Source organism: Ahaetulla prasina, chromosome 2 (assembly GCF_028640845.1).
Source record: "Ahaetulla prasina isolate Xishuangbanna chromosome 2, ASM2864084v1, whole genome shotgun sequence".
NCBI classification, from domain to species: Eukaryota; Metazoa; Chordata; class Lepidosauria; order Squamata; family Colubridae; genus Ahaetulla; species Ahaetulla prasina.
In genome coordinates this window covers 166,253,755-166,314,702 of record NC_080540.1, presented here as the reverse complement: position 1 = coordinate 166,314,702, position 60,948 = coordinate 166,253,755, and the positions used below count along the sequence as shown (strand labels likewise).

General features: G+C 42.7%; 1 protein-coding gene across 1 annotated transcript; it reads left to right on the top strand.

Moving 5' to 3' along the window:
- The first annotated feature begins 1,787 nt into the window (after positions 1 to 1,787).
- On the top strand, positions 1,788 to 5,840 carry LOC131193380 (inhibin beta E chain-like). The gene is made up of 2 exons (XM_058173474.1): positions 1,788 to 2,148; positions 4,212 to 5,840. The coding sequence occupies exons 1-2, from the start codon at positions 1,788 to 1,790 to the stop codon at positions 4,928 to 4,930; spliced, it is 1,080 nt and encodes a 359-aa protein (XP_058029457.1). The 3' UTR covers positions 4,931 to 5,840.
- The last annotated feature ends 55,108 nt before the right edge of the window (positions 5,841 to 60,948 follow it).

The following is a 60,948-nucleotide window of genomic DNA, read 5'->3' as shown; positions in this document are numbered from 1 at the left end:
AACCATGGTGTTCACTTAATAACTTTACAGTTGCCACATTTCCTTAATGACTGCCCACCGAAAAGATGGTCAAATCAGACGTGGCCACATGATGACCCGTTTTAAGACCATCACAAACAAAATTGTCAGCTCAGTTACCTTCTTCAGTTGAGGACTCCCTATAGTGGGCTTTTGGAAGTATGGATCAGCTCCCTAGGGCACCACACAAATTGAGATACGGCATTGGATGCCCAGGTTCTCCATCCAGATCAGTGGTGAAATCCTACCGGTTCACACCAGTTCGGGTAAACCGGTAGTGATAAAATCTACCAGTTTGGTGAACCGGTACTAAAAAAAGCTACCAGTTGGTTCGAACCGGTATTTCTGACGATCAGCTGTGCCACGCAATTTCTATTCACTAGAAAGCAGGAAATCCTGCTTTCTAGCGAATCTAAATCGTGCGTCACAGCCGTTTCCGCCCCTCTCGCTGTTCTACTTCAAATGGCTCCTTTTTCCACGTGAAGCACACGTTTGCTGTGTACTGTGCATGCGTGTGCAGTGTGCGTCTGGTGTGCACTGTGCATGTGTGTGTGTGCAGCGTGTGTCTGGCACGCACCTTGCATGCACGGGCAGCGAACTGGTGGCGACCGGCGGAGGATTTCACCACTGATCCAGATATAATGAATACAGGTGACTAAAGCAGCCTTCTCTACTTTGATACACCCCAAGTCTATTGAATGACAACTGCCATGAAAAAGACAAAAGTCTTCGGAGAGGATCAATGGCTGCTAGAATTGCAGCAGACCAGGAGGGAAGGTAGTGTCGTCGTCCCAATGAAACCGGGTGCTTTGAAGCCATGCTTGGTATTAAGCATATAAGATGCAGTGGTGGAATTTTAAAGTTCTCCCCAGTTTGTTAGCAGCTGATAAAGGCTTTGTAGTTCCTGAAAACTGGGGGAAGAGTGCTGATCTTTTTAAGCCCAATTTTTTTAGGGATACACCTGCCATGCATTCTACAGACATCAAAACTTGTCATGTAGGAAGATAACTACATTCATTATATACAAGTGTATATGTACATATACACATACACACATGCACACAGACACACACACACACACACACACAGAGTGCTCCTTGTGCACTGCACATGATGTTATTCATCTTTTATAACAGTCCTCTTATTTACTCCCAAAGGTACTGTTTACCATTAAGTGCACCATGGCAAGAATTTTTAAAAAAAACAAAAAAGGGCTCACGCACAACCCCCTTTTCCCGTGAATTCCTCTTCTGTCAAGTTTCCCCCATTTCTGCTCTCAATGTTACGGCCCTGTTTCAGCAGCCCCATCTGGAGCAAAGGGCACTCGCACCTCCCTTCACATCCTCCCTGTTTGGGGCTCAGTCTTTCCTCTCCCCAGGCACCCATTCCCACTCTTTTGCTAAACTCTGGCTCTCTCCCCAGTTGGAAAAAAAACCTCCCTCTGAGCACCAGAAGGCAGGCAGCCAATCACAGAGGGACAAAGGGCAGGACCAAGGCTGCCAGAAGGACAAATGCCGAGGCTGACACTTGGGAATAGCCAGTTGATGAGCTGAGATCTCTTAAGGGAGAGTCCTCCTGTTCTGGCAACAGCAGCAGGTCCTAGTGACCAGAAAGCCTCAGAGGTGCTGCAGCTGACTGTCTTCTCCTGACTCTAGGCAGACTGCCAAGCACCCTGGATGCAGCAGAGGCACGGTTCATGAGTTCCAGGCACTGCCACTAGACTTCCTGACAGCATCATTCTTCACGGCATCTTGCTACCTGAGTGCCTCATGGCTTCCAACTACAGCCTCCAAGGAAGCTGGACTCCTCTAGCCGCACTGACCTTACTATGGACTTCTTTGGCTTGGGTTGAAGGAAAGCCAAGCTGTCCTTCCTGCAGGATGCCCCCACTGGAGCCCAGTGCCGAGAAAGCCTTCCTGATCGAAGTAGCCAAGCAGCAGATACTCCAGAAACTGAACCTGAGCGAGAGGCCCAACATCACCCACCCTGTGCCACGCGTGGCGGTGGCCAATGCCCTGCGGCGACTACACATGGGCAAAGGCTGGACAGATGGGATGGGGCACTTCTCCAGCTGGGAAAAAACAGAGTCTGATGAGCAGGGGTACGAGATCATTAGTTTTGCAGAGACAGGTGAGTGCCCGTAGGTCTTCCAGTCCTTGTGCAGAGGCCAAGGACTGACTACGCTAGACCAGAGAGCACACAGATCCTTTATGTGTATATGTTCCTCTGCTCCATAATTTGCTACCTATAAAAATGTGCTTGGAGAGGAAAGGCTACAAATTACTCCTGAAATCCATCCCATGGTTTTAGGTTAGAGCCTGACTATGTGCTGGGATGCATCAGTTGCAAAAGGGAAAAGGGCAGTGGTGGGATTCAAGTAATTTAACAACCGGTTCTCTGCCCTAATGATTTCTTCCAACAACCAGTTCGCCAAACTGCTCAGAAAGTTACAACCGGTTCTCCCAAAGTGGTGCGAACTGGCTGAATCCCGCACTGGAAAAGGGTAATGTGTGTTTTGGGTCGACTGATCAATGGGAGCAAATTACACCTTTCTCATCAGATCTAGCTTCCTGTGGCATCTCAGATCTACTTCCTTTCTGAGATAACTGCATGTTTCTGTTGTCAGAAATATGTACATTTGGCACTGTCATAACTTTATCCAACCAGCTGAATCTTTAAAATCTGCTAGATCGGAAGTTTTCAAACTTTTTGAAGTTTTCAAACTCCTGGAATCTGTTAATTTTTTTTAAAAAATGAAATAAAATCCCAGTATCCCTGATCAAGGGATAAGGTTGAGTTCTGGTGATTTAAAAAAAAAAAGCTGTATTCAAATAAATTTTTCCCCCTTAGTCTCTCATGGAACCTTATTGTGTTGAAAGACTACAATTCCCATTTACCTGTTCCAGTGCAGCCACTGGGTTGGGAAATGTTATACTATCATTGCAGGTTTTGCCATAGTGGAAAAAAAAAACAGAAGCTAAAAACCAGATGGTCCAGAACATCTGGAGGATTCCTCATGGAATCAGGAGGACAAAAGAACCAATTCTGTCCCCTCACAGTCATTGAAGATTCTATCAAATTGACTATCTTTTTTTTTTTTTTAAGTTTGTTTCCTGCAGTTCTATATTTTTTCTTTGCTTAAAATGCAACCTGAGATGAAATAACGGGATACAGCTGGTTAAAAAAGATAAAGTCAAAGGGTTGCTTTTTGAAAATGTATACAAACCAATGTCTCTGATAGATCAACAGGCAGATTTAAAAGAAGCTTGCCTGTCATTCTCTCTTCATCCATATAGAAAACAGATAGTTGCAGGAATATTCTGCACAGTTGTGTAGACATCTTACTGGTTTAGTGTTTCATTTAGTCATCCATATTTCTGATGTCATTCTTTGGGTTTGGCCCAGTTAACTCCAGAACTCAAGGTTCTTGGGGAATTCCTTACGCATCACATAGAATGGAAGAATAGATTCAACCCCAACATTGGGTGCTGAGACTTAATTCATGTATATGCAATTACTTCACCCTATGATGACTTTTATATTAATGCCTGATGGAGCTGTATGGTGAACAAGTTTAATACGTACACGACCATCTCATCCTGGGCAAAGCTGTCCTATTAAGCTTCTAAGCAGATTATTGTAAGGTTGTTTACAATTTAGGACCCGTATTTTGTGATGTACAAACTAGTCACACCAAAGATATCTAAAGTGGGCAAAAGTATATATTAAATGCTGTTCAGAGAGCAAGTGAAATTATCATATTTGTTTTTGCATTTATTTGCATACCCATAACTTGAAACACTGAAATAGCGCTGTTGTGATTATGGTTATTACTACTGCAGTTGCTATTAGGGCTGCTTGGACTGAGGAGCTCAATTTCAAATTCAGAGCTAAAGAAGGAGCTGAGATGGGGGGGGGGGGAAACCCTCACTGAGTGTTCCTTGGACAATTCTGTGGTTTCAATCCAACAAGCTGCATTGGTCATCCCCTCCTGGTGCCTTTCAAACTCGTTGGAGTTCTTGGCCAGCATGCTTTTAAAGGCAGGTTAATATACAATGCATGAGGCTAAATGCAAATGTAGCAAATAAGTAAAGACCCCAGAACAGTACCTCATTCACCCCTTAGAAGAACTTGGGCTGGGGCTTAGAGGACATTGATACTGATTTTTGCCTTCACCATTTTCTCCTCCACAGAACCTTCTGGCCTCCTTCAATTCCAGCTCACCCATACCAAAGGCCAAGCCATGCACGTCCTGAAGGCCCAGTTGTGGCTGCACCTTAAGGCACACGAAAACATCACAATACAAATCTATGTCGCAGGAGAGCCACAAGTGGTGCTGGGACAGCAGCAGCTGGGAAGCCAGGGGAGTGGTTGGCACACTTTTTCCCTCATGCCAGCTTTGCAGAGCTTCTTCGAGCATGAAGACAAAACCTTACGCTTGGAGTTGAACTGTGAAGGCTGCCATCCTAACATTATGTCTTTGATGGCTGGCGGTAGCAACTCTCATCAGCCGTTCTTGGTGGTGAAGGCGAAGATAAAAGAATCGGGCCATCGGGTCACCAAACGCAGCCTGAGCTGTGACCAGAACTCAGATTTGTGCTGTCGAAAAGACTATTACGTAAATTTTCGGGACATTGGTTGGAATGACTGGATCTTCAAGCCAGAGGGCTATCAGATCAACTATTGCATGGGCGAATGCCCCATGCACCTGGCAGGTGTACCTGGGGTGGCAGCTTCCTTCCACACGACTGTCTTCAATTTGGTCAAAGCCAACAACATCCCCATTGCGGGCCATTCCTGCTGCGTCCCCACACAGCGACGGGCCCTTTCTCTGCTGTACTTCGACCCCAATAGCAACCTCATCAAGACAGACATTCCCGACATGGTTGTCGATGCTTGTGGTTGCAGCTAAAGACGGGACGGGTAAGCAGAGAGAAAACCGAATGGACAAAAAGTAAGAAATGAGTTTCCACTTCCCTTTGGACTCCCACGAACGTCAAAAGAACTCTGAGCCAAATTGAAGGGGTGGTATTATCATGTGGACTCTTTTCAAAAGAGCAGCGGTGTTTGTTCTTTCAGAGAGAACAAGTTACACTAAGATGTAAACTAGCCTGTTTTCTTACCATTGTATGCGGTATAATGTAGTGCTATGCAAGGCTATCAACAGCCTTCTAAGTCTCGAGACGCTGAATTTGTCTTCCTCTGTGAAGTTGCTGCTTGATAAACCCTCCAAGCTGTTTCCCTAATTCTTCCCACCCCACTCCCAGTAGCTTCATTCATCTCTCTTTCCCCAGTCCTGTTCTGTGGGGAGAAGAGTCAGGAAAAATGGCTCTGGAATGACAGATACAGGGCAGTGGTGGGTTTCTATCGGTTCACCCCGGTTCGGGCGAACTAGTAGTGGCGGCAGGAGGCTCTGCCCACCTGCTCGGATGTCATCACAGATGCTCTGCACATGCACAGAAGGTTCTGAGCATGTGCAGAATTGCCCCGCGTGCATGCTCACACTTCTGAACCAGTAGTGGAGATAAGTGAAACCCACTACTGATACAGGGTGTACCTAGGCCCTCAGCATTTCAAGATAGGGTTGGAGACCTGCCGACACAGGCAAGAGCTTGAATCACACACATCTTCTCAAGCCTAGCTACTTGCCCCTAAAGGCAAATTTCATGGTGCATTTCAAAGTTCTCCTTGTTGCTCTTTTCATCTTCACAGTGTTCTTCTCAATCCAAGGCTCCACATGGATTGGGCCAAGTTTACTTGGGAACTCCTTCACTGGATTGGCAGAAAAAGAAGGAGACCAAGAAGAGCCACCCTGATCCATACCCAAAGGACTGTAAATAGGTTTTGCCTTTTGTACTGTGTGTGTGAGATTTATTGTATTTCTCTTAATGTATCTATATTATTTTATTTTTTGGAATGACATTCGTAGCAAAGCAAGTTTCAATAAAAAAAATTAAAACAACAATTCAGTGTATTCTGTAAATGGGTATCCTGAGTAAAAGTGGACTTCAAACACAGACGCTCTCTTTTACAAGAATTGATGCTTAGAATTCAACCACCTTTGTTCCTTTCCTCTTTCTTGCGACTCACAAATCTGTCCATCTGCCACCTCCTGCTCCACCAAACTTTGCCACTAAACCAGTTTTCCACTGTCTGTACATTTAGCAAAATTTCTGAATCTAAACTCTGAGGTCTTCTGTCACTTCACCATGAACTTTCATCATAATGAAAACTGGGGTTGAGATGGAAGTTGGACTATACATATCACAGGTTGCAATATCACAGTTGCACTTAGGCCTGCACAGAATCAAAAAGATCCGGGAAGGAAGGAAGGAAGGAAGGAAGGAAGGAAGGAAGGAAGGAAGGAAGGAAGGAAGGAAGGAAGGAAGGAAAACTCTTCAACAGAAGTACAATGTTAACTCTCTATTTAGCAATCATCAGATTGCATCTTGTCCTTCCATTTTAGGAAGCACACTGACAAACTAACTAGAATCTGCTAGATGAAAACCAGCAAAATAATAAGGGAGGAAAAACTTATAAGTAACACTGTATAGTGTTATGAGACAATGAGACATGATCATTGTCTGAACAGTTATCACGTAGAAAATGGGCCAGAATTGTTCAGAATTGTTCCAGAAGACAAAGCAAGATAAGTGTGTTTAAGTTACCAGAAAGTTAGTTTCAGTAGGACATCAGGAAGAATTCCCCTGATGGTAAGAGCTGTTCAACAATGACAGTCTGGATGGATGGATAGATGGATGGACAGACAAATGGCTTTTCTAGGTGTGGTAGTAGTGAGTTTCTGCATTATCTTATAACACCAGACTTGAAATCCTTCAGCTTCAATCGCAATAATACAAGAGCAAACAATAGATTCAAACTTAAACTTAATGTCAACCGCTTCAAACTTTTTTTTTTTTTTTTTTTTTTTCCAAAAAGTTTTTATTGGTCAAAAAAGGTTTATACAAATACATATCAGGTATGGTAAATTTTCATTTTTCTTATACAAGATAAGAATTTAACTCAAATTTTTTAACACATACAACAGCCATATGGCAAACAGGTGACACGAAGTAGCTAAGTTTACAAATCTTACATACGCAATAAAGAAGGGTCAAGAATAAACAGAATATCGTACAAAAGAGAATAAGGAAAACCAACACAATACCAAATATCTTTATCACTTCCTAGTTTTGGATCTCAGAACTCTGGGTTCAGCCTGACCCAACTCCAGGGCGCAACAGCGGCAGCCGCCTCCGCCCATGGTCTATAACCTCCCTTCTTCAATTCCTGGGTCATCTGATTCCAGGAGGGCTTTGTGTTCCTCCACGAGGCCGTAGCCTCCGCAATTGTACTAATTTTTTCGTAATGCCCTCCCGAAAATCATCAATCCCTCTGGCATCAGCCATCTGAAGCCTACTCCTTCTGGTACAATTTGCTTGACAAAAGTAATATTTCTTTCTCATTTCACGTACCTGTCTGGGAATCTGCCTCAGAATGGCTATCTCCTGCCCCTGTAAGTCAGTGCCCCACTCCTATGTTTTCTAAGAATTTCATCTCTCGTCTCTCTTCTCACAAATTTGACATGAACCTCTCTGGGAACTGCATGCGTGCGTGCATATTGTGAATTAACTCTATAAACTCGATCCACATCCCAATTCATGAAATCAACACCTCTCCCAAGAAATTCTCCCAACAATTTAGTCACAACATCTCTCAAATCTTCTTGGTCCACTTCTTCCAAATTTTGAAACCTAAGGAAATAAGACATTTTATCCATCTGTAGTCCAAGCACAGCATTGCCTGTCATCTCCTCTCTTTTCTGCACTGCCCGCATCTCACCCTCCAGACCTTCCACTTTCTGCTTGTTTTCTGCTGAGACTTGTTGAGTATCCTTTAAATCCTTTTGGATAGTCACAATTTCTGCTCTTATTTCCATTTGGCCTCTTTGCAAATCATCCAGTTTCTTGTCCATATTAGATAACTTTTCCAGAATTCTCTCCATCTCTCCAGCAGTTGGTCTCTGACCTTTTGCCATTTAAAAAAAAAAATTCAAAATCCTCAGGCAAGCACAGTATCCTTGTAATTTCCTCCGGATCCACCAGGGGCACTCACAGGAGCAACGAGTCCAGAGTACAGTTAGTCAACCAGGAAGTCAAGGGAAGTGATGTCATCAAGATTCTCATAGTGAAGGCGGAAGCTGGACGCCACCACTGTTCCCCAGAGGAGGGGGCCTCAAACCTCCCTCCTAAATTTCTCCATCACCTCTTCTCTCCAGAGCTCCACAAAACCGTAATCTTGTTATTTTAAGTTCTCCTCTCTCCAGAATAACTCGTGCTCCTTCCAGCCGCAGGGAGAAAACCCCCGCACTCCGGAGCACTCCACTCGCCACCGATATCCCTTCCTTCTCCATTCCTCAATTCTTCTCCGTTCCCTGTTCACCACCAGGCTGCTGCAGTTATAAATCCAAAGCCCCGGTGTCACCGGGCACAGCGGCCCAGGCGACGACCAAAGTAATGGCCGTGGCCCGTGGCCTCCGAACCCCGCCGAGCCTAGGACGCGCCAGCATCGGTCCCCCCAGTCCTGTATGTCGGCTGGGAGACCCCTGGCGAGCCGTCCGTGCGGCAGGTGTCCTTTTCGGAACACCTGGCCCCTGGGGGCCTCGGCGGCGGCCGGATTCGGGCACTGGAGGCAGGAGAAGCCTCCAGACGACCGTTGCCTCTGGACACCGGAAGTCGTCTCCCTCAACCGCTTCAAACTTGATTCCAGAAAATATGACTTCTGTAACAGAGTTGTTAACGCTTGGAAGTCACTACCTGACTCTATAGTCTCAACTCAAAATCCCAAAAACTTCAACCAAAAACTGTCTACTATTGGACAAGGGGTTGGATTACATGATTCTTAACATCCTTTCCTACCCTTAGCTCAGCGGTGAAATCCAGCAGGATCTATCCGGCTCGCATGAACCGGTAGTGCCAGTGGCAGGAGGCTCCGCCCACCCGCTGGGACATCATTACATCCCATTTTTTACCCTCTGCGCATGCGCAGAAGGCTCTGCACTTGCGCAGAAGAGGCATATGCGCACACAGCACGCGAGCACTCCCTCACGCTCCCATTCCCAAACCGGTAGCGAACGTAAGTGGATTTCACTGCTGCCTTAGCGTCTATGTTTTTATGAAAAAAACAGGATTAAAACAAACCTAGTTATGGAAAAGGTTGTTTTAAAACATGAATGAGAACCATGTTCTGCCAGTTGTATTTTGCTACTTCTGGCCCAGATGAACTTTTTGCTGCTTTGGCCAACCCAAGATTTCAAGCAACCATACTTGAGTGAGGGGCATAATTTAGTCTATTCTTGCACCACTTCATAAAATGTTGAAAGTGAGGGAGATGACCTTGATGGACATATGCAAAAGCTGTTACCTAGGCAAAACAGGTTAGAGCATTTTTAAAGCCTAGAACCGTGATGGTGAACCTATGACACACATGCCACAGGTGGCACGCAGAGCCCTCTGTGCGGGCACGTGAATCATTGGCCAGCTCAGCTGTACCCCACATGCATGCGCGCCCCCCACCAATCACCTGGTTTTTGGATGTCTGCCGCATATGCGCAGGGGCGGGCACATGCGGGAGACGCACATGCATACCTGGAAGGATCATGTGCTCATGAGTGTTGGGGGGGTCACTCGCATTCATTTTGGGCCTAGAAGGCCCCCCTGCAGCCTCCTGGAACCAAAAATGGGCCACGGCTCCAGGAGGCTGCAGGGAGGCCCGCTAGGCCCAAAACGGGGAGAGGGTGGGGGAGTTCTGGGAGGGGGAGGTTGCACCAGTGGTGAAATCTGAACCGGTTTACTACTGTTTCACTGGCTGTGCATGTGCGCTGCGCCCGTGCATTGCACACCAAAAGGAGGCCTGTGGTAAGTAGAACAGTATGCGGAGGGGTGGTCAGCTGTGGCACGCAATCTTTTTTTTTACTTTTAAAAGCATTGCTTTAAAATAAAAAAGAAAGCTCAGACGATCGTATGCTCAGCTGGGATTGTCAGAGCCTTTTAAACAAATTTTTCAGTCAAGAGGTTGTAGAAAAATGCTTTAAAAGTTAAAAAGGCTCTGATGATTGCGCAGCCCAGCTGTGATCATCAGAGCTCTTATTTTAAGTTCTCCTCTCTCCAGAATAACTCGTGCTCCTTCCAGCCGCAGGGAGAAAACCCCCGCACTCCGGAGCACTCCACTGCCACCGATATCCCTTCCTTCTCCATTCCTCAATTCTTCTCCGTTCCCTGTTCACCACCAGGCTGCTGCAGTTATAAATCCAAAGCCCCGGTGTCACCGGGCACAGCGGCCCAGGCGACGACCAAAGTAATGGCCGTGGCCCGTGGCCTCCAACCCCGCCGAGCCTAGGACGCGCCAGCATCGGTCCCCCCAGTCCTGTATGTCGGCTGGGAGACCCTGGCGAGCCGTCCGTGCGGCAGGTGTCCTTTCGAACACCTGGCCCTGGGGGCCTCGGCGGCGGATTCGGGCACTGGAGGCAGGAGAAGCCTCCAGACGACCGTTGCCTCTGGACACCGGAAGTCGTCTCCCTCAACCGCTTCAAACTTGATTCCAGAAAATATGACTTCTGTAACAGAGTTGTTAACGCTTGGAAGTCACTACCTGACTCTATAGTCTCAACTCAAAATCCCAAAAACTTCAACCAAAAACTGTCTACTATTGGACAAGGGGTTGGATTACATGATTCTTAACATCCTTTCCTACCCTTAGCTCAGCGGTGAAATCCAGCAGGATCTATCCGGCTCGCATGAACCGGTAGTGCCAGTGGCAGGAGGCTCCGCCCACCCGCTGGGACATCATTACATCCCATTTTTTACCCTCTGCGCATGCGCAGAAGGCTCTGCACTTGCGCAGAAGAGGCATATGCGCACACAGCACGCGAGCACTCCCTCACGCTCCCATTCCCAAACCGGTAGCGAACGTAAGTGGATTTCACTGCTGCCTTAGCGTCTATGTTTTTATGAAAAAAACAGGATTAAAACAAACCTAGTTATGGAAAAGGTTGTTTTAAAACATGAATGAGAACCATGTTCTGCCAGTTGTATTTTGCTACTTCTGGCCCAGATGAACTTTTTGCTGCTTTGGCCAACCCAAGATTTCAAGCAACCATACTTGAGTGAGGGGCATAATTTAGTCTATTCTTGCACCACTTCATAAAATGTTGAAAGTGAGGGAGATGACCTTGATGGACATATGCAAAAGCTGTTACCTAGGCAAAACAGGTTAGAGCATTTTTAAAGCCTAGAACCGTGATGGTGAACCTATGACACACATGCCACAGGTGGCACGCAGAGCCCTCTGTGCGGGCACGTGAATCATTGGCCAGCTCAGCTGTACCCCACATGCATGCGCGCCCCCCACCAATCACCTGGTTTTTGGATGTCTGCCGCATATGCGCAGGGGCGGGCACATGCGGGAGACGCACATGCATACCTGGAAGGATCATGTGCTCATGAGTGTTGGGGGGGTCACTCGCATTCATTTTGGGCCTAGAAGGCCCCCCTGCAGCCTCCTGGAACCAAAAATGGGCCACGGCTCCAGGAGGCTGCAGGGAGGCCCGCTAGGCCCAAAACGGGGAGAGGGTGGGGGAGTTCTGGGAGGGGGAGGTTGCACCAGTGGTGAAATCTGAACCGGTTTACTACTGTTTCACTGGCTGTGCATGTGCGCTGCGCCCGTGCATTGCACACCAAAAGGAGGCCTGTGGTAAGTAGAACAGTATGCGGAGGGGTGGTCAGCTGTGGCACGCAATCTTTTTTTTTACTTTTAAAAGCATTGCTTTTAAAATAAAAAAAAGAAAGCTCAGACGATCGTGCGGCTCAGCTGGGATTGTCAGAGCCTTTTAAACAAATTTTTCAGCCGAAGAGGTTGTAGAAAAAATGCTTTTAAAAGTTAAAAAAAAGGCTCTGATGATTGCGCGGCTCAGCTGTGATCATCAGAGCCTCTTTTTTTACCTTTTAAAAGCATTTTTTACAACCTATTCGGCCGAATAGATTGTTAAAAAATGCTTTTAAAAGTTAAAAAAAAGGCTCTGATGATTGTATGGCTCAGCTGGGCATGGGCCAAGGGGAGGGATTTTTGCTACCAGTTCTCCGAATCACCCGCCGCCATCACTACCGGATCGGTCGATCCAGTCCGAATCGGGAGCATTTTACCCTTGGGTCGCACGCACATGCGCGGGGGGTAGGGTGCAGAGCGTCGCATGCGCATTTCATTATGGGTGCAGGCACGCGACAACCAAAAGGTTAGCCATCACTGGCCTAGAATATAGATAACATTCAGAAGCAACTCACCCAGATGCCTCTCTAATTCAGTGAATTATAAGAAAGAGAAGGCACAGCACAATCAGACTTGCAAGTTTCAGATATTATAGCTTATCTCAATAAACATAGTTTTAGCCTCACTGTGGAGCTGGCTTCCTGGTGTGTTCTACCTAGTAGGACTGACAACGGCAATTATCAGGTGCTGAGAACCACTTCCTTCAACACTGCCACCATGCTGGCTATATGGGAGCTTGAGTGAAACTGGCATGAATTCTGTTTGTTTTCGCCTTTTAACCAGAGCGACACAGACACTGAGGAAGGGTGCAGAGTGAAGCAGAAGAAAAGCATCAAGGCTCCTTACAAACCACCACCACCTCTACATATTGGTGACCTATCACCTGGGGCAACTTGCAAATTGCCTAAACCAGGGGTCTCCAACCTTGGCAACTTTAAGACTTTTTTTTAAATTTGATTTTGTCACAACAGTATACACACACATTGTCATTAAAAAAACGTATCATGAAGAAAATATATATATATATAAGTAAAGAATATGCATCAGCTATATTAATTTGATATAATGAAGGGAACAATAGGACAGGAACAGTAGGCACTTTTGTGCTCTTATGCACGCCCCTTATAGTCCTCTTAGGAATGGGGTGAGGTCAATAGTAGACAGTTTTTGGTTGAAGATTTTGGGATTTTGAGTAGAGACTATGGAGTCAGGTAATGAGTTCCAAGCATTAACAACTCTGTTACAGAAGTCATATTTTCTGCAATCAAGTTTGAAGCGGTTGACATTAAGCTTGAATCTATTTTTTGCTCTTGTAATATTGCGATTGAAGCTGAAGTAGTCTTTTACAGGAAGGATATTGCAATAGATGATTTTGTGTGTTAAACACAGGTCATGTTGAATTCGACGGAGTTGTAAGTTTTCTAATCCCAGGATTTCAAGCCTGGTGGTATAAGGTATTTGTTGTTTTCGGAGGAGCAAAGAACACTTCTAGTAAAATATTTCTGGACGCGTTCTATTGTATTTATGTCAGAGATGTGGTATGGGTTCCAGACGGATGAGCTGTATTCAAGAATAGGTCTGGCAAATGTTTTGTATGCTCTAGTTAGTAGTGTAGAGTTTTTGGAAAAGAAGCTGCGTAAAATTAGGTTTACAACTTTTAGAGCCTTTTTTGCTCAGCAAAGCTGGTTGAGGAATTCTGGGAGTTGAAGTCCACAAGTCTTAAAGTTGCCAAGGTTGGAGACCCCTGGCCTAAACATTCCATCCTAGGTTCACTCCCCACCTGCAGCCACCCAACAATAAAGAAGATATCAACTTCCTGGGAAGTATATGGAAATTTCAGAACAAATCTCCTGTTTCAAGCAAATACGTCCCAACTCTGTCCACAACAAGCGATGAACATTTCCTCCTGCCCAAACAAATAAATATCTAGATATCTTCCTAGTTGATCTGACAGGTCCTCTTTCTGAATGTTTCTGAGGATGTCTAAAAAATGAATGTGTTTGTTCTGCTTTTCAATCAAAAGAAGAGCTGTGCAGGGCATAATAAACACAATTTTGTTCTATCATTCTGTGAAAAAAGAAATGCTGCTCAAAGTCCAGTGTTGCATGGCAGCTCAGAGGTCCACGATCATCAAGCCAAGTTGGTTCCCCTCTCTCATGGCCATGGATCCGTAGCTTGGCAAAGTACAGAGCAGAGAGCAAAGGGCAGCTTTCATCAGCCAGGAGTCTTTGAGCACAATCTACTGATCTGGTCATTCTGTGCATGAGCAGATCTCATTGTGATTTGATTCCTGGATCAGGAAGGATCAAACAGACCCTGATATTTCCATCAGAGGCTTACCTCTGCTTGCAGTGTGCATGTCCCCTTTGAGTCCCTAATGGTTTTTAATTCAGAACTTCAAAAGACAACTCAAGCTTAGCAAAGAGCTAAACTTTCTAACCCCCACCAAAAAAGCAAGTGGGATATTCCATAACTAGATTTCTGTCCAACTGAAACTATTGCTGTTGCATAATGCTTATTAATGAATAATGGCATACACATCTGATAGAATCCTGTGCTGAAAGAATTGGGTTGGACACTACTGAGTGCTCTGCCGTTGTATTGAGCAGTCTCCAGTGCCTAAATATTATGATGAGAGAGTTCCCCATTTTTAAAAATTATTTTTGGCTGTTATTGCTATAAGGATATGATGCTTGATAGCATTATTTATGCAGAGAAAGTGTTCTCCTGGGCAAGGTTCAATCCGGGGGTGAAATGTAAATTTTTTTACTACCAGTTCTGTGGGCGTGGCTTGGTGGGGGTGTTAATGTGACTGTGCGCGTAGCCAACTTTTTTTTTTTTTACTTTTAAAAGCATTTTTCTACAACTTCTTCAGCCGAAGAGCTTGTAAAAAAAATGCTTTGAAAGGGTTCTGACAATCCCAGGTGAGTTGCCTGATCACCAGAACCCTTTAAAAGCTTTTTTTTTTTACAGCCTCTTCGGCCGAAGAGCTTGTAGAAAAAATGCTTTGAAAGGGTTCTGACAATCCCAGCTGTGCCACGCGATCATCAGAAACTTTTTTTAAAACTTTTTTTTTTAAAAATGGGCCAAAGAAAAAATGCTTTTAAAAGTAAAAAAAAAACTCTGATGATCGAGCGGCTCAATTGGGCATGTGGGGGGGGCAGGGGGGCATGGATTTTTGCTACCGGTTCTCCCACTGCTATCACTACCAGATCGGGTGATCTGGTCCGAACTGAGAGCATTTCATCCCTGGTGAAATAGGTTCAATCCTATTTGAGATAAAATACTTCATTTGATGTGTTAATATAAACTCTTGAGTCCTAACATGAGATATATACTGGTATAGTTGCAATTTACAAATGCTGGAAGTTGGATGCCATAGGACAGGGGTCTCCAACCTTGGCCACTTTAAGACTTGTGGACTTCAACTCCCAGAAGTCTTAAAGTGGCCAAGATTGGAGACCCCTGCCATAGGAAGTTGATAGATAAATAAACACTTGACAGTGGTTGGATTGATACAACAAGTGTTGTGACCCAGGCCCAGGTAGGTAGTAGTAGATGCAATCCGTTCAAAAACAAACTTTATTAGAACAGCTGAGAATTAACTCATTCTCAGTGTCGTCTAAACTAAATCAAAGCAAATTCTTCATAACACAAGTTTTCAGTTTTATCACCAACCTTGGACTAATTAGGCAAACTGCCAAAGGCTTTTCTTGGCAAAAGTTCAAAAGCAGAAGATGCCGACAAGAAATAAATGTAGCAAGACAAGGAGCAAGGCTATCAACGTTGTTTTCCAACAAAGAGCCCAAACGTCGTTGCTGGAGTCTTAAGCCTTATGGGAGGGGCCAGTCATCTCTTGGCCCTACTCCCGAGTCGTCCTCTTTCCTTTAGCTGCTCTTGCCTTCTGGCAGCTCTTCTCATGCATGCACTAGGAACAGGCTCCTTCTGTTCCTCTGCCTCACTACTGTCAGCCTCTGGAGGCTCCAGAGTCCACACATCACTCCCAGATGGCCCTGGCCCCACCTCTGCCTCTGACGCAGAGCCCTCATCCGGGTCTTTCCCAGCTTCCAGGACTGGTCCATGTTCTTTCTCAGCCTCATTGCTGTCCAACTCCGTTGCCAGCTCCGCAGGCTGCTGGCGGACCACAACAACAAGTCAACTCAATCTATCGAATAAGCAGGTCACATAAATTCAGCCATTGTGTTTTGCACATCATGGCTTATGCTTAAGAATGGCCTCTCCAAATATAATGTTTAAATCCAGTTTAATTCCTTGTGCTTCGACAAAGCTTTGGGCTTAATATAACTCAGCCAACTCATAGGAAAAATGTAGGTAGAGCTTGTTGTAACTGAATATTTATCATTCAGTTCACACTGCTGATAATTGGCTTATTAGTAATTGCACTCAGATCATGACATTTTACTGTATCATCTGCCTATTAGATTTGCACTGGAGATAATTCAAGTTTGTCTTAAAGGGAAGAGCTCTCTTTTTATGGAACTGTATTTATTGAGCTTCTTGACAAAAGTTTACAGATGGAGATTAGACAGACATTGAAAAAAATGATGGTAATGTAATACATTTATACCACTTGCTGTACAAAAGCATATCAAAGCTATTTTCAACTTACACACAAAAAATAGTATAAAAATTTTATGTAATAAAATGAACAGGAGAGGGGGCAAAAACCCATCCAGCTAATAATCATTCAGAACAAAAACATGTTTCCAACAGCCAAATAAAAGATTCCCAAATCTATATGCCACTACAATGAAAGACCATCCATGGCCCTCTTGGTTGTAGGTATCAGCAATGGGATCATCTCCAATAATCACTCAGGTCTGCATTGTAATGTTGAAGTTAATCCATTAGGGTCCTGGTGTCAGACACAAAGAATCGAGACCATTCGTAAGGTTGCAGCATAGAAGACTTATTTTAGCCTATACACAAGAATCTGGTCAACTGAAGTTCAACACTAAATTGGCACCAGATAAGAATCAACGGAATTCAGGAAGGATTGTACTTGGAGACCTTATGGGAATGCAACAACTCTATGCTGATGATACACTTAACTCCACTCCTAGCTCTGTCTGCTCTTTTCCTACATCTGGTTCACAGTTATTAGAACCTGAAACTTTATAAGGAAAACCTGGCTTGGTATTTAATAGGCAACCAGTGAAACTTCTTCAAGAACGTCTTGTGGGAATGCAACAACTCTATGCTAATGATACACTTAACTCCACCCTCCTAGCTCTGTCTTCTCTTCTCTTATATCTGGTTCACATTGACTACAACCTGAGACTTTATTAGCAAAACCTGGCTTGGTATTTAATAGGCAGCCAGTGAAACTTCTTCAAGACCAGAGGAGTAATGTGTCCACAGCCAAGAACCCCTTCAGCAACCTGGCCACATGACCAGAGCAGTTTCTGGATCAAATCAAACACTGACTCACATAACATATTACATTAACCTAAGCGCAAAGTTATCACCGTGTCAACAATGTTAGATAGATATGTTGGTTTTGAGTTGCTTAGTCAAAACCAAAGTGTGTGGTTTTGGTCCAGAACCAGAGTAGAACCAGATTGTTTTGCTCAACTATAAACTGAACTGTAGTTTTTCCAGGCAAAACATCGTGTTTTATGGAAGAGTAACAGCAGGAGGGAAAAAAACCAAAAGAGGTTTCCTTGTTCATGTTACATGCATATCAGGGGTGGGTTTCAAAAGCCATCACTACTGGTTTGCTCTTGGGCATGCACGCAACGCTTCTGCGCATGCACAGAAGTGTCCAGGTGGGTGGGCGCAGCCTCCTGCCACTGCTGCTACCAGTTTGCCCAATTTGGCAAAGAATAGATTCATATTCACGTGAAGGAGGCAATTGTAGCCTTCTTTCTGAAGGAGGATTGTCTTACCCATCCTGTAAAATCCATCTGGAGTTTCTGCAGGTTTTCTTAGTTGATACCTGGAACAAGAAGAAAAAATTCTTTATCTGCCAAGCTTAGGCAATGTAGAAATTCAGAGCTTGAAAAACTCTTCAGTGACCTCCAAGAATGAAGCTAAAAAGAATTGATTATCTTGAACTGAGGTGGTGGGTGTCCTACTTTTAATAGAAGAAGAATAAGAATAGAAGAATAGAATTTTATTGGCCAAGTGTGATTGGACACACAAGGAATTTGTCTTGGTGCATATGCTCTCAGTGTACATAAAAGAAAAGATACGTTCATCAAGGTACAACATTTACAGCACAATTGATGGTTAATATATCAATATAAATCATAAGGATTGCCAGCAACAAGTTATAGTCATACAGTCATAAGTGGAAAGAGATTGGTGATGGGAACGATGAGAAGATTAATAGTAGTGCAGATTCAGTAAATAGTCTGACAGTGTTGAGGGAATTATTTGTTTAGCAGAGTGATGGCCTTCGGGGAAAAACTGTTCTTGTGTCTAGTTGTTCTGGTGTGCAGTGCTCTATAGCGTCGTTTTGAGGGTAGGAGTTGAAACAGTTTATGTCCAGGATGCGCGTGATCTGCAAATATTTTCACGGCCCTCTTCTGTAGTAATAGTAGTATTACTATTACATTACTATAGTAATGTCAGATTACTACTACTGGGAAACACGGTACTACTACTACTACTACTACTACTACTACTACTACCTTTTTAACTGACTCTCATTTACAACCCATTCCACAGAATTTAACAAAAAGGTTTTTTTACTTCTAGAAGAGAAAATACCTATCTATGAGCATTTTCCTCTTGATAATTTGTGTTATGCTTTAGCTGTACAAAGAATCATTCATCTATTTATTTACAAGTTAATCATCTTTAAGTCATCTCTGCTCCTCTTTAGATTCTCCCCTTCTATACAGCAAAATTCTACGACACTGAAAACAACACCCAATGACTGTTTATCCCTTTTGATTGGAGGGGATGTAGGAAGATAGATATGTGTGTCTTTTGTACTTTGACATTTCCTTTTTTAATCATTGTTTAATAAAATTGCTTTTTGTTGGATGAACGATTGTGTGAATGAATTGCTTTTACAAAAAAAAAATGTATTTTTTCCCCCATGTCACTCAACTTTAAGCCAATTCAAACATACACATATATTATATTCAGCTGCCTATTTTGCACACAAAATTATTTTTATGCTGTTTTGCCTATCCCTACATTTTAACGGGATTTTTGTTAAAAATAAAGAAATTATTTTCCACTTTCTGCAGTTCTGTGTTGCTTTTTTTCTTCCATTTTGGCTTAAGTTGTGTTTCCAAGTTATAGAAAAAGCGAAAGCAGACTGTATTGACCATGAGGGGAGAAATACAGATAACACCAAAGCTTTAATTAGATCAACTAAAAGTTTCTAAAATAGCATGCAAGCTTTTCAGTTTCCACTAATTCCTCGTCATGAAGACATTATTTTATTACTAGTTTTAGATGCTTGGTGAGCTAGCAAGAAAATAAAGTCTGCAGTCATTTTTTTAAAAAAATGTACATTTTTGATAAGTTACTTATCAGATGTTTTAAAAATTTAAGGTCTTTGTCAAGGTATCTGGTAAATGTTTCCAGGCATGTTCATACAATTTCACAAGACCCATATCTGTTAGGTTTCTGTGAAATGTAAAATAGGCAATGGAATTTCTCTTGACTGAATTACGGGGTTAAAGGTTTTTGGTCCTAATCCAGCCTGCTATTTCTGTGTGCACTAATCAGACCAGATCCCCAATGTTTGAACTGAAAAATTATCCTCACAATTATGAAACCCAAGGAAAGGAAAGACCCTAGTAATAACTTTAAGAAGAAGTTGTGCTACTAAGAATCCATCACAGGTATTTGATCCTGGTAGGACTGGAGACAACGACTGGAGTGGATAAGGCTGGAGTTGAAGCTGTTGCAAACTTTCTGCGAGTTAAATACAATAATAGTATTAAGAGAGAGATTTGAAGCTAGTTTTTGCTGTTCAGCTTGCCTATTAACGGGTTTTTTTTTAATACAGATGGTCCTTGACTTACAACAGTTCATTTAGTGATAGTCACTTCTCTCAGCCCTGAGAAGGAGGCAGGAACCAATTACTTCTGAAATCTTACCAAGAAAACTTCAAGGACTTGTCCAGGCAGTTGCCAAGGGTCAAAAAGTAAATCAAAGATACTGTGTGCGCACACGCACACACACACACTGCTTTATACCTTTTTTTGTACTGCTTTATTGGTTGCAAGTTGCCCAGACTTGTTTTAAGATAGGCAGTTATATCAATGTCTTAAACAAATAAATAAACTGAAGGTCTGTCTTATTTATAAGTCCAGCATTAGGAAAATCAAAATGGTGGCCCCTTGGGATTTGGACCAGTAGTGGGTTCCTCTCACCCTTGTTACCAGTTTAGAACTGGGAACCCCGGACTTCGTCAACTTCCTGACCTTCGGACCTTTCACCGCGAGCTTAAGACACATCTATTTATTTGCGCAGGACTGGACTAGATTTTTAAATTTTAATTGTTTAAATTTTAGATTTTTAACTTGGGGTTTTATTATTTATGTCTATTTTAAATATTCGGCCTATTTAATAAGTTTTTTAGATTAATGTTTTACTTTGTATATTTATGTTGCTTTTAGATGGCTGTACACCGCCCTGAGTCCCTAGGGAGATAGGGCGGTATAAAAATATGAATAAATAAATAAATAAATAAATAAATAAATAAATAAATAAATAAATAAATCTGTGATGACATCCAGGCAGGTGGGCGGAGCCTCCCACCACCGCCACCACTACCAGTTCGCCCAAACCGGGGTGAACCGGTAGAAACCAACCATTGGTTTGGATCCTTGCAGCCCTTTAAGCTGCAACCTTTGATTCAAGAGACACATTGGACAGGCTGTAAAATGGTAACGCACATACAGGTAGTCCTCGACTTGCGACCACACCGAGCCCAAAATTTCTATTGTTAACTGAAACATTTGTTAAGTGAGTTTTGCCCCATTTTACAGTCTTTCTTCTCACCGTTGCTAACTGAATCCCTGCCGTTGATAAGTTAGTAACCTGGTTGTTAAGTGAATCTGGCTTCCCCATTGACTTTGCTCGTCAAAAGGTCGCAAAAGAGGATCGCATAACCTTGGGACACAGCAACAGTCATAAGTGTGAACCAGTTGCCAAACGTCTGAATTTTGGACACCTGATCCTGGGGATGCTGCAACAATCGTATGGGTGAAAAACGGTCATAAGTCACATTTTTCAGTGCTGTTTTAACTTTGAACAGTCACTAAATGAATTGTTGTAAGTCGAGGACCACCTGTACTGATTAACTGAGATGTTTGATTTGCCCTCTCATGGAAACACACTCACTATATCAGAGCGGGTTATCTGTGGTTAACGTTAAGCTAATGTAGGGGTCTCCAACCTTGGCAACTTGGCAAAAATCCAGAAGCAGAGATTAGGCTCTGCGCATGCGCAAGTATGGCGTTTCGCTAGGAGAACTGGAGTCGGCGGTGGACGTTTAAACCCAGGATGGCAGCTTCTAGGGGACTCACCGAGCTGTCTCTGTTCCCCGGCCCGTTGGATCATCTTCCCGGCGGCCGCTGGAGAGGTCTTTTGACCATCTCGGGATTGCGGCCGCCGAGGGCGGGGGCCGAGGGAGGAGCGGCGAATGGAGATGGCGGCCATTTTGGAGCGCAGGGGAGGCCCGCTGTCTGTCCTCGGCCTTTGCGTCGGTCTTCGGCTTCGGCTCCTGCCTCGGCCTTGGCCCGCCTTGCCCATCGGCGCGTTGTCGGTGTGGCGAGGCTTGGTGGGCTGCGGGGCGTTTCGTTTGCGGGCACCCTTTGTTCCATCGGCTAGAGGCGAGGCCTGAGATGCGGCTGGAGGTAAGGCCGGAGACGAGGCCTAGGGGCGTGGCTGTAGATTCCCCCCTTTAATGGCGCTTTCCATCAGGCACTTTTCATCTGGTGTTTTCCATTGTGACATTTGCCATCTACTTTGTATACATCTTCGGTGGCCATCTGTCCCCCCTCCCCCTAGCTTGACTTTGAACATCGAAGGGGGGAAGGATAATCCTCGGCCTGCAGTTGTCGGTCCTCCCCCCTGACTTTCGAACGCTGAAGGGGTGAAGGATCGTTTCCGGCCTGCAGTCGCCTCTCTGCCTGATTTTTATCCTGATGTTCCGATTTGGCCCCCTCGCCACACTGGGATCAGTGGACTTTGGAGGTAGTAGCTGGCTGTGGACAGGCCTCTGGGCCTGGAACAGCTTGCTTTCGGAGCAGCTGGCGGAGAGGGTGATATGGCAGGCCTCTAAGGAGTAATTATGGACAGGCATCGATGGTGGGAACGGTTTCTATCCAATGGTTTCCTGGACTGGACTTTGGACAGATTGGTGGCTGTCCTTGACTTATTAAGATCTTACAAGGACGTTATTTATGGACTATTTACCATGGATCCCATCTGTCTATCTTCTTCCGTTATACCATCTTCGGCATCCTGTTCCAGCACCTATTGGTCTTATTGGTCAACTGGATACCCACTGGAAGTTCCATCATTTATTAATGTTCTGCCAACCTGGTTTTTTTTACCACCTTATCATCTTTCGCCGACTCACTTTTTCTATGCGTTACTCAGCACATGAACTCTTGCGCCTGCGAGGTGCCCCCGCCTCGCAGGAATGGCCCGTTTTGTTACCAAGGGCCGGCCTCCATGACGGGTTTTGGGACCCACAGAGGTGGCATGCGAAGAGAAAGAGCCTGTGGGGATTTTTAGAGAGGGAATTTTTAAAGGGGGGGAGGGCAAGGGCGGGTGTTGGGGGAAACCCGTCGGGGAGGGTATGTCCAGTCCTAGCGCGTGCTCACGACACTATTTTAGCTGGTCCGAAGACAGGGGGGAGGGGTCTGAACAGAGCAAAGAGCATTATTCCATCTGTACGGTAAGTGGGAGGGGCAGACATGGCAGAGGCAGGGGTCAGATTGCTCGCTGGGAGCACGCGTCGATGTTTAAAGGCGATCACATGCTCCGGCCCCCCAGTCCTTACTCGCTCCCTGGATGGTCAGGATCCTCAGAGCCTGGGTCTACGGCTGATGCTCTGCAATGCCCGGTCCGTGGTTAATAAGGCTCCCCTGATTTGTGACCTGATTCAGAGGGAGTCCGCGGACTTTATGGGCATTACGGAGACCTGGCTGGGCACAGAAGGGGGTGTACCCCTGGTTGAACTGTGCCCACCGGGTTTCCGTGCATTCCATCAGCCGAGGACCCAGGGCAGGGGTGGGGGGGTGGCGGTTGTGATTAGGGAAAGTCTGGAGCCGAGGGAGTCCACTGTTCCTCAGATAGCTGGCTGTGAATCCCTCCTTGTGAAGTGGGGCCATCGAAATCAGATGGGGTTGTTGATCACGTACCTGGCTCCTTGCTGCGTGGCCACAGCCCTACCTGAACTACTGGAGGTGCTTGCTGGCGTGGCGGTTGAGATTCCCAGACTTTTGGTCTTGGGAGATTTCAACTTGCCATCGGCCGGCTTGTCATCAACAGTGGTTCAGGAGTTCCAGGCCTCCATGACGGCCTTGGACCTGATTCAAGTAACTGATGGCCCTACACACATCGGGGGAGGCGCGCTAGATTTGATTTTTATCTCTGGTCAGTGGGTAAATGATCTGGATTTAGGAGATATAGTGAAAGAACCGTTGTCATGGTCAGATCATTTTCTCCTTCGCCTAGACTTTCGAACCGCTGCTCACCACCGCAGGGAGACGGAGCCGATGCGTTGGTTCCGTCCCAGGCGCCTGATGGACCCGGAGAGGTTCCTGATGGAGCTTGGGCCGTTTCCTGAGGATCTTACCCACGGCACGACTGAAGAACTAGTTGCGGCTTGGGAACGGGCCGCGGCTGGGGCTTTGGACCGTGTCGCGCCTTTGCGGCCTCTGACCCGGCGCAGATCTCAATTGGCTCCCTGGTTCTCCGGGGAGCTGAGAGAGATGAAACGCCGGAGAAGACGCCTAGAGAGTGTTTGGAGGTCCAGCCGTTCCGAGGCTGATCGGACACTAGTGAGGTCCTTTACTAGGACCTACCTAGTGGCAATGAGGGAGGTGAAACGTTCCTATGTTTCCACCCTCATTGCATCGGCAGATAACCGCCCGGCCGCCCTGTTTCGGGTGACCCGTTCCCTCCTTCAACAGGAGGGACGGGATGACCCCCTGCAGGGACGAGCTGAGGAGTTTAACGGTTATCTATACGATAAAATCGTTCAGCTTCGTGATGGTTTGGATCATGATTGCGATGATTCAGCCAAGGCGGCAGAGACTCGTCTTGTTGAGGTTATTTGGGATGAGTTTGAGTCTGTGGCTCTCGAGGACGTGGACAGGTTGCTGGGGAGGTTGAATGCAACTACGTGTTTACTGGACCCGTGCCCTTCCTGGTTAGTACTGGCTGCTCAGGAAGTGACACGAGGCTGGCTCCAGGGGATTATAAATGCTTCTTTGGTTGAAGGGGTTTTCCCCACCGCCTTGAAGGAGGCGGTGGTGAGACCTCTCCTGAAGAAGCCTTCCTGGACCCAGCTATTTTGGGTAATTATCGTCAGTCTCCAACCTTCGCTTTTAGCGAAGGTTGTAGAGAGTGGTTGCATGGCAGCTTCCCGGCACCTGGAGGAAGCTGTCTATCTAGACCCGTTCCAGTCCGGCTTCCGACCCGGTTACAGCACGGAGACGGCTTTGGTCGCGTTGGTAGATGACCTCTGGAGGGCCAGGGACAGGGGTTGTTCCTCTGCCTTGGTCCTATTAGACCTCTCAGCGGCTTTTGATACCATCGACCATGGTATCTTGCTGCGCCGGTTGGAGGGGTTGGGAGTGGGAGGCACCGTTTATCGGTGGTCCCCCCCCTATCTCTCCGACCGGCCGCAGACGGTGTTGACAGGGGGGCAGAGGTCGTCCTCGAGGTGCCTCACTTGTGGGGTACCGCAGGGGTCGATTCTCTCGCCTACCCTGTTCAACATCTATATGAAGCCGCTGGGTGAGGTCATCAGTGGTTTCGGGGTGAGTTATCATCTGTACGCTGATGATACTCAGCTGTACTTTTCCACCCCGGACCACCCCAACGAAGCGGTCGAAGTGCTGTCCCGGTGCCTGGAAGCCGTATGGGTCTGGATGGGGAGAAACAGACTCAAGCTCAATCCCTCCAAGACGGAGTGGCTGTGGGTGCCGGCACGGTACAGTCAGCTGCACCGCAGCTGACTGTTGGGGCAGTTAGTGGCCCCAAAGGAGGTGGTTCGCAACTTGGGCGCCCTCCTGGATGGTCGGCTGTCCTTTGATGAACATCTGGCGGCCGTCACCAGGAGGGCCTTTACCAAGTTCGCTTGGTTCGCCAGTTGCGCCCCTTCCTTGACCGGGATGCCTTATGCACGGTCACCACGCCTGGTTACGCCTCGGCTGGATTATTGCAATGCTCTCTACATGGGGCTGCCCTTGAGGTGCACCGGAGGCTACAGTTAGTCCAGAATGCAGCTGCGCTGAGTGGTAACGGGAGCCGCTCGTGGCTCCCATGTAACACCACTGCTCCGTAGTCTGCACTGGCTTCCTGTGGTCTTCGGTGCGCTTCAAGATTCTGGTTACCACCTTTAAAGCGCTCCATGGCTTAGGACCCGGTACTTACGAGACCGCCTGCTGCTACCTTATGCCTCCCACCGACCAGACGCTCTCACAGAGAGGCCTTCTCAGGTGCCGTCCGCCAAACAATGTCGGCTGGCGGCCCCAGGAGTAGGGCCTTCTGTGGGAGCACCAACACTCTGGAACGAACTCCCCCCTGGCTTACGTCAAGTGCCTGATCTTCGGACCTTTCGTCGTGAGCTTAAAACATATTTATTCATTCAAGCAGGACTGGCATAAATAGCTGTTTTAAATTGGGGTTTTAATAATATTTTAAATTTTTAAATGTTTTAATAATCGGCCACATAGTAATAGTTCTTTTTAAATTCTTTTAATTGTATATATTCTGTGTTTTATTTTGGCTGTACACCGCCCTGAGTCCTTCGGGAGAAGGGCGGTATAGAAATTTAATAAAATAAATAAATAAACTTTAAGACTTGTGGACTTCAACTCCAGAGTTCCTCAGCCAGCTTTGGTTTGCTGGCTGAGGAACTCTGGGAGATGAAGTCCACAAGTCTTAAAGTTGCCAAGGTTGGAGACCCCTGAGCTAGTGTTCTTCTAAAAAGCTGGTTTCTTCTTCTCTTCCTGCCTTCCACCATCTTACTTGAGTTTCTCTCTGTGTTGGTGCCTCTGTCCGCTTCCCATGAGAACCTGCACCTACTATCCAGAAGAGACTGGTGTTTATCAGCTTTGGGAACAACTGTTTCACCTGCACTAGAATGTCACCTTTGACCTATTGCATTTGGGAGAAAAAGGACCCACAGCAATCTCCGTTTATTTACCACTTTATTTGCACTTTTAAAGGAAAACACATTCTCCCTGGGTTGGAAGTGAGCCACCCGACCTCTACATACCGCTTTTCAAAAAGATAATGTAACCAAATATAGAATATCCACATATGGTAACTGTTAGATCCGATGAGGGAAGAGACGGACACAGCTCTTTCAGTAACTACAGCTCTTTATTAGTAGACCAGTAGAACCCAACAGAGTGCTAGTCTGGCAGTGTCCTCTTTTATAGAGGGCTGCCAGATAGCTTAACCAATGAGCTTTAAGTATTTTCCCGCCTTTTTGGAGGACCTGAGTGAAAACTATAGCACACTCCTTTGATGGTACATAACAATAACCTATAAAGCACAGAAGCAGCTCCGGTAGGCAGGAGAAATGATCAAAGAGGGGGCAGATTACAATGAATTTGGCCACCTCAGCAATCTGAATCCAGCTGTTCTTCTTCCCTTTTCTGCACCACCATCTGGTTTAAATATAATAGCGTCGCTGCTGTTCCGTTTCTTGGTTCCCAGATGTTGCTCCATTTTTACAAATAGCATTTCAATATCAGAATCAAAGAGGTTGTCCTCCCCAGGATGGAGGTGCACTTCTTGGTGCTGATTACTCTTTGGTAAGACCACGCACCGAATTTCCGTTCTTCTTCGTCATGGGAGATCACTTTAGCCCTACAGCCAATCAGTTTTTCTGCCTGGTTGGCAAAACCATTTCCCGCAAGTGAAATACTCCAGATTAATTGCAGGGCCTGGGACAATTTCAATCAATCAGAATAGAGATGGAAGGGATCTTAGCGGTCTTCTAGTCCAGCCCTCTGCTCAAGCAGGGGACTCTATACCATTTCAGAAAAGTGGCTGTCCAGTCTCTTCATAAAAACCTCGAGTGATGAAGCGCCCACAACTTCTGAAGCAAACTGTTCCACTGGTTGATTGTCCTCACGGTTAGGAAGTTTCTCCTTAATTCCAGCTTGCTTCTTCTCCTTGATTAGCTTCCATCCATTGTTTCTTGTCCTGCCTTCTGGTGCTTTGGAAAGTAAGTTGACCCCTTCTTCTTTGGGGCATCCCCTCAAATACTGGAATAGTGCTATCATGTCCCCCCTAGTCCTTATTTTCTCTAGACTAGGGGTGTCAAACTCAAGGCCCAGGGGCCAGATCAGGCCCGCGAGAGCTTAGATCTGGCCTGTGGGCCCACCCTGGAAACTGCAAAGGACTGGCCCGTGGTGCCTCTGCCAGCAAAAACGGAGCTCATGAAGGTCGTGCACAGTCTTCCTGAGCTCCGTTTTCACTGGCAGAGGGTTGCAGGAGGCCATCACAGCTGAAAACAGAGCTTGGGAGCCTGTTTTTGCTGGCAGAGCGCTTGGGCCACCACAGATGCCCCAGACACGAGTGACATTGAGCTGGCCACGCCCACCCTGGCCACGCCCCAACTGCCCCCGACAAGGTCAAACACAACCCTGATGTGGCTCTCAATGAAATCGAGTTTGACACCCCTGCTCTAGATTAGCCAAACCCAAATCCTGCAATCATTCTTCATATGTTTTAGTCTCCAGGCCTTTAAGTTCCCCTGAAAGGATTTCTTGGCAAAATTCCTATTGGTAGTCCTCCTGTACATTTTGTCCAAGCTTTCACCAGCAAAGCAATACGATTGTGTGCAGTGCTTTAGATTCAAGGCAAAAAGCCAGGTTGGTCTAGTGGTTAAGGTGCTGGACTAGAAATGAGGAATCCATGAGTTCTAAACCTCTGGTAGGCAGTCATCAGGTGATTTTGGGCCAGGCACTCCCTCTCAGCTCAATCCATCTCACAGAGTTATCTTTTGGGGGGGAGGGGAGAAGGGGGAGGCTTTGAATGCTGGTTTTGAGTTGTACAAATTACAATAGAAATCTATTACTAAATAACTCCGGAGCATCTGAGGAACTCACAGAGCATCTATCTGCAACTCCTTAAAGCAGGGGTGTCAAATGTGATCCAGCCTATGAGGTGCTTAGATCTGGCCTGCAGGGCCACCCCGGAAACAGCAAAGGACTGGCCTGTGATGCCTCTGCCAGTGAAATGGAGCTTGGGAGGGCAGCCTGAGCTCCGTTTTCACCGGCAGAGCGCTTGGAACACCACAGGCGCCCCCAACAGGAGGGACGTCAAGCTGGCCATGCCCATCTTGGCCACGCCCCCCAGCCACCAGGGTCGAACACAACCTTGATGCCACCGTTAATGAAATTGAATTTGACACCCCTGCCTTAAAGCAACGGTATCTTTTCCTGCAATTATGAGGCTGCCCATCGTAGTTGCAGCACGACGCAACATGCTTGGTTTAAGGACCTTCAGGCAAGTCCTCGTGCCTGCTCTGCTGCGGCCTGAAACCTATAATTGCCTTTGAATCCAGAACATTGGACAGCCCTAATAAGCACTATACAATCCGGTGGCAAATAATGAAATCAGAGCACTACAAATTAGTCCATGAATGTAGGGCCAAATTTTGCTCAGAGCAAGTCTTCATTTATTTCTTTTTCACATTTCTAAAAACTACCCATCCTCCTGAAAGAGTTTCAGAATCCGTGGAATAGATCAGAATATTCAGCAATGTACACCATCAAGAGATGATCAAAGTGAAATCATGCCATCAGTGAAGGCAAGAATTAGATTCTGATATTATTCCAGTGATTAAATGTACCCAGATGAGAGTTTCTTTGTCTGTTTCAGCACAACTGACACTACTCAGATTTGGTTACAGTTGTTGGAGAAAAGCTCTTCCTGAATAGTCCATTCAGAAGACTCTTCTGAGGAACTGGCACCTCTCTGTCTCTTCAAGTCCAGCATTCAATTCAACAGTATTGTCCACCATCCCCAGCAGGCTTGGTGGTAGTGACACTTAGGTGTCAGGGTTCCAAGTAACACCCCTAACAAAAGAAAACTCCGAGGCCTGAAATTCCTCAAAATTCCATTTTATTAGCGATGTCATATTTGGCACATCTGGGAAAACTCGAATCTGAAAGTTTCCAGGTTTTCCCCACCCAAAGAAAAGTTCAAGTCCCTGCCCAATACCCACAAGTCCATCACATGATCCAATCAAACATTGTCCCAACTGAGAATGCCTCCCAGGTCCAGCCTTCCAGGTGCAGGGCAAGTTGGCCTTGACTTCTTGAGAAAGGAATGTTATTATGACTATATATCACCCATGCTCCATACCAGGGGTCTCCAACCTTGGCAACTTTAAGACTTGTGGACTTCAACTCCCAGAGCAAAGCTGGCTGAGGAACTCTAGGAGTTGAAGTCCACAAGTCTTAAAGTTGCCAAGGTTGGAGACCCCTGCTCCATACAATCCCCCCTCCCAGTTTCCCACAATAGTAAATGTGGCAGGTCTGAAGACCTAATACAAAAGATGGCTTCCAGGCATTATTTTGGCGTTCAGATTGGGACTGGGCTCACCAAGACTTTACCCAGCTACTCTGGTCAGAAGAGGAGCTTGTCAGAAGATTGCTGGGAGACTCTATTTGCAGCAAAGAACATGGCAGCAGCACTTTGGTATAGATATTGGATAGTCCTCTTTGGGATTTCCAGAGTAACTCCAGGAAGTTAGTATGGAAAGTTACCGAAATGGCTATGAGGGCAGGGACCTTGACGGTTATCAGGGCATATTCTGTCCATCAAACAATTAGGTTGACTTTGTCTTTCATCCATAGCCCCTACCCAAACAACGACTTATCTGAAGGAGTGTTCTGTCCCTGACTGGACTTTTAACTTTTCTCTGATTTCCAGAGCCTTATGTCACCTTTGTGTGGTTAAATTTATTCTGAGTAAACAAAATCATAATATCTATGGAGAGCAATACTGGGAAATGGTTGGAGGCCTTGATGAACCTCCACAGTTTCTCCATAAAATTTTGGATCCAAAGCCCAGGGATGTAATCTCCATGTTCGAAAGTCTGTGGAGATTCTCAATCATCCAGGTCATAGTTGTCCCAAAAGTGCTTTCTTGGACCTTCTTGGGTTTTTTCCTTTTTTCCTTTTGAAAAGTGTTTCACTTTTCATCCAAGAAGCTTCTTCAGTTCTTCAGAACAGCCTTTGTGCTGTACTGTCCACTCACAAGCCTTTTTGCACTCGTGCATAGCTTACACTGGGCATCCTGAGCCCTCCCTCCCAGCCTCCTCCATGTCCCCTGCACTCCTTGCCTGAGACTCCCACCATTTCCTGCTTAACAATCTGCAATGACGACAGGAACTGGGAAAGATGAAATTGTTGATTGTGGTCACATGACATTACTTCAACATCTCTTAGCAATGGCAATCCTGCTCCAATTGCCATGACAACCTGATGACAACTTGCATTTTACAGTAGACTGACGTGTGAATCATGCAAACCTTATTTCCGTCCGATTGGTTTTGTGGATAAACCAGCAATTTTTATCTAGCCTTCTATTATCTATTCTATTATTTTGTTATTGGAATATAGATTTCTTGGACTTTATAAGTGACCTAACACATTTCAAAGATGCCATTCTGTTTGGCATTCTGTTTATTAAGATGTTACCTCTATTCCATTTTGTGGTCTCCCCTCCACCCCTAAGCTAGCTCATCTAACAAATGTTCCAGAATAATGACTTCACCAAATTTTTATTTCTGGCAGAAGCCTACGGTTCATGGCAGTCTTCGGAAAGCTGCGTTTCAGCTCTTGGATGTCAAGCTTCGCCTATCCTTAGCCCATTATGAAATGCTATGCAAGCCACCACTAAACAATGGCCTGACATTTTGCACATGGATGAGCTCATTTAGCTCATGCCTTTGCTTACATGTTATATTTCAGGCTACTTAAGACATGCCTCTGCTGCCAAATGCATCCCCGACTTCAGGGAGTCCAGCCATACAATCCCCCACTGGTACCCACTGCCAGTATTTCTACCTTTGAAGAAGAGCAGATCTTGTTTACGGGGTGGAAGACATTTGTACAACTGATGAGAAAGAAATCAAGACTGTTCCAACGCAGTATTGTGGGGGGGAGGAAGAGTGTTCCAAATGGGGGGGCGGGGGAAACCCAGACCAAAAAGTAGAAGAGTTGGGCAAAACCTCCTTCTTGCTGTCCAGGCTCAGGAGGGAGGATATGTAGAAAGGACAGAAATGGAATCTTTGATAACCTCTGTTAGATAGGGTGTGTGAATAGAAGAGGCAGGATGCCTAGTCCATTTCAACACTTTATTTCCAGCCACAATCAGGAGCAAGAAGCTGGCCGGCTGCGGGAGCTCTCTCTCTCTTTTTTTCTTTTGAATCAATTTTTATTGATTTTTTTTCTTCACACACACACACACACACACACGCACGCACGCACACACGCACACACATTTTATGAACAGAGTATTGGCCATATCATATCTTATACAACTTAACATATCGAAATACATTTTACTTAGTTACAATTTCTGCCAAAATGTTCTTTTTCCGTATTTTTAATCAAATCTTAATATTTCTACACTTGTTTATATAAACCACATCTTCTTTCGCCCTCAAGTTCTAATTTCTCCATTTTTATTGATATATATTCTCTTCTTTTATTTTTTAGATAATTCAGTTTTTATCTTGATATGTTCAAACATGTTCGGGATTGCCTTTCTTCCATTTCATCTTTTTGTTTTACAGCAATCTTTCTTCTCTTTCTCTTTCCTCTTCCTCCCTTCTTTTATCCTTCCTACTTTCTTCCCTCCTCTCCTACTCCTCTCTTCCCCTTCCTTTCTCCCCCTCCTCCTTTCTTCCTCCCTATCTAACCTTCTCTCCTACTCTTATTTCCCCTCCCTTTCTTCCACCCCTCTTCCCTTTTTTCTTTTCCTCTCTCTCCTTCTCCTTTTCTTCATCTCTCTACTCCTTCTTATCTCTCTCTATTGCTGTATTCATTTTCAATTCAGTATTTTTCACTATGTTGTCCAGATAACGCCTGTTTTTCCTCCATTTATTGAGTGTATTTCTCAGAATTCCCCTCATATATTTTTAATTATTAACAATGTATTTCAACTTATTCCATTTGTATCTTACAACCTTTTAGTTAGTTCAACCTTCCACCTCTTATTTTCTTTAAATTCTTATTCCGTTCAATAATTGTTTTTCTCTTTCCTTAGCATACAACATTTACTAACATTTCAATTTTGTTCAATTTTATATCTCACTTTCAATTATTTTCACCTATAAACCATTCTATCTTTCACATTTCATCTGCTTTATTTTTCTTAAACAGTATACTTCTTCCTTTTTTACTTCTTGCATATATTTAATTTCATCCTGACTTATATCATTTGCTAACTTTTCAGTTTTATATCTTAATTTCAATTAATTTCTTTGTTCTTTTCAATATTTAAAACATATTTCTTTACCATCCACTATTGTTCTCCCCAATCCATACATACCCAGACAACAAAACATATAACCCATTTTATCTTTCACATTTCATCTACTTCTCCATTTTACATTAAACAGTATATTTCTTCTTTTTTGCTTCTTACATACACTTCATTTCATCCTTGCTTACTTCCCTTTTACAATAATCTATATATTTCTTCTAATTTACTTCTTACATACAGTTTCTACTACTAATATCCTTCCCTTAAATCAACCTATTGATGTTTTAATTTCCTTTCTGCTATCCATTTTTCTTCCCCTTTTAACCATTTTCTTTCGGTCTCTCCAAATTTCCATTTCTTAATGTTTTCCTCCCTTTCTCCCAATCTCTTATCTTCTTCTTTTTCTTTGTCTTGTATCTTTCTTTCTGCCTCCTTTCTCTAATTTTTACTCTTTTAATTTTCCCCCTCAATCTTTTCCCATTTCCTTCTCCTCTCTTCTTTTTTGAGATATACTTCCCCCTATCCATTTTTATTCTGTCATTGTCAATTCCAGTGTAATCATCTATGTTTTTATCTTCAATTATTTCCTTTCGACACTGTATTCTTGCTCTCTTGCTTCTCACTCATATTTTCTTTTTCATTTTTTTTACATTCTAACCAGTCCTCTGCTTCTTTATTTCCCTTAAACACTTCTCACACTTTTGAAACATCTCCCTTAGTTCCTCATACTCATGCTGAGGGAGCTCTCCCCTTTTTCAAACTCCCTGAGTTGTCAGGTTGAGTCCAGGGATATCTCTGGGTGGTAATAGGGGTGTAACTGGTCTAACGGTGACTTTAGTCTCCGGCCCATTACTAGCTCAACTGGATTTTATTAATGGTTGCGCTGGGGGTGATATGTTGGGCTAAGATGAATTTGTTGATCTTTCCTGCCAGTTACTGGGGCCCATTCTGGTGAGTGTTTCTTTGGTCAGTCTCACCATTCATTTTGCCTGACCATTACTAGCCGGATTAAATAGGGCAACCAGGCATTTCTGACTCCTTGCTCTGCTACGAATGACTCAATTTCTTTTGCAGTTAACTGTGGCCCGTTGTCAGAAACAAGGATATCCAGTAACCCATGGGTTGCCAACAATTTTCTTAATGCCCTTATCGTTGCTTTTGTGGTCAGATTATCACTACCTCTAACCATTTTGGATATGCATCAACAACAATTAGAAATGTTTTTCCCTCGATCGGCCCTGCAAAGTCAATATGTATCTGTGACCATGGACTCTTAGGGATTTCCCACTCCTTGATGGGTGCCTGGGGTGGAGTTGGCCCAGGGGTGAAATCTAAAAATTTTCCCTACTGGTTCTGTGGACATGGCTTAATTGGTGGGCGTGGCTTGGTGGTCAGGTGAGTGGATGGCATGGCCAATAACAATAAATAATAAAAATAATAAACAAAGTACACAAAACAATAAGAGGTACCAAAAACCAACTTTCATATTTTACACACACACAACACAATACAACTGACTCACACACAATGTAAAAGCAGCTGTACCTCACCCAAAATGGCCCCTGCAACAAGCAGGAACCTCACACAGCCACAAAAACTCAAAAACCAACTTTCACACTTTACACACACACACACACACACACAACACAACTGACACACACACACACACAAAATGCCACATACAGCTTTGTGAGATTTTGTGTGTTTGTGTAGTTAGAATGAAACACTACAGAAACACACTAATTCTCAGAAAGCTGCACAAATATTGTATTTTATTTTATTATTTTATTTTATTTATATTTTTTAGATAAAAGCAGCTAAATTTAAAACTTCCTTAACTTTAAATTGCTGTAAAAAAAAAACTGCTTAAAAACCCCCCAATTAACTATTTTTTAAAGCTCCCCTCCCCCAGTTACTTACCCAATTGGAGGCGGGCAGATTGAGTTGCTCACCAATGAGATGGATTGCAGGCAGGCAGATTGAGTTGCTAGCTAATGCAATTGTTTGCAGCAGCTGAAGCAAGATTTAGCAAGCCTGAAAGAAGCAGCAATTAGGCAAGTGGGGACAGGGCAATTGGGTGGGCATGGGCAGGGGCTGTTGTAAGAGGTTGTAAAAAAATGATTTTAAAAGCCTGTGATGATCAGGCAACTCAGCTGGGATTGCCAGAGGAAACAAAAACTTTTAAAAGGCTCCTCTGATGATCCCATCTGAAGTTGCCTGATCGCCAGAACCTCTTAAAAGGATTTTTTAAACAACCTCTTCGGCCAAAGAGCTTGTAGAAAACATGCTTTTTAAAGGTTCTGGCAATCAGGCAACTCAGCTGGGATCGCCAGAGAAGCCTTTTAAAAGCTTTTTTTAAAACAACCTCTTCAGCCGAAGAGATCGTTTAAAAAAAGCTTTTAAAGGGTTCTGACAATCCCAGCTGAGCCGCTCGATCATCAAAGGCTTTTTTTTACTTTTGAAAGCATTATTTTGGCCAAAGAAAAAATGCTTTTAAAAGTTAAAAAAAACCCAACCTCTGATGATCGCATGACTCAGCTGGGGCAGGGGGAGGGGCCAGGGATTTTTTCTACCGGTTCTCTGAACCACCCGCTGCCATTGCTACCTGATCAAGTGATCCAGTCTGAACCGGGAGCATTTCACCCCTGAGTTGGCTGGGTTTCCTGGCATGGCATACATGTCACTACCCATTCTGCAATGTCTCTGTCCACGTTTGGCCACCAAATATAGCTCCGGGCCAGCGCCTTCATTTGTACAGTCCCTGGGTGACCCATGTGTAATGTTTCCAAGACTTGTTTCCTTAACCCCTGTGGCACAATCACTCTCTCCCCCCATAACAAGCACCCCTTTAGTGTTGACAATTCTAATTGTTTAGTTTGAAATGTTTTGAACTCTTCACCCAGTTTCTCTTGTGACCATCCCCTCCACACCGAGTTTAAAACTTTGGACAACAATTTATCCTTCCTTGTGTACTCTGCAATTCTGTTGGAGGTGACTGGGCTGTTAAGTCCAATGTCTATAAGTAGTACTTGTGTGGCTGGAGCTGGGTCCTCAACAAGCTCTGGCAGGGGGCACCTACTGAAACCATCGACATTGGTAATGTTCTTTCCTGGTCTGTGCACCAGCTTGTAGTCATACCCCCATCAGGAAAATCACCCACCTGGCCATCCTAGGGGACATGTAGTTTGGTGTTTGTTGGTCTCCAGCAATGAGACCCAACAGCGGTTTATGGTCGGTTATGAGTTTGAATTTCCTCCCATAAACATATTCATGGAACTATTCAATACCCACCACCACAGCCAGGGTTTCCCTGTCTAATTGGCTGTAATTCCTTTTGGGGGTGGTGATAATGTTTTCGAATAAAATGCAGTTGGGGCTTCTGTGCCATCTGGAAGCCTATGGCTGAGGACTGATCCCACCCCAAAAGGATAAGCATTGCAAGTCACTACGGGGGGGAAGAGTTTCATTATATTGAATAAGAACACTGTCTGAAGATAACAAGTCTTTAACAGCTGCAAATGCATGTGCTTCCTTCCTTCCCCAGGTCTATGTGGCCATTTTCCCTAGCAGTCTTTGCAATGGCTTGGCAACAGTGGCTTTCTGTTTTAAGAAAATACTATAAAAATTTAGCAGCCCAAGAAACACCTGAGGTTCAGTTTTGTTCTTTGGGGTTGGGGCTTCTTTAATTGCCTTGATTTTACTATCTGTGCGGTGGATCCCTGAACCATCAATTAAGTATCTCAGGAATTCAATTTACTTCACCCCAGTTTGGCATTTTTCCTTTTTGACTTTAAGTCCCTTCTTTTGAAATCTGCCCAATGTCTCTTCCAAACAGTTGATCAATTGTTCTTTATTCTCCCCTGACATGAGGACATCGTCAAAATAGGGGACTACTCCTGAGATGCCCTGTAGAAGACGCTTCATCATGCTCTGGAATAGTCCCAGGGCCACGCTTACCTCAAACTGCAATCGGCTGCATATAAATGCCCCACAGTGTGTCACAATGGTTTGGGCTTCCATGGTTGCACCATCTACTGGCAATTGTTGGTACGCTTGGGCTAAATCTAATTGGCAAATATTTTTCCATTTCCCAGCGAATGTAGTAGATGTTGCACTACTGGCATGGGGTATGCACTCTGTTGTAATCTTTATTTAATGTGCATTTGTAGTCTGCGCAGATGCACACCGACCCAACTGATTTAATTAGGGTGACTATTGGGGTCTCGCACGTGTTGTGGTTGATTGGCTCCAGAATCCCCTGGTCAATTAGCTTATCTAATTGCTCATCTACCTTGGGCTGAAGAGCTAACGAAACCTTGTGGGGTTTTAGTCTGATTGGGGTCAGGTTAAAAGATATAGATTTTCCTGTATACTTGCCTAGGGTCCTGTTGAAAAGGTCCCCAAACTTTGCCAGCAATTGATCTAATTCACTCCCACTGATTTTGTTGATGCCGGTGACCCCTAATCCTAGGGGTTTGAACCACTCCAGGCCCAGTAGAGTTGGTCTGTCATTGTCGATGATGGTCAGGGGCAGCTGTCCAAATTCAAAGTCGTTGAATTTGACTTGCACTGATGCTCTTCCTAGCACAGGGATGTTATTCCCTTGGAAATCATTGAAAGTGATACTTTGCGGTTTGAGTTGCTTTTTCTTCATAGTCAGGATTAGGCGCTTCAGTGTCTGCCATGACACAATGGTGAAGAAGGACCCCGTGTCTAATTCCATGCTGCAAGGGGTCCCTATACAGGGGTCGCCTCTATAGGGATGGTGACATGATATTTATCAGCGTCACATGCGTCTGGGTGGCCCACAGTTGTTTGATTTATTCCTCTTGCTTCTGGGTAGGGTTCTTCCCTGTGCTTGTTTCTCTGGGGCCCTTGTCTCACGTGTCCTTGCCTCCCTGGACCAGCCTGGGATCTGGGTTGGCCTCAGCCCACAAAGAGATGGACAGCCTAGTCCTCTTACTATCCTGAGTCAAATGGGTGTCTGTAAGGGAGGACGTCTTAGTTGTAAAAGGAAAGAAAAGGAACCTCTAGAAGCAAAATGGTTGCGAGCCACCCATGACAGAAAGTGGCAGGAGGGGAGAGAGAAATCAGAAAGGGAGATGGGGTTAGGAATGAATCCAATGTTGTAGGAAGTAACGGCTCTCAGATTAGTGAGGAATATTAGATTTGCAGCCTTAGGGAAACTAGCTAATTAGCCATTAAATTGGAAATGCCAGAGGAAAAGGTTACAATTTAAACTATGGGATGCATACATGTATGTATGTATGTAAGTATGTATGTATGTTTGTATGTATATATGTATATATGAATGGAGTGTGTATGTGTGCGTGTGTGTGTGTGTGTGTGAGAGAGAGAGAGAGAGAGATATGATTGATATAGATTCTGACTGTATATTGCTGCAGCAGACAGCTATCCTATAAAGTACAGAGGGGGGGAGGGGGGGAGGAGGAGGAGGAGGAGGAGGAGGGGGAGGAGGAAATTATTATTACCCTCATTAGATCACTACTGGCTGATTTCAAATGCCCATGAATTCTGGGAATTGTGATTTGGTGTATTTATAGACCACTAAATCAGTGAAGGAAAGCTAATGTAAGTAGTAGATAATGTAGTATCAGAATAAAACTAAATGTTATAGAAACACAATCCCAGAGTATCAGCAAAGCATAACACTTAGAGAAGATCAGTACCAAGGAAACAGGAGCAGCATCTACATCTCTAAAAACAAAACATACATTGTCGACAGAGCCACACCATTCCTGTACTGGATTAATTACAAATAATTCCCTCCTGCCCTACAAATAATTTTCTTGAAAGCAATTCTTGGCATCATAGCCATGTTTGGGCCAAGCCTGGAGGTTGGTCAATTGCGTTTCCCACACAGCTGTGCCATGAGGCCGAGAGAGGTCTCCAGGGACATTTAAGAAGAATATTTGCACAAGGATTTTGTTGGCAGAAAGCCATCGCTGCCACTCTACCTTGAGGACTTCGTCGGATGGGTCGCCCCTCCCTTTCTGTTAATGCTGAGACAGCTTAGACATACCTGGCAATGGACTTCAGTCTCTCAGAAGTCGAATCTCACTGCCATGTATTATGTCATATTCTGGCACTCTCCAAGAGGGCAAGGTCCATACTGCCTGAAATAGCTGCCTGTCCCTTCCGCCAGGGAAGGACCTCTGCCCTGCATTCAAGCGCCATGGCAACACTTGAGGGCAAGGGCCTGCAGGCCAGAGCAAGAGGGCTTGGCCTTAGAGGTAAAAATAAACAGGGGTTTTGGATAAGGTGCCCACAGGGCCCCCTCTTGTCCTTGTATGTGTCTGAACACGGGCTGAAAGCAAAGATCCAAAGTTTTGATTCCAAGGGATGGTGGGCAATGAGGAAAGTGAGCATTTTGATCAGATTAAACCCTCAGGCCTGATCTTCTTACCAGATGAGAAAGGCACTGATAGGAGATGGTCTGTGGGGTGAGACTCCTGGCAGCCCTTTTTCCAAAAGGGAACTGAGTCGATCACTTTGGTTTGAAAGGGCTGCTTGGTCTGCTGAGAATTGGTAGAGAATCTGGGAATGGCCACAGATCCACCAGTGCTTTCATGCACTGGAATGAGCTTGAGGTTTGGGGCCTGGGAAGAGAATGCTTAATGGAAACACATTTGGGAACGTTCCATAGGTGGGTCTAGGACTTTTCACCTTGAACTCTTGGCGCTGTCTGTTTCTCCACCAGGGTTTTGCCTCCGCGTTATTATGCCTCGGCACTTTGGGCCACGGCCCCTCTGTCCCAGTCCCTTCACCGTGGCCCATTCATCGCAGTACAGTTCGCAACGGGCTTTTGGGCACACAGGACAATTTGAAGCCAGCCAATTGGTGCAGGGGCTTGGGGACTTTTTCCTTTCTCTCTCCTCTTTCTTTTTCTTTCTCTCTTCCCCCCCCCCCCACTCTTCCTGTTCGGTGTCAGGGAGGCAGGACAAGGTATAGGGGAGCTTCCACCCCTTCCCTTCCTTCTCCTAACAAGCGCCTGAGGCTGTTTAGCCTTGCCCTAGTAAACTCCTTCCTTTTTCTGGGAATTTTCCTCTACAACACACACACCCCATCTTTGGTGGCTGGATCCCTCCCCTGCGCTGCTCTCCGCCGCCTCAGGAGGCTCCAAACTGACAGAACCTCCCTCTGAACTGCAGCCCCTGCTCTACTCCCAAAGCCCCAAAGCCCCTGCACCAATTGGCTGGCTTCGAACTGTCCTGTGCGCCCAAAAGCCCGACGCGAATTGTACTGCAATGAATGGGCCACGAATGGGCCCCGGTGAAGGGACTGGGAAGGAAGGGCCATAGTCCAAAGTGCCAAGGCATAATAATGCAGAGGCAAAACCCTGGTGGAGAAACAGGCAACACCAAGAGTTCGAGGGGAAAAGTCCCATTCCTTCCATAGATACATCGCAACCAACAAAAAAAGAAGAAAGTCATGGCAAAATGCAAAAGAAAGTGAACATCTGGCATATATACCAAGATAAATTCCTTGTGTGTCCAATCACACTTAGCCAATAAAAAAATTCTATTCTATTCTATTCAAAGAGGAAAACATTTTTCACACTCCCTCATAGAATACTAAATTTAACATTGCCCAATTAAATTGATGGGCTGTAGGTTCAAAACAAGCTCACTTATTTTGGCCATATCATGAGGAGGAATTCACTGGAGATAGCAATTATGTTCAGAAGAGTTTGCAGTAAAAGGACACCAGGCCGCCAAAGAACACGGTGGCTGGACACCAGCCAAAGCACAGAAAAAGTCAAAGAAGCAGCGCAAGATCAGAAGATGTGGAACAGGGTTGTCAAACTCACATCATCCCGGCATCGTCACATGACGTATAAGGACTTTTTCCCCCTTTGCTAAACCGGCCCACGTGACGCATCCGGCCCACAGGCCGGGAGTTTGACAGCCCTAATATGGAGAGATCTGATGCATAGAATCACCAATAGTTGGGCATAATTAAATGCATATTATCATCATCATCATCATCATCATCATCAAGACAGACAGACTGACTGATGGATCGAAGAACTTCTTTATACTAATGCAGTTCTCAGATCATGCAGAAGAATCATAGAACCACAGAAACATGGAAGGGATCAAGGAAGTCATCCAATCCAATCCAATCCCACTAGGCCTTCACCAAATGCTCTTTGTTCTCAGCCTTGCAGAGCTGATGACAGTGAGGACGAGCACAGATCTTCTTCAAATTGCATTTGAAGGATGGGGGTTGGAAATCATTCTGCTGTCAACCTGTCCTTAGTTTACATTCACTGAGATGGTGGTAAAAATGGCTTCTCTTCCCTCCTCTTCAGAGGGAAGAGCAGGTGTAATTTGCAATCGGTCAGTGAAAGAAGAGAAAGAAAGGGTTTGTTAGAGGGAAAATATTGAGATAACCCTAGTACATCCACTGAGTACATATTTAGAAAAGCATCTGTGTGCAAGTCAAACAAAGCTAATTAAAGGAAGCCAGAGACAGGTGCTTAAGGTCTGAAAGGACAGGCACAGTTTATCTTAAAAAGTTACATATTCCAAGAGAAAGTTTCCATCTCTGAGAACTGTGTTATCTACTCTTAATGCCCCCTAGTGATCAACCGAATGAATGATGGCAAGGAATAAATGTTTCTGCAGGTTCATGTCTCACATGTTTTCTAGCTACAGGTAGTCCTCAACTTACAACCATTTGTTTAGTGACTGTTTGAAGTTACAGCAGCACTGGAAAAAGTGACGGATGACTATTTTTTTCATACTTACAACAATTGCAGCCTCCCCATGATCGTGTGATCAGAATCCCAAATGCTTGGCAACCGGTTCATATTTAGGACAGTTGCCTTGTGCTATGATCATGTGATCCCCTTTTGGGAACTTCTGACAAGCAAAGTCAACGGAGAAGCCAGATTCGCTTAAGGACCGTGTTACTAACTTAACAACTGCAGTGATTCGCTTAACAACTGTGGCGAGAAAGGTTACAAAATGGGGCAAAACTCACTTAACAACTGTCTCACATAGCAACATAAATTTGGGGCTGTAAGTCAAGGACCACCTGTTTTCCCTCCCCCCTCCATTAATTGCAACACAGGCAGGGAAATAGTGGGGGGAAAAAGATGTAATCTGATGTACATTGAGACAAGGGGGAAAAAAAATTAAGTTTCAGCTCACATCAGGTTGTGATACAAGTTTTTTAAAAAACCCCAAAAACAAATATGCCAAACCTCCATATAGGATTCCTACAGGCTGTATTTGCACGACATGCTTCCCCTAAATAACTGAAGCATGATTTACTTAATCCAACTGTGAGGGTTCACATATCATAATCAGCCATAAACTAACCATGTGAACTGAATTTGCAAAAGAAAATTAAAATGAAATGTGGGTGGTTAGCTTGTGGTCCTGCATGTGGTGCGAACCGTAGGAGATCCAAATCTAATGGCACTGAAATCCAGCATGTCATAACTTCCTGTTCACCAGGGAACAATGGGTGAGAAATCAGTATTTACTCTGTGCCCCCTCCTTTGTCTATCAATCTGCCTACTCTTTTGCTAAGACATTGCTATTCTGAACCAGGTCCCTTTTGCTCTTTTTCACAAGCAGGAATGCACAAAGAAAGAAAGAAAGAAAGAAAGAAAGAAAGAAAGAAAGAAAGAAAGAAAGAAAGAAAGAAAGAAAGAAAGAAAGAAAGAATATATGCTCTTTAAATCTCCTCCTGGTAGGATCTAGCTAAGTGTTAGGCTTTGTCTACCCTTTGTGAATGAATTTTCTATACATAAATGTCTTTCTGTTACAGTTAAGAAACCTGCTAATGAACGCTTGCTCGGTTTGAGTCCTGCACAGCCCGGCACTGGGTATATTTTTATGCACACAAATGGAACACTTCAACTTGCAGCACAAATTCAGTCACAGGGAGGAACCAGATACTATCTAGATAACCTTTTGTTAAATATCTTAACTTATTAATATAAAACTTACTGATTAAAAGTTAAATGTTAATCAAATGTTGTTAGCTAATAAGCATAGAATAGTCTAGACACAATTTTATTCACAATTTAACAAAATCCGGCAGGATGTCTAAACAGCAGCTGCGCATTGATTTGTTACCCCTCTCTTTTATTAAAAAAAAAAAACACTACACAAATGCCCCCAAAGGAGAAAATGCTTGGAAATACACTGGGCGTGTCCTCCTTCAGATAAATCAGGGGTGTCAAACTCAAAGTCCGTGGGCCAGATCTGGGCTGCCCTGGAAACAGTGAAGGATCAGCCCATGGTGCCTTTGCCAGTAAAAATGGAGCTTGGGAGGGCCACATGCAGAAGGCTGTCGCAGCCGAAAACATAGCTAATGGGGGCTGCGCGTGTTTCCTCCCCCTGAGCTCTCTTTTCACTGACTGAGGGCTGCAGGAGGCTGTCACAGCTGAAAATGGAGCTCGAGACTTCATTTTCGCTGGCAGAGGGGCTCCCCTGACACAAGTGACATCACGCTGGTCATGGCCACTCGGCCACACACAAACACCCAAGATCAAACACAACCCTGATGTGGCCCTTAATGAAATCGAGTTTGACACCCCTGAGATAAATCATCCAGTCCACAGATTCCCAATTCCTCTCATGGAGATCTATTAGATCACAAAATGTTGCTGCTTAGTGCCAGGTCAGTAACGTGCAAAGTAGTGTGATTTAAAAAAAAATCTAATTCTGAGTAGGCAAATTAACCTGATAAGTGTGCAAGAAAATGGAGAAGTCAGCTTAACCCACTTATCCCCTCCAAGATTGGAGGGCAGCCTCAAGGAAGATCTGATTGAGTGGGAAGCTGAAACAGAAGTGATTTATTCTCGATTCAAACAAATAGCCTATGTTAAGTTACCCAGCCTGGCAATCATCAGGAACGTAGCTTCCATGCTTGATAGTAAAGCAATGAAACAGAAATGGGGTTTTCTTGGCATAGTATTCACCTTGATGTCTACTCTTTTCTAAACTGCATGGGAAACATAAGTTCTTCAGACGTTGCTAAACTATATATTCCTCCAGTCCAGATCACTGGCTATGCTAGCTATAGCATCAAAGAGTCATAATTCCTTATCAGAAATGTTATCATTTATCTCTACTAGCCTAAGTAATAATCAGCGTTGTTGATATCTGCATTTTTTCTAAGTAACATAGTAGGGGCATCTTTCCAGGTTTTCATGGCTCAGCCTTTTAGTCTTTTTCACAATGACTGGAATTCTACTTCTCAATAGAGGCTACCTTAAAGAATCCTAAAGTCTGACTTTGTTTTGCCTTCCCACCCCAGAGAGTTAAGCTGCAGTAAGTTTGAGTTTCTTCAATCTATCAAGATTCAGAAGGATCTTGAAAGACATGAACACTGGGCCCTCTCCCACAAAATGCAATTCAGTGGTGAGAAAAGGCAAGAAAAACCAAATGCACAGGTGGAATAGGATAGAGTAGATGATACCTGGATCAACAGTAGCAACTAGGAGAGGGATTTAGGTGTCCTAGTGCAGGGGTCTCCAACCTTGGCAACTTTAAGACTTGTGGACTTCAACTCTCAGAGTTCCTCAGCCAGCAAAGCTGGCTGAGGAACTCTGGGAGTTGAAGTCCACAAGTCTTAAAGTTGCTAAGGTTGAAGACCCCTGTCCTAGTGGACAGCCACTTAAATATGAGCCGGCATACTTGATTGGTCATCCACCAGAACAACCTGTGTTATCCTAGTGGACAACCACTATACATCTTCATACCAGCAGAATAGCATCTACAATGAGAAGTGATAGTATTCCTTTACACTGCACTGGTGATGCCACACTTGGAATACTGAGTCCAGTTCTGGTAACCACATTATTAAAAAAAAATGTTGAGACCCTGGAAAGTGTGCAGAGAAGAGCAACAAAGGGTCTAGAGGCTAAACCATACGATGAATGTTTGAGGGAGTTAGATATTCTAGCCCCATGATGGCGAACTTATGGCACATGTGCCACAGGTGGCATGCAGAGCCCTTCCTGCAGGCACTTGTGCCATTGTCCCAGCTCAGCTCTGTCACACATGTGCATGCACCTCCTGCCAGCCAGCTGGTTTTCGGGTCTCTGCCGTGAATGCACGGGGGCCAGGACGCATGCAGGAGACACGCACGCATGTGCGGGGGTGGGTGGGGTGCATGTACAGGGGTCACGTGTGCATACATGGGGGATCAGAGTGTGCGGGGGATGTCACACGCGCATTGCATTATGGATGCATGGTTATCCATCACTGTTCTAGCCTATCAAAGAGAAGGAGTAATGTGACAGCTGTTTTCCATTACCCAAGGGGCTGTCACAAAGAAGAAGAAGGTAAAGGTTTCCCAGTTCAGTTGTGTCTGACTCTAGGGCATGGTGCTCATCTTGTTTCTTAATCAAAGGAGCCAGCATTGTCCGAAGACATTTTCTGTGGTCATGTAGCCAGCATGACTGCATACCAAAGGCGCAAAGAATCCTATTACCCACCAAAGTGGTACATATTAATCTACTTGCATTTGCATGCTTTCGAACTGCTAAGTGGGGAGGAGCTGGGGCAGGAACAGGAGCTCACTCCATTATGTGGTGCTTGAACTCAAGCTGTTAGCTTTCCAGTTCAGTGTCTTTAATCACTGGATTGATTTAGTATCTAGAATATCAGAGGGCAGTACAAGAAGTAATGGGTGGAAGCTTATTAAAGAAAGATCCAACCTACAGTATAAGAAAAAAAAAATCTGACAGTGAGAGCAATTAAAACAATGGAATAGCTTGTCTCCTGGGATTGTGGGTGATCCATCATTGGAGGTTTTCAAAAATAGACAACCATCTAACCGGGATTGTATAAGGCTCCTACCTTAAACAGAGGATTGGACTAGAAGATCTCCAACATCCTTCCAACCCTGTGACTCTATGATTCTATGGTTCTATTCTCCAAAGCACCTGAAGGCAGGACAAGAAGCAATGGATAGAAACTAATCAAGGAGAGAATTGATCTTTGAACTAAGGAGAAATTTCCCAACAGAACAATTAATCAACTTGCCTCCAGAAGCTGTGAGTACTCCCAAGAGATTGGAGAACCATTTGTTTAAAATGGTATGGAGTCGCCTGTTGAGTAGGAGTTTGGGCTAGAAGATCTCCAAGGTCCCTTCCAACTTTATTATTCTGTTATTCTTTTTCAGCACGATGAAGGAGGGCCAAGTTTGATTTCAGGTGGGAGGCTGTTCCAAAGGGCAGATGCTGCTATGGAGGAACAGCATCTCCACATCGACTCCCTCTTAGTAATTAATTACCTCTATGGTAATTTTTGTATTTACCATAATGACAATGTTTCATGTTGCTACACAAGATCCAGCTCATTGCTATAAAGTTTTAATCTCAAAGGAAAGTTTGCTTATCAATGTGAGACAAGCAATGTCTCAATGCTTGTCATGCAAGAACAGATGGTTGTGAGGAAATGTGTGATGTCCTGGTGGACAAAGCGTAAGGACAGTTTCAACCTTTCTGGGAAGCAGGGGTGTTTGGCCCCCTACTTGCATAAGAAACGGTGAGGACAAGACACGCAACTCATCTCCAGCCTTGCTCAAGAGCAGGCTTTATTTTGCTGTACCTGCAACACAACAGTTCGTGTTTGCTTACCCTTTATACACAAATATACACAACGTGGCATTTGACTTTGCTTTGCAATGGGCAAAAGGGCTACACAGGAGGGGCCACCAGCACCATCGAAGTTTATCTCCTCTTACCCTTCCTGTGCCATCTTAGGGAAACTGCTTTGCCCTTAATCCTATTCCGCCCAAAGAGAAGAGGTGGGAAATCTCATTCTTTTCCACACTTACTTTTAGCTGGAAGGTACAGTGTTGGTCCTTTGTCTGAACATGACAATCCCTGTCTTCTTGTGGGGCAAGAAGAGGAAAGGCAACGAAGAGTCTTGGGCTTCACAATGTAACCTGTTAGTCAGTCAATGGCTCTTTATTGCCTTCTAGTGGGCAGAGAGAGAGGGGGGGGGGAAATGACAAATCTTTTACTGGTGTCTACATGACAGCCTTCACCAAACTGATGCTAGACTTGGGCTACCATGCTGAGGTTGCAAAAATCCCAGGGTACCAGAATTTATACATTCTGCTCCTCTTTGCTCCTATTCTCACAGAACTACTGGAGTTTTGCTGTCCAGATGTGCTACAGCGTGTTGCGCAGTGCTTCAGTTCCAATCATCGCCCTGCTATCACAGTCTTTGGCCATGTTGGTTAGTAATACTGTGTTTCTCCGAAAATAAGACCCTGTCTTATATTTTTTGAACCCCAAAATAAGCGCTTGGCCTTATTTTTGGGGAGGTGTTATTATTTTGGGGTGCTTGGAGCAAGATGGGGCTACTCTTGCCATCTTGGTTAGAAAACATTTGGTTAGAAGGAACTGGAGCCTTTCTCTGTGGCGGACAGGGAGCACCAAGGTTGCGGGCCCATTAGGCAGTGTTGTAGACAGCCCTAACTCAGCTGGGTCCTGAATAAACTGTCTTAATTTGGCTACTGTGGTAAAGTCACCTCCTGAATCTTGATTTAATTTGTAAATACAAATTTGTTGACTTTGGCTTGGCAAATTTGACTATTTTGAGCAAATCAGTTATGCAAACTGTGACATATGTTGCATGAACATGACATTAAACATATTCATTGATGCAAGTTCTAGACTGGGATCATACTTCATACTAAGGCACAATAGGATTTGTGGTAGGTTGGGTTTCTTCAGACAGGTTTGATGGAGCTGTTAACATAACCTGCCTGATAGGGTCTTATATGTGCCCAATATGTTGTACAAACTGAGTATTTTGGTCATTGCGAAGTTAGAATATCAACGAAGTATATTAGAATCATAATTTACTCTCTGAAAAAAAAGAGGATGGATGGATTACTTCGGTTATCATCAATGACTCTGTGTAATTTGTAGAGTTTAAAACAATTGTTGAATGCTGGTTTAATATAATATAAAACGAGCTAGAAATGAGGATAGAAAAATTCCCTTCCCCTCCCCAAAGAAAATGTCTAAGAATAGATGAAGTAGGCCATAGACTTGCTAGAAAGATGAACGGGAAGGCTGTGTTTGATTTTGGGGTTCAAATCTTCTATTAATGTTGCCCAAATGTATAAGGGGCATGGGGGAGATGGACAGTTCAGAAATGTAAAAACATAATTAAATAAAAGTATGGTTGAGGTGGGCCCGAAGTTGTAAATACCAAAAGTTGTTTGTGTCATTAAAAACTCTGTTATTGTGTTTTTCTTTTAAGACAAAAGATGTTAATGTATGAGTTATTTTTTCTAAACCAAAACCTCCTTATAGAATAGAATAGAATTTTTATTGGCCAAGTGTGATTGGACACACAAGAAATTTGTCTTGGTGCATATGCTCTCAGCGTACATAAAAGAAAAGATACGTTCATCAAGGTACAACATTTACAACACAATTGATGGTCAATATATCAATATAAATCATAAGGATTGCCAGCAACAAGTTATAGTCATACAGTCATAAGTGGAAGGAGATGGATGATGGGAACTATGAAACGATTAATAGTAGTGCAGATTCAGTAAATAGTCTGACAGTGTTGATGGAATTTATCAGGTTAATTATTCAGGTTAAATTGCCATGTTGGCACTTTGTGATAAATAAGTGGGTTTGGGGTTGCAGTTTGGGCACTTGGTCTCTAAAAGTTTCGCCATCACTGTCCTAGGCAGTGAGAGTTTTGCAATAGCAGCATATTGGAAAGTGGCAGGTTAGAGAAGGCTGCGCTATTGGTCTGGATAATGAAAGGATGCTCTTTATAAAGAAAAGTGGTTAAAATACCAGGCATCAGGAGACCGTGAGTTCTAGTCCTGACTTAGGCATTAACGCCAAGTGGGCGACTTCGGGCCAATCACTTTCTCTCTCATTTCTACCAATCCATCAACGGAAAGACTGCAATGAACCAGCCAACCACCTGACCAGAAAAACAAAACAAAACCCCGCAACCAGTGCAATTCTGGACACAGCTATGGGACAATCCAAAGAAATACAAGAATGAAGCTTAGATAAAGAAGGTGGAGAAGGAGGTGGAGAAGCAGAAATGAAAGAACTTGAAACAACAGCAAACACGGTGGAGAAAAGGGCAAGGAAGATCAGAATTGATCAGAACCGGGTGAAGATGAACTGCATGTTTTGGGGTTGAAATCTGACTGGCCCACACCCGCTCATTACCAAGTAATTTAATAACATACTGCAAATAACATACTGAAAATTCATTAACATCTAATAAAACTTTCCTGATAATGAAAGAACCAACAAAAGAGACTGTACCAGGCAGAGGTGGGTTTCAGCAGGTTCTGACCAGTTCTGGAGAACCGGTAGCAGAAATTTTGAGTAGTTCAAAGAACTGGTAGTAAAAATTCTGACTGGCCCCGACCCCATCTAGTCTCTGCCTCCCGAGTCCAGCTGATCGGGAGGAAATGGGGATTTTGCAGTATCCTTCCCCTAGATTGGGGGGGGGGATGGAGATTTTATAGAATCCTTCAGTGGGGAAATTTATTTTTTTTTTTTGCAAAATTTTTTTATTTTTCCATAATAATTCCCACAATTTGACCAGTGTACAATACAATCACTTATCCAACAATCAGTCCTATACTCAAATTATACTCAGTCAGGGCTGCTCGACTGCCACTCCCCCCTTTAATCCTTTCTTCCCTTCTCATCCTTCTTAAACTTCCCCCACCACCTTCTCCTCGCTTTCCTACTTCCCCTCCTCTTTCCCACTTCTCACTACCATCCTTTCTAACCCTCTATCTTCTCCTTCTCCTCCTCCTATCCTTTCTTCTCCTCCTTCTTTCCTCCCTACCCACCTACCTACCTACTTTCTTCCTTCTTTACTCCTCTTTCCTTACCCTTTCCTTCGGGAGTGTTTGCCGAGCAGTCCCGACATTACACCATTCCAACTTGTTTAATTCTACCATTATTCCTGTACAATGGCAACCAATCAATTTATAGTCTTCCCTTCCCGCCTCCTTCCCCGAGACTTCCCAGAACAGAATACAGGGTATTGTAACTAACAAACATAATCTAAAATATAACATAAAACATATTCCATTTCACACCATCACACTATCAATTCCCTTCTTTCTTAAACTAATACATAATAATTCCTAACTTCACTCAAAAACTAATTGATATTTTTTAATCTGATACTTATTTTGAATATAATCAATCTACTTCCTCCATTCCAATATATATTTTTCTTGTGTACAGTCTTTCAAGTAGGCAGAAATTTTGCCATTTCTGCTAAATTTGATACTTCACTAATCCATTCTCCAATTGTAGGTAAGTCTTCTTTCTTCCAATATTGTGCAATCAATAATCTTGCAGCAGTTATTAAATTCAGAATCAGTTTTGTCTCTATAACAGTGCAATCTGAGATTATTCCTAATAAAAAGAACTGTGGAACAAACTTGATATTCTTTTTCAAAATGTTCTGCATAATCCACCATATTTTAATCCCAAAGGCTTTAACTTTTTTGCAAGTCCACCATATATGATAATAGGTAGCAACCTCACAATCACATCTCCAACATTTTGCTTTCACATTTGGATACATACATGACAGTTTTTAGGATCTAAATGCCATCTATAAAACATTTTATAAAATTTTCTCTTAAATTTTGTGCTTATGAATTTAACATTCCTCACCCAAATTTTTCCCATGTTTCTAACATTATAGGTTGTTGAAAATTTTGTGCCCATTTTACCATACAATCTTTAACCAACTCCATTTCTGAATCAATTTCAACCAATACATTATATAATCTCTTTATATGCTGTTGACCTTGATCTTTTATTTGTTTTACCAGATTATCATCACTTTGCCTTATACCAATTTTCTGATCTATTTTCCATCTAGATTGCAATTGTCCATACTGGAACCATGTATAATTTCTTCCTTCATCCTCAATTTCTCCTAGATTTCAACTGTAATTCCCCTTTTCCATAGTCAAAAGCTCTTTGTAAGTGATAACTTCCATTTTTTGTAATATATTTATATTCTCTATCATATGTCTGGGGATGGTCCATATTGGTATCTTTCCATCTAACTTATATTGATATTTTTTCCAAATCCTCAACAACGCACTTCTGACCATATTATTCTTAAATGTCTTATCAATTTTCTTGTCATATATTACATATGCGTGCCATCCATATAACAAACCATAACCTTCTATATTCAAAATCCTTTCCTCTGTTAAATTAATCCAATCAGAAATTAAAGTTAAAACAACTGCATCATAGTACAATTTCAAATTAGGCATTTTTAAACCCCCTCTTTCCCTAACGTCTTGCATTATTTTTAACTTTATCCTCGGTTTTTTACCCTTCCATACAAATTTATTAATCCTTTTGCCATTCTTGTAAATTTCCAACTTTCTTCAAAATTGACATCATTTGAAACAAAAATAAAAATCTAGGCAAAACATTCATTTTTATAGCTGCCACTCTTCCCAACAATGATAATTGTAACTTCTTCCATTTCTCCATTTCTTTAATTACTTTTCCCCACAATACCTCATAATTGTTTTTATATAATTTTACATTCGATGCTGTAATGTATACTCCTAAGTATTTAACCTTTTTAACTACTTCATATCCAGTTATTCTTTCTAATTCTTCCTCTGATGTGTATTCATATTTTTAATTATCATTGTTGTCTTCTGTTGATTCACTTTAAACCCAGATACCTTACTATACTGATCAATTGTCTCCATCAAATATACAGCTGAATGTATTGGTTGAGATAAAGAAACAACCAAATCATCTGCAAACGCTCTTAATTTATAATCTTGATTTTTAATTCTAATTCCTTTTATTCGATCTAAACCACGTATCTTACTCAATAATATTTCCAAAGTTAGAATGAATAATAATGGTGACAAGGGACATCCTTGTCTAGTCCCTTTCTCAATCTTGAAAGATTCTGTTAATCCACCATTTACTATTATTTGAGCTGTTTGCTTTTGATATATAGCCTTAATTGCTTGAATAAAATAATCCCCAAATTGCATTTTTTCTATTACTTTAAACAAAAACTGCCAATCCAATCTATCAAAAGCTTTTTCGGCATCCAAAAAGAGGAATGCTGCTGAAACCTGGCTGTTTCCTTCCAAATATTCAAGTAAATTTACAATTTGTCTCATATTATATCTCATCTGTCTCCCCTTAATAAATCCTGATTGGTCATTATGAATTAATTGATTCATCAGTGGCATCAATCTATTCGCTAGTATCTTAGCAAATATCTTATAATCAGTATTTAAAAGCGATATTGGCCTATAATTCTCTGGTTTAACACCATCTCGATCTTCTTTAGGTATTAATGAAATAAAAGCTGTCCTCCATGAAGGAGGAGCTTCTCCTCCCCTTTGTATTCTGTTAAATAACTCCTTAAGTGGTACAATCATCTCATTTTGTAAATTTTTATAATAAGTAGTTGTCAAGCCATCTGTACCTGGTGCTTTATTCGCTTTAAGCTGCTTAATTGCAAACACTATTTCCTCTGAAGAAATTAATTGATTCAACTCTTCCCTTTGATCTACTGTAATTTCTAAAATACCGTGGTCCTGTAAATATCTATCTATATCTTTATCACTAATCACATCTCTAGAATATAACTTAGTATAATATTCTAAAAAAGCTTTTTTAATCAAATTTTGCTGATATACTTCCTTACCTCTATATTCTATTTTATCAATTATCGTCGTTTCTGTTTCTTTCTTAATAAATATGCTAACCACCTTCCAGGTTTATTAGAATTATTAAACAAATTATGTCTTACATATTGTAAATTAGTTGCCACCTGATCTGCCATTAACATATTAAATTGACCTCTTAATATATTTATTGACTCTTTTGTTTTACTATCTCCTGGATTGCCTACCAATAACTGCTCCTTCCTTTTAATTTCCTCTTCTAGTTCTTTTCGCCTTTTGTGCAGTCTATTTCTATATTTATTATTCATCTCTAATAAAATTCCCTCATATAAGCTTTACTGCTGACACCAAACCTTCTTTAACTTCTTTATTTCCAGTCTGAATGTCTAACATCTGTTTTTTCATCTCTGACATTTCTTCTGTAATTAATTTAAACTTATCCTCTATCTGGGAAGTTTGCCAATTCATAGCATCGTTAAGAGATTCTTTCATAAATTCTTGCAGGTTATCTTGAAGTGCTTCCAAATTTAGTGATTTTGTATCTGCTGTATGTGCTGGAGAGACTCCCGGTGTTAATGTTCCTGGAGTTTTTGTAGCAGTTGACTTTAATTGTTTTGCTGCCATCTCTTAAAATTTCTCTTTAACTTAATATTACGTATAAACCTTTTAAGTCTTTTTTTCCAGTCTCAGTATCTCTTCTCCTTCTCATTACAATGTTTAAAAAAAATAACAACAGGGAATTGATTGATTACTTGCTTTTATAATTAGAGCTTTCCTGTTTCTGTTCAGTCCGGTATTATCTTCTTTAAGTTAAAATTGGTCCCGGCTAATATTACGTATAAACCTTTTAAGTCTTTTTTTTTTTTTCCAGTCTCAGTATCTCTTCTCCCTTCTCATTACAATGTTTTAAAAAAAAAAAAATTTCCAGCTGGCCTCAGCAATAAACAACAGACAGTGAGACTTGTAACACTTTCGTTTTCAACTGTGTAGCTCATTAAAGAACGATCGCCATTTTCACTTTGAAGTCAGATCCAAAACTTAAAAAAAAAAAATAACAGGGAATTGATTGATTACTTGCTTTTATAATTAGAGCTCTCCTGTTTCTGTTCAGTCCGGTATTATCTTCTTTAAGTTAAAATTGGTCCCGGCTAATATTACGTATAAACCTTTTAAGTCTTTTTTTCCAGTCTCAGTATCTCTTCTCCTTCTCATTACAATGTTTAAAAAAATTTCCAGCTGGCCTCAGCAATAAACAACAGACAGTGAGACTTGTAACACTTTCGTTTTCAACTGTGTAGCTCATTAAAGAACGATCGCCATTTTCACTTTGAAGTCAGATCCAAAACTTAAAAAAAAAATTTCCAGCTGGCCTCAGCAATAAACAACAGACAGTGAGACTTGTAACACTTTCGTTTTCAACTGTGTAGCTCATTAAAGAACGATCGCCATTTTCACTTTGAAGTCAGATCCAAAACTTAAAAAAAAAATAAATAACAATGTCTCTGGGAAGATTTCTTTGTCTTGCTATCCAGGAGTTCACACGATAAATTTTATCAATATAAAATGCCACATCTACTGGCCGAACTGCCAAAATCTCTGCGAAGGCCTCCGAAAAAATTTGCTTCAAATTCTCATTTTTACATTCTTTTAGTCCACGGATTCGTAAAGCAAGTTCCATTGCTCTATATTGTACCAAAACAATTTCATCATCAACTTTATCCATTTTACTTTGAACTGCCTCAATCTCATTTTCCAATTTTAAATTAACTTTCTTTATTTCTTCTACTTCCTGCTCCAATAAAATCACATTTGATGCCAGACCCTGTACTGCTGACACCAAACCTTCTTTAACTTCTTTATTTCCAGTCTGAATTTCTAACATCTGTTTTTCATCTCTGACATTTCTTCTGTAATTAATTTAAACTTATCCTCTATCTGGGAAGTTTGCCAATTCATAGCATCGTTAAGAGATTCTTTCATAAATTCTTTCAGGTTATCCTGAAGTGCTTCCAAATTTAGTGATTTTGTATCTGCTGTATGTGCTGGAGAGACTCCGGTGTTAATGTTCCTGGAGTTTTGTAGCAGTTGACTTTAATTGTTTTGCTGCCATCTCTTAAAATTTCTCTTTAACTTAATATTACGTATAAACCTTTTAAGTCTTTTTTTCCAGTCTCAGTATCTCTTCTCCTTCTCATTACAATGTTTAAAAAAATAACAACAGGGAATTGATTGATTACTTGCTTTTATAATTAGAGCTTTCCTGTTTCTGTTCAGTCCGGTATTATCTTCTTTAAGTTAAAATTGGTCCCGGCTAATATTACGTATAAACCTTTTAAGTCTTTTTTTTTTTTTTCCAGTCTCAGTATCTCTTCTCCCTTCTCATTACAATGTTTTAAAAAAAAAAAAATTTCCAGCTGGCCTCAGCAATAAACAACAGACAGTGAGACTTGTAACACTTTCGTTTTCAACTGTGTAGCTCATTAAAGAACGATCGCCATTTTCACTTTGAAGTCAGATCCAAAACTTAAAAAAAAAATTTCCAGCTGGCCTCAGCAATAAACAACAGACAGTGAGACTTGTAACACTTTCGTTTTCAACTGTGTAGCTCATTAAAGAACGATCGCCATTTTCACTTTGAAGTCAGATCCAAAACTTAAAAAAATTTCCAGCTGGCCTCAGCAATAAACAACAGACAGTGAGACTTGTAACACTTTCGTTTTCAACTGTGTAGCTCATTAAAGAACGATCGCCATTTTCACTTTGAAGTCAGATCCAAAACTTAAAAAAAAAATTTCCAGCTGGCCTCAGCAATAAACAACAGACAGTGAGACTTGTAACACTTTCGTTTTCAACTGTGTAGCTCATTAAAGAACGATCGCCATTTTCACTTTGAAGTCAGATCCAAAACTTAAAAAAAAAATTTCCAGCTGGCCTCAGCAATAAACAACAGACAGTGAGACTTGTAACACTTTCGTTTTCAACTGTGTAGCTCATTAAAGAACGATCGCCATTTTCACTTTGAAGTCAGATCCAAAACTTAAAAAAAAAATAAATAACAATGTCTCTGGGAAGATTTCTTTGTCTTGCTATCCAGGAATTCACACGATAAATTTTATCAATTATCGTCGTTTCTGTTTCTTTCTTAATAAATATGCTAACCACCTTCCAGGTTTATTAGAATTATTAAACAAATTATGTCTTACATATTGTAAATTAGTTGCCACCTGATCTGCCATTAACATATTAAATTGACCTCTTAATATATTTATTGACTCTTTTGTTTTACTATCTCCTGGATTGCCTACCAATAACTGCTCCTTCCTTTTAATTTCCTCTTCTAGTTCTTTTCGCCTTTTGTGCAGTCTATTTCTATATTTATTATTCATCTCTAATAAAATTCCCCTCATATAAGCTTTACTGGTGTCCCAAACTATCTCTATAGGTGTCCCTTTATCCATGTTCAAAGAAAAAAATTCCTTCATTAGAGTTTTACATTCATTTACATTTTGTTCATATTTAAACAAGTTCTCATTCATCCTCCACGACCTCCTGGCCTCTTTTTCCCGATTTAACTCAATCCATACCGGCTATGATCAGACAAGGTTCTAGAACAAATTTTGTCTTCTTCACTCTGAAAAACAAATCATTAGTAATTAAAATGAAATCAATCCTAGAAAAGATTGATGTCTGTCAGAAAAAATGTAAAATCTCATTTCTCACTGTTCTAGTAGTAAAATAAATAACAATGTCTCTGGGAAGATTTCTTTGTCTTGCTATCCAGGAATTCACACGATAAATTTTATCAATATAAAATGCCACATCTACTGGCCGAACTGCCAAAATCTCTGCAAAGGCCTCCGAAAAAATTTGCTTCAAATTCTCATTTTTACATTCTTTTAGTCCACGGATGCGTAAAGCAAGTTCCATTGCTCTATATTGTACCAAAACAATTTCATCATCAACTTTATCCATTTTACTTTGAACTGCTTCAATCTCATTTTCCAATTTTAAATTAACTTTCTTTATTTCTTCTACTTCCTGCTCCAATAAAATCACATTTGATGCCAGACCCTGTACTGCTGACACCAAACCTTCTTTAACTTCTTTATTTCCAGTCTGAATTTCTAACATCTGTTTTTTCATCTCTGACATTTCTTCTGTAATTAATTTAAACTTATCCTCTATCTGGGAAGTTTGCCAATTCATAGCATCGTTAAGAGATTCTTTCATAAATTCTTTCAGGTTATCCTGAAGTGCTTCCAAATTTAGTGATTTTGTATCTGCTGTATGTGCTGGAGAGACTCCCGGTGTTAATGTTCCTGGGGTTTTTGTAGCAGTTGACTTTAATTGTTTTGCTGCCATCTCTTAAAATTTCTCTTTAACTTAATATTACGTATAAACCTTTTAAGTCTTTTTTTTTCCAGTCTCAGTATCTCTTCTCCCTTCTCATTACAATGTTTAAAAAAAAAAATTTCCAGCTGGCCTTCAGCAATAAACAACAGACAGTGAGACTTGTAACACTTTCGTTTTCAACTGTGTAGCTCATTAAAGAACGATCGCCATTTTCACTTTGAAGTCAAATCCAAAACTTAAAAAAAAATAACAACAGGGAATTGATTGATTACTTGCTTTTATAATTAGAGCTCTCCTGTTTCTGTTCAGTCCGGTATTATCTTCTTTAAGTTAAAATTGGTCCCGGCTAATATTACGTATAAACCTTTTAAGTCTTTTTTTTTTTTTAAATCAGTCTCAATATCTCGATCTCTTCTCCCTTCTCATTACAATGTTTAAAAAAAATTTCCAGCTGGCCTTCAGCAATAAACAGCAAACAGAGAATTGTAACACTTTCGTTTTCAACTGCGTAGCTCATTAAAGAACGATCGCCATTTTCACTTTGAAGTCAAATCCAAAACTTAAAAAAAAAATAACAGGGAATTGATTGATTACTTGCTTTTATAATTAGAGCTCTCCTGTTTCTGTTCAGTCCGGTATTATCTTCTTTAAGTTAAAATTGGTCCTGGAAGTTGGTCGCGGCAATTAGGTCTGCCGGAGCAGGAAAAAAGCCTCAGATCTGGAGCACTTTGAAGTTCTGAGGGGGCTTAACCCTTCGAGCCCCCTGGTATCTTCCAGGAGCTCTAGGGAAGCTCTACCTCTGCTTCTTTTTGCTCACCACCGCTTCTTCTCCCGAAGAGGGGGGTTTCCGAACTGCTGGACAGCTGATTGTCGCTGTCTTAGCAGTCCAACATGATCCAGAGGTTGGTGACCAGAAAGATCACCTCCATTGCCAACGGAGCCAACCAGGAAGTCTCTTCAGTGGGGAAATTTGAACCAGTTTTCTACCGGTTCACTGGCAGCGCATGTGCACCACGCACCAAATGTGAGGCGCACATGCATGCAGTGCACGCCAAAAGGAGGCATGGGGTTAGTAGAACAGCATGCATGGGGTGGGGGTGATCAGCTGTGGCACACAATCTTTTTTTTTACTTTTAAAAGCATTTTTTTTACAACCTCTTTGGCCAAATCTTAAAGCCCAAACTCATCAACACAATTAAACACACCGACTACTCCAGGCTGTATATACACAACTGGAATCACAGACTGGACTTAAACAGAACTAAAAGCCCTGGCCAGAAAAATAATGACAATGAATCATGCCTTTCATCCTCACAGATTTGACTTACCAAGGAGCATAGCTTGACATGGAATGTTACAAGGAGAGCAGACAGCTGAAGAAGGAAAAAGGGTATTGAAAGAATATCTGAAGGAGATTAAAGAAGATGCACTGAAGCTAGTACACCATAAAGGCTTATTGAATACTGAAGAGACCAAACTGAGTTACAAAAAGAACAAATGAAGAATAGAAAAGAAACATGGAAAGGCGAAGTCATTACACGGCCAATATAGATTAAAAAAAAAACCTAGCAGGCAAAGCAGATAACAGTAAGACTTAGCAAAGAACTGAAAAATGAAGAAAGAGACAGCTAATTATAGCTGCACAAGACTAAGCCTTAAGAACAAATGCACAAAAAGCCAGGGTTGAGAAGATAGCTATAGACAGCAAATGCCATCTCTGCAAAAGGTTGGAGAAAAAGTGGACAGTGCAAGTTAACCATTTCAAGACTGATTACAAAAACAATGGCATGACAAAGTAGCAACAATACTGCATTGGAATATGAAATGAGCTGGTGAGACCACAAAAAAGATAAAAGTAATAGAATACAAAGAAGCTAAAGTGACTTTAGAATTCAAAAAGAGAAGCACTTGCCACATAACGCCCCTGTCTTAATAATTGTTGATAAGAAAGACAAAAATGCCTAGATAGTGAACTTGCAGTACCTGGAAATACTAATACTTCCATGTCGGAAGCACTGAAGTGTTTCCATGGTGAAAGGATTTGCCAGTGACATCACTGTTGCCTGGAGCACATCAAGATGGGGGCTCCTTTCGCATCCCAGTGAAGTTGCCCACCAAAGTGGTACCTGTGAATCTACTTATGGGCACCCACTTTTGAACCACTGGATCAACAAGAGCTGGAGCGTGTGATGGGAGCTGGCCCCACTTCATGGCAGCAATGGGTCTCAAATGCAAGGCTGCTGACCATCAGCCCAGTGTTCTAACCTCGTGAGCTACCATGGTCCTGGAGATGGTAAAAGATAATAGAAAGAACTTGAGAAAATCACAAAGTACAAAGAGCTGCAAATAGCAGTAGAGTGACTGTGGCAAAAGAAAACAAAGATAGTACCAATAGTAATAGGTCCCTTGGGTGCAATTCCAAAACATCTGGAGCAATATTTGAACACCATTATTAAAATCACCATCAATCAACTGCAAAAGGCAACTTTATTTGGAACAACGTTCAACTTGCAATGGTATCTTTAACATCATCAAATAGCCTCTGCCTATCTCACATCCTTGAGGACGACTCGACAGATGGGTAAAAAAAGCCAAATTCATCTAAATATCTGGCTGATTGTGCGACCAACCCATGTATAAATCGAGTTTCGGAAACCTCATCTGTTCCTTGAAAATGATTGGTTTGGTCAGCCTTTTTTTTCCTGGAATTATAGTTTACACGCTAAAAATTATCTTTGTTTCCTTCTACATTTCTCCTGTTCCTGTTGAAAAATGGTGGAAGTCAAACTGACATTAATTTAAGCATAAAGGGAAAAATTATTCCCTGAAAGTATGCATCAGGTTTTCTTTTAAGTTTCAGTAGTTTGGCAAAGTCATCGTGTTTCTCTAAATAAACTTGATGAAGTGTTACTGAGAACCATAAGCACAATAAATGGTTTAGATCCCCATTTTCCTTTCATGATGAAGCCGAAGTCTCAATCGCAAAAGCCCTATTCAATCTTTAAAACAACAGAGCACTCCAGTAATGCCCCACCCATCACCAACTGTTGCTTAAAAGGTAAATTCTTCTTCAGAATGTATGCTTTTATCATGAATGTTGTCCTAACAACTATGGATTGTTGGCTCCTCTCCTGGAGACATTCACCCTAAATGCACAAATGTCTACAGGAAGTGGACTTCGTTTGAGCAACAGTATCTGGGAGGGACAGGAATGAACTGGTGAGCTCACCTGGGAAGCACTTTTCGGAACACCTGATTAAGGCAAATAGAACATTCCCCTTGAACATTTTGTGCTCCTTAATTGCCAAGTCAATTCATAGCCGATTCTTGATGGTGCTAGGAATGAACGCTCTCCAAGCTGTTCTATCACTTGTGGCATTATGGAAATCTTGAAAGTGCATTCCTGAATCTTCCAGTATTTCAATACATTTAATAAATAAATTCCATCTATGCACCTCATGTGTTACTGATCTTTTCTTTTCCTTTTATCTCTTTTAGCCAGGATTGTCATCTGTTCCATAGATGCACCAGACTGCATGATGCTCCCACAGTACAATAGTTTAGCTCTCTAAGTTCATTTAACATAAGTCATCAGCATTCTAAGAGTTCCTAGTGACAAACCTTACAAAGTTCTGTTTAACATGAAACTATTGTAGGAGGACATTCACTATCAGCTCTACTACTGCCCTCCATTTAATTCCAGGAAACAGTAAATACCCTTGAATGCTGTATAGGTAGTCCTTGACTTACAACCACAATTGAGCCGAACATTTATGTGTTTTTTTTAATTTATTTTATTTGTCACAACATTATATATAAGCATAAGCATGAAATAACTATATGAAATTGGATACAATCAAAGGGAACATTAGGACAGGAACAGTAGGCACGTTGGTGCTCTTGGGCACGTCCCTTACAGACCTCTTAGGAATGGGGTGAGGTCAATAATAGATAGTCTTTGATTAAAGCTTTGGGGATTTTGGGAAGAGACAACAGAGTCTGGTAGTGCATTCCAGGCATTAACAACTCTGTTACTGAAGCCATATTTTCTGCAATCAAGATTGGAGCGGTTCACATTAAGCTTAAATCTATTGTGTGCTCGTGTATTGTTGTGATTGAAGCTGAAGTAGTCTTCAACAGGAAGGACGTTGTAACAGATGATTCTATGAGTTAAGCTCAGGTCATGTCGAAGGCGGCAGAGTTCTAAATTTTCTAAACCCAGGATTTCAAGTCTGGTGGCATAAGGTATTTTGTTGTAATCAGAGGAGTGGAGAACTCTTCTTGTAAAATATTTCTGGACACGCTCAATTGTATTAATGTCCAAAATGAGGTATGGGTTCCAGACAGGCGAGC

Coding starts and splice junctions, on each gene's coding strand:
- LOC131193380 (XM_058173474.1), top strand. CDS start 1,788: ATGGCTTCCAACTACAGCCTCCAAGGAAGCTGGACTCCTCTAGCCGCA. Junction 2,149..4,211: donor CATTAGTTTTGCAGAGACAG/GTGAGTGCCCGT, acceptor TCTCCTCCACAG/AACCTTCTGGCCTCCTTCAA.